Genomic DNA, 72,089 nt, shown 5'->3' on the forward strand with positions numbered 1-72,089 from the left:
TCTCTGACTCCATCTTTCAAGTATTTTCTCTTTTGCCTTTTTGAGTGTGAATGTGTATCCTGCAGTAAAGGGGGTAAAGGGGAAAGGGATAGTCACCTGTTTCCAAGAGCTGGGGAGGAGACCTGGAGCTCCTAGTGGTTCTTTTGCATGCTTTCAATCAGTTCTTTTCCCTTTCCAGGTCCATAGTGCTCCCAATTCTGGAATTTTCCTGGGATTCTTCAACACAAGCTGGGCCCTATTGTTAGTTTCCACCTCTGTAGAGGGACCTTGTCTCTTCAATTTCTCTTTGTTCTTTTGGGCTAATAATTTTTAAGCAGCTCCTTATACTCATTTTAATGGTGTTTTGGGAAAGTACAGAGATAAATGCTATAGATCTGTGTACCATGCTAAATTGTTAGTGCCTCTTATTTTCATTTAGATCTCCCTGCTGATATTTTTATCTATATGGTATCACACTTTTAACTAGATTTAACCACCTGGTAGCAGGGATGCTGTGATAAATATCTTTGTATCTGGTATGTATATATGTACATGTGTATGGTATTTGTAATACTTATAATAATTTTAATATTGGAAAACACTCATAGAGGACTTACATGGAATTAAGCTTTTCACATGAATTCAATCATTTTTGCATTGTAAGACTCTTATGCGATAGATACTATTAAGTTCCCCATTTTACAGATAAGGCAACTGAGATGCTGAAAGTTTAAATAACTTGCCCAAGGTTGTATAGCTAGAAAATAGGCTGTTTGGCTCAAGTCTGTGCCCTTAACCCCTGACATTGCCTGTCAGTAATATAGCTGTTATATGTGTATGAATTTATGCTTCTATCTATCTATAATCTGTCTATCTATCTATCTATCTATCTATCTATCTATCTATCTATCTATCTATCTATCTATCTCTATCATCTATCTGGTAATAAATATACTATCCTTTCATTTTTATAGTTATTACAGTAATGAGGAATAGGGTTTGCCTTTGTCATAGCAGATACTTTGTATCATTACATCTTTCTAACCCACCCTACCAGCATACCTTGTCCAAAAAATCTCAATGAACATTTGTTATTTCAATTAATTTTTATACCCACACAAAAGTAATTTCATTGGTAATTTGGATTGTATAAAAGTTCTTCGATTTGCAAATACTCTTTTATCTAAAATTAACCTTTTGTTTTTTTTGACGGCAAGATGGCTCTCACAAAATAGTTGTAGATGCAGAATTGTTTACTTCTGGATCATAATGAAGGGTCTATTATACAGTCCAATTTTTCTATTCCTGTAATCACTTTGCCTTTCAATGTACTCTATTTAGAGTCCACTGTACATGATTTAAGCCATTTAGGTTTACATGGACCCTAGGCTGTGTCTGATAGAGAAAGAAGGGAAAAAAAAAAACACTTTTTAAAAGAGGGTAAGTTAAAGTCCTGGATGTGTTGTGTTGAATGAAAATTGTTTTGGCTTTTTTTTCCCTGCGAAATGTAGAACCCTAAATGCTTGACTCAAAAATGTATATATGTATATATTCTCTGCACCAACACACACACACACACACAGATATAGATACACCCCTTGTTTTCAAGTTTGAGGTTATAATCATGGCTATTTTTTCAGCTAGTGCAGTGATAACAATGGAGAGTAAATTCTTTTTCGTTATTGGATCATGTCATATTTCCTCCTGCCTCCCCCTCCTTCATCTTGCTAGGAAACAGCCACTTCTTTTAAATAAGAAAGCAGTGAGATTTTTCAGCAGTGCATTTTGACAAGAGACTCAATTAGTATTAGATTCTTAATAACTGATGATTGGATGACTTGCATTCCCTTCAAAATAGCCTCAAGCCATGAACTTCTCTCACAAAGTACACCTGAGGGCTTGCAGTAGATAGCGACTTTGCAATCATTACTGTTCTTTCTATAATTCTAAATAGAAATTATACTCCATATCCTATTTCCCAGCTTCTCTGGTCAAAATGTTTTCTTCCCTATAAATGAGTTGGAGCTATCTATGTGCATTCTCATGGGAAAGGATTAGAAGAATTAACAACCTTCCAGGATCAAGTATTACAAATGCAAACTGAGTTTGCTTTACATCTGGACTTTGAATATGTGTTTGTGCATGTGTTTTGTATGCATTTTTCTTCACAGTGTGTTATAATCACAGGGCATGAGATAAGCGTCTTTTTAAATAAAACATTTATTAAAAGACATTTTTTAAATGATAGAACATTTTTTAACATTCTAATAAAATGAAACAAAAATGAACGGAGCAGATTTTCCTTAAATTCAGGAAGTGATTTCCTATGTTTCATAGCAGTATTTAAATACTTGGTAATATATCTAAATTTAGCTTCTGTTTTATTCCCTTTCTTCTCTCTCAGCTATCTGAAACTGTTCTCTTTTTCCTATTTTCTCATTACATTAGTATTATCTCTTTTTGCCCCTCTTGGTTCTTTTTCTTCTGGCATATAATTAAATTTCATGAAATAAATATGGATTCATCCTGCTGAATGTTAATATGTTGAACTCTGCTATTAGCTCTAGCCACTTGGGGAATGTTGTAAAAGTCTTTTGGAATTTTCCCAGAATAATAGGATTCTGAAAAGGAAAATCCATCGATTTACTTCCTAGGTTTGTTCATTGCTGGTTTCTTGATAAAAGAATGTGACCTTTTCTTGATGAACTTGATATTGATCTGAAGCAGAATTGCGGGGTCTGACCAGAAACAGGGACCACATGAAAATGGATGTGAAGCAAGATTTTAGTTTCATTCTTAGAATCCATGACACCTTGCTAAGTCTACGAGGTTGAACTTCATCTTCTTGTCCTCTCCTGTCACTTTGGAGAAACTACCTCAACACCTGTAAAATTTATGGCACTAGCAATTACTCCCCTTTTAATACAGTAATGTCATTTCCATAATTTCCTTTACCACTTAGGAAGTTTTCTCTTCTCTCTCAGTGAAATTTGCATCTCAAGCTTTCTTCGTTGTAAGAGCCTCCAAAAGCCCTTAAATCACAGTATTTCTGAAAACATGAAAGTTTATGATTTGCTTTCCCAATGCCTGTTTATCCATTGGGTTAGGTATTTTCATTAACCTCAGGAATTTAAGGAGGCAAAGCTCCTTACTGAGAATAGATCTTTATCGTGAAATCAAATTATCAGATGAAACCTTAATTAGGATTTGCACTGCTGATCAAAGGAACAGTCAAGGGATTATGTGGCAAAAAAAGGAAACACAGATTCTACCCAGTGCCAATGGGTGGATTTTCTCTGTGATGCTTTTATACTTACTAAAGCAGATTTTTTTTATGTGTGGCCCACTAATAAACTAGAAATATCTGTTCTTGATAAATGAATTTATTTTATAAATGAATCTTCTAATTCACTATTTAGGAATCAAACTAAAGAATTAGGAAAGGTATCCAAACAAAATAAACGCTGCAAGATCTGTAATCATACTGCATTTTATGTAACACCATCTCTCCCTTCTTCTTGGCCCATGAAATCATTATCAGTGGAGTCTGTGAAGTAAAAAGATAGCCAATGGAAGGTATTTCAAGCAAGCCCATAAGATTCAGCATAGATGAGAGCCCAATAAGGAGGAAAGTCTCTGTGTTAGTTTTCTTAGAGATAAGCCAGCTGCTGGTAATGAATATTTTCAAGCTACGGATTTTCAGTCTCTCTGTCTTGAGCCAATGAAAGCCGTAACTGTCAACATGCTTATTATTCCCCTACTGGCACTTGGTATGGAATTGACCTATGACCTTCAGGCTAGTGTGTTCTCCCCAGGATTCATTTCATTTACTCAACTAATACTAATTGGTCACCTTTTATGTACTAGCTGCCTCAAGAGGTGCTTGGGAACTAACAGTGAAGAACTTACCATTCCTCCTCTGAGTTTGCAATTCACCGCGTAGACAAAAATTTAAATAAACAATTACAATAAAATATGGGAAATGTTTGGTTAGAAGTACACATGACAAAGGATACAATAGAAACATGGAGCATGCTTATCAAACCCCATTTGGGCAGGATGGAGGAAGGGATCAAAGAAGACTTTTGAGGACTTTTAACTAGTTCACTGGAGCAACACACCGTACTGTATGCTCTATGGTTGGAAAGTAAGTCATAAGGATAAAAAGTTTGGCTGTGGCCAAGTGAGGAAGGTCCTTGAATTCCACACTAAAGAGGCCAGAGCAACATCTAAGGATGTTCATCCTTAGAGCAACAGGGAGTAAATAGAAGGATTTTAAGCATGGGAATGACATAACAAGATGGGAATATTAGGAATAAGTCTGAATTCAGTGTGGAACCTGGTGTGGAGATCAAGTCTAAAGGCAATCCCCTAGTCTAGAGGTTATGGGACAGTTTTGGAATAGAAAGAGGCAGAATAATAAGTTTCAGGAATTGACTAGATAAGGGAGAAGGGCTTAGCGAGACATAGAAATAAAGGATAACAGTCAAGTTTCTTGCCTTGGCAAATGGGTAAATGATACATTGCATTGAAATGGAGATTACATGATAAGTGGGTTTTCTGGAAAGTGCTATATAATGAGTTCTGCTTTGTATATATTAACAGTGTTAGGTGCCCACAGGACATCCGGGGAAGCTGTCCAACACGCAATAGTTACAGGAGTCTAGAACTCAGGAGACAGGTCTGGAATATGGATGTTTGAGCATCATCAACATAGAGATGGGGACCAGCAAAGTCATGAGCGTTGATAATTTCATCCATAGAGAATAAAGAGAGAAGAAACCTTAAAAGATCTACAGAGAAAGAGGAGTCCAACTCAGGAAAATCAGCAGTATCTTCCTCTACTACTCTTTTCCATGTGCCCACCTCGTATGATTTATCTTCTATCCTAGCTCATGACTCCCATTCCATTTCCCTGCTGGGAGGGAAGCCCTGCTCTGAACCCCAGGATCACTAGGTTGGGGCCCAGAATGTCTCCAAGTCCTTCCCCAACAAACCCCATTTTTATGAGAAGATTAGTCACTACTCCTTTACCACAAGTTAGTGTCTTGAATCTTGCTTTAATACAGTTATTTTTCTCCTGGATTGAAGCTACTCCCATGCTCTTCCCAAAATGTCTGAGTGTTGAGTCCCTCTCAGGCACCATATCAGTCTCACCAGTCCAGGCTAGACTCAAGATCTGTGGGGTACCTCCTTTTGATATTGGGCATATTTTGAACTTTGAAGTCAGATATATCTGGGTTCAAAATTGACTCTACCACTTAATAACTCTTATCTTTGACAAGTTATTTTCTCTAACCCCCATTTTCCATAGTTCTAAAATGGATAAATAATTCCTACCTAGTAGGGTTATTTTGCAAACTGAATAAAAATATGCACATAAAGTTGCTGGCACGTCTCTATAAATTAATACATTTACTTCTTTCTGTATTTTTCTCCAACTTGCTTGTAAGTAATGTGAGAGCAGTATGATATGGTGGAAATAACCACTGCATGTAGTAAATGCTTAAATGTTTTTATTTTTAGCATACTAAAATGCGTTTCAAATTACCTTACTTTTGTGAGTGATTTTATGTAAGCCAGTTCTCTTTTTGAGCTTCAGTTTTCTCATTTGTAAAATGAGGATGATAATACCTGTGCTATTTACTTCACAGGTGTCATGAACCTCAAAGATAATGCATGTGACAGCACTTTGAAAACTAGAAAGTTCTTTAAAAATATAAAATATTATCTCAGGCACTTATGCTTTACTCATAGGAAATATTCACAAACTTTTATGTGTGTGTGTGGACATGTTAGTCATTCCAAACTTGTGAGGAAACGTTTCCACTTACTGATATTTAATAGAGTTGCCTAGAAAAAGTCCACTTGCAGAAAGACTCAAGATGATTACATTATTTATTACTGTGGTTCACAATTAGTCTACAAATATTTATTGAGCAGTTACTTGGTGGAAGTCACTGAGCTTAACCCTATGAATACAAAAATGAAGAATCTAGTATCTGATTTTCAGAAGCTGGCAGCCTCAAGAGATACTAGTAAAATATACATCGTTACTATGCAGAGTGATAAGGACTGTGGACTTAGCAAATATGTGACCAGCCTAGTCTGAGGGTATCAGGGAAAATCTTCCTGGAAGAGATTATAGTATGTTGAGTTTTCAAAGATGAGTAGGAGGAGTGACACAGGTGAGCACATATGAGTGGAAGTGTAGATTCTGAGGAAGCTCCAGGCAGAAGGAGTTACAACAGCAAAAACAAAGACATTGACACATTGGAGAAATCACCAGGATTTTAATACCACTCGGTTGCATGTGTTTGGGGATGGGAAGTGATGGGGGAGAAAGAGGAGGAAGCAAGTATGGGTCCAGAAATTTAGTAGAAAAAATAAGTAAGGAAAGCCACATTGGAAGAATCCTGCCATTGAAATATTAGGGTTTCAACTATATAAAATTTACCTTGAATATATTTTGGAATAGTTAATAGAAAAACACTGCGGGTGGGGAGAATAATGGGGGTAATTGCAGTAACTCAAGTGAGACATAATGAGAGTCTAATCTGAAGTGATGACAGGCTGCACAGAGACAAGTTTTATTAGAGGAGGAAACGATCACTGATTGGATGTGGCAGGTGAGGGGAAGGAAAAATTGGGATAATATTTAATTTTCTGATCTGAACAGCAGAAGGAGGGTGTTGGGCTCGTCAAAGAGCTAGGGAATTACAAAAGATAGAGCTGAGGTAGTGAGCAGAAAATGAGGTAAAAAGAATAGCATGGCCCATGTTTAGTTTTATCCATGTAGAGGTTGGGGAGCTAGCAAAGTATTGTGGTAGTGAGAAAAGGGAAGTAGCCAAGTCCAGAAGACAATCCTTATCTTTACTAAGCAACTCCACAGATAGTGTATCCCTTAGATACACCATCTCCCCACCTCCTCCTCATTTCCCACTCATAACCACCTCTTTGGTTAGCTGCAGAGCCTCTGAAATTCTTTTTAAACATACTTGATGAAAATCTAGAAAAGTTCACTGAAAAGATAATGTGTTAAGCCTTTTGTTTGACATTTCAAGTTCTGGTAGAAGGAAGGAGAAACTCCAGACTCATAAAATGAATGACAATTTTTAACCAGGTAAGAATCATATAAATAAGATATTTATTTTAGCCTTATAAGGATTGTTTCCCTCATTCTTTCAGGTACTTGCCATGGGAACATAGTTTAAATCTTCCACTTTTTATGTTTTTTTTTTTGTTTTATTAATAAGGTCTAAGCATAGTCAGGTAAGGCTTCTTAAAATTATTCTAATCTGAAATTTTTGAATGATAATAGCAGGCACGTATTTCATTTAATAAGTGCCAGGTCCAAGTGCTTTAAGTACAAAATGATCACATCTAAGATGAAGGTTACTGGCACTATCTCCACTTTAGATAAAGAAACTAAGGCATGGGGAAGTGAAATAGTATGCCCAACATCATACAGAGAGTAAATGGAAGAGACAGGATTCAAACCCAGGTGTCTGTGCTTAGCCACCTTATATGAAATGTGTGGATTATAGGTTAAGGGACTCTGTGAAAGTTGAGTGAAGCTGGCACACAACTTCACCCACAAGGCTAGGATCAAAGACTCCAAATATCTTATACATCTGAAATATTAATTAATAAATTAATATATGAATATTGGATATACAAAAACTATAAAGGGAAAAATCCCCTTTAGCAGGGACTATAAAGAATCCAATATACACGATGCAATCCTGGGTTCATATCCCAGCTTGGCTTAGGACCAACTTGAGTGACTGTAGATAAGTTAATTAATCTCTCTGAGACTCATTTACTAATATGTAAAATAAAGATAAAATGATTTCCCTTGAAGGGGTATGTTTAAGGCTGCAGTGAGAGAATGTACCTGAAATCCTCAGCCCACAGTTTTATCATTCTTACTAGGTAACACTTCAGTTCTTAGCACATTACTTATATTAACTCATTTAATCCTCCCAACAAGATTATGAGGTGAGCATTATTTTTATCATCACCTTTTTATATTCAAGGGTACTGAGGCACAGGGAGGTTAAATAACTTTCCCAATGTCATAAACACAGTAAGTGGCAGCTTAAGCTGGTGCGTGTTCTCAATTCCCAAGCTATCCTGCACTCGAAGCACAGCATGCACCTTCCTGCCAAAGTAGGTATTGCACCTTTTGTGAGTAAAGTGATTCCATTCACTTCTGATATAATCAGGACAGCCCCTGAATCTCTATAGGCAACAGCTTAATATGATATAAAAAAAATCATTGAAATAGAAAAAATAAAAGATTTTATAGTACAGCTATGAAAGGAAGGGTAGAGGAAGTTCCCCTACTCAACAACTGATTTAAAGTCGCCCTTGGCTGTGTACATGTATGTTTCAACTTGGTGGAACTTGTGATTAAACTAGGTGTGGTGACCCAATCTACAACTGGTCTTAGGTAGTTATTATTGTAAATAACTATTAACCCAAAATAAATATTTTTCTTCAACTGTATGTTAGTATCTAGCTTAAGTATTAAACTTCTCTATAAGGTTTTTCTTTCAATGCCAGGTTAGAGAGTATATTGATATAAAACTGCCTGAGTATAAGGTCTAACCACATATATCACTTTCTGCCCATATGATGTATGATAAATCAGTCACTTTACCTTTCCCTCAGTTTATCTACTTTCCAGGTCTTCTATATGAAATAGAGGTCATTTTCTTAAATTCTTTAAAACTGGGCTTGTTCCAGAATTAGCACTCAACAAATGGTGGCTATTATCATTATTATGTCCAAAGGCCACTACACCTTAGAAAACTCCAATCCCAAAGACTTCTTTCCCTTCCATATTTATCATTCATCCTTCCATTTTAAACCCAATGATAATATTCCATTTTTAAGTCTAATACATTCTAATCTCAGAAGGTTCAAACAATATTATAATTCACTCTGAGTTTGAGGCAGTCCTTCTTTCTACTCTCTGGCATTTGGATTTGAATTTATTTCATTACAGCCGCATATCTTTTCTCTTGCAGCTGTTATCAACACAACTGAGAATTATGGACCACACAAATCATGTCAAGGATAAGTCCTAATTGTGCTCTGCTATCTTCCTTATACACACCTTCTTTTATATTTCAGAAATTCCAGATGTAATCCAAAGTCACCATCTTAGAACTACCTTGTGACTTAACCTATCTGTATCCCCAGCCTCCTTCTCACAATTCAAAAGGTTTAAAGGGTGAAACTTCCCAGAATGTTATTTCTCTAAAATTAAGCTGTTCAGGAGCTTTCCTAAATAAAAGTCTACAGTGCATCATGTAGAATGTATTTCAGGCCAATAAAATGTTTAAATCCACAGACTGAAATGATCTTCACACATAAAATGACATCTGATCAGTTTACAGCCCAACATGAGCAGAGCTCTCAAATTAGGCTCTTCCAAATTCAGCACTGCAAACACTTGCAAGCCGCCGAAGGAAATGGAGAAATCAAAGCCCCTCTAAATCTTCCTTCCATGACATAGAAAGGATTCAGCAGAGAGGAGGTCAAAGAATACGAGGGCGAAAAAGTATAAAAGAAAAGAAAGATAGCTGATTTTTTCTTAGTATGAAGGGAGAGAACCTAATTATTCTTTAATGCAGAAAATTCCTTTGGCTGTACACATGAATAAGAGCACTCAGGACAGCAACATTTTTCTTATAATTAGAAGAAATTATGATATCTTTCTTGAAAGGCAGAATTTTCCTTATCGTGGAAAAAAAATGGTCTTTATCATCCTTACTTTTTATTAGAGCCTTCAAAATGAGGTTTTCTTGAGTCTCTTGAAATAAATCCATTCCACTTTGAAATGCCAGAACTAACTACTAAAATGTGCCTGATTCATCCTGAGAAATGGCCACATGCCCACTTGCCAGGGATAATAATGACTACTAGGTAAATTATTAAGAACACAGAATTCCTTTAGCCCACAAGCTGAACAGTCCTGAGATGTAAGATGTATTGCGCCCTCCCCTTTTTATTAGGCTGACAGGTCTCATCTTCATATTCATTTTCTTATTTTTTTCAAAAAAATATTAAGTGACACATGCAAGGCATTTAGCAAGGAGCTAAATTTGCAGTGGCTGCTATAGAAATCAGGCTAAACAAAACACCACACATAAAAGATAATAGTCAAAGAAATAAGGAGAAAAAAATGTTTCAGATGATTTGGAAGCATTTGGAAGGTAGCAGTGCTGTTTTTATACCATGTCAACTCTTCACGAGGCTCCGATTGTACAACTTGAAATTGTTAATGGCAATTGCTGAAAATATTGACCCTAGGGATAAAAAATCACAGTGCAGTAGCTGTTTGGCTCACTGGTACTCACTGACTTCAGAGAAGAGTTTCCTTCTAGAGTGCTTTCCACAGATCTGACTTTGAGGTTCCTCTTTCAGAACCTAGGTTTTTGCCCCACGATGAATGCACTTAATGTGCACAAGTTTCTCCAGAGCAATCTTCTCTCATTTGTCCTCCTTTAGTGTTTACCTTATTATTTTCCTTTTGTTTTGTTTTGTTTTTTTTTTCTAATTTCCTTCTACTTCTGCTTCTTCCACCCCTTCTCCCAAGATTCATTCATTTATGTTTGGAAAGATGAAGAGGAGAATAAATTAAAAACCCTTCCAATATATGTGCCTTTATGTGTTCTCATAATAGATTGTGTTTAACCCAGTATCTTATTATTTACATTGAATTATAATTACATATAATTATCAGTCTGCCACCCTACATTAGAGGGAGAGAAGAAACTATACATTTTCCTTTACCTTTAACCATTTAACCACTACGGTGGGACCTTAGTTCATAGTTGATAAGTGAAAAACTGATGTCTTCTTTATCCCACCTTATATCTTCTATACAGATTGTATTCAACTTATTTAAACTCAAGAAATCTTTATTAAACCTCAACCATGTACAAGACTCTAGGCTACATTTTCCAGAAAAAAACACAGATGAGCAAAACAACGTATCTTACTTCAGGAAGGTCTAAAGGGAAAATAAATAAATAAAATGAATATAAATTTACTATAATAAGGAAAAAAATAGGTTTTGAGGGTAACAGTAAACACAGAGTTAGAACACATTCATAAAGTAGTCATAGAATGATATCCTGAGCCACTCCTCACCTCCACTTCTGTGCAATTAAAGACCAGACTATAAAAGAGAACATTGACAATCCATATCACGAACAAATAACTACCATGCCTGCTCACAGGACAATACATGTGAGCTCTAAGTGCATAATGAGATTTCAGAGATTTAAGTGAGGGGGCAGGAATGGTTTTCTTGGGGAGACATTAAGATGAGCCAGCAAGAATGGGTAGAACATCATTAAAAAAAAAAATAGGAACATGATTTTTCAATTGGGAAAAAAGAAAAAGCTATTACCAATTTTCAGAGAAGAAAGCAGGGGGAGGGTTTAGCCCTTGGAATTGTTTGTCCAAGCAGGAGACTGGAGTGGAGGACTGCGGATAGGATAGTATTAAACTAGAGTATCAGAGCCTTAGCCACCAGTGAACCTCAAGAATCAAATACCACTTCCTAGGCTTGCAATAGAAGCACCTGTGTGACACCAACCTGAATGGTTAAAGGCTCAGATGGTCCTTTGGTTCTCTTTGCAAAAACATAGTTTGAGTCAATTGTCTAACATCTTTGTCAGTCTTTATAACTTGGGAAATGTAGGTTATAAGCTAATAAGGGCTGAGTAATTATTCACTAATGGACTATTGAATCTTATAAAATATCCTAGACTTTAGCTACAAAATAAAAATAATAAGTATGTACTCTTCTCTGATATTAGCATATTAGTTCACAGAAACAGAGCTTTTAAACTAGCAACCATGTCAGGCAAGAGTCTGGTCAAAATACATGCAAATGGTTTTGGAAAAGTTCAATATTTTTCCCAAGTTACTCTTTGAGAAATGGTATCTAGAATGTATTATTTTATTATATAATTAAGATACATGGAATATTTTAGAAATTGGTAATACATTGTCCCAGCCATTAATTACCTGTATGCTACTCTTTATGTATGTATTTATGTAAATCATGCTCACTAAATGTGAGCCAGGCTCTAAACAAGATTGAAGTGATTGCAAAGATGACTGGAATAGGATACCTGCTCATAAGGGCTCACAATTTAGGATGCAAGAAAGAAATAAACAGTGCAGGAGGTATTGCCTTTAAGGAACCATCAACTCCTGCCTCTAACACTGCTACTAATAGCATCAAAATCAGGAAATCACTTATTTTTAACAATCATAGAATCTGAAATTTTCTTTTAGACAAATTACATATTTAGCCCTTCAGTCTTTATTGAATATTTATTGATTCTGTAATAAGAAAAACAGCAGCAATATTTTTTTAGGAGGTACCAGAGATTGAACCCAGACCTTATACATGGGAAGTAGGTGCCCAGCCACTAAGCTACATCCACTACCCTCGGAGCAATATTTTAAAAATATACTGTACTTATTGGGCCTGGGGGAGAAAAATGAACAATTTGATTAAAACAATCTAAATATATATTTCAATAAAACTATCAATAGTAATATGTGGAGAGATGAATGATTTTAAAATACCCAATTCCTTGTCTCTTAGTAAATATCACAATTGAAGATAAATTACTTATCGTTAGATCATAGGAATAATTGAGGAAGTAAGCTAATTTATGTTGTGTAGATTTTTACAGCAATTTGAAATAAATCTGTCGTATAAGTGATCTGATCATTTACTTTCAGATCTAGGTCAAAGGATTTAAAGGTCCTTGGGTTTGACTATATCCTCATGACTTACAAGATCGAGATATCATTAATGACCTATTTTATATATTCTCTCCCCACTTTCGAATGGTTTGGTTTCTTTATGTAGCCATACATATATATGCTTAATTTCTTTAAATTCATCTTCAAAATTCCTGTCAGTTCTAATGCAGAGTGCAATTTTTTCTTTGATAATTTCAGTGCAGGTGAGAATCATTTTTGAGAGCACCACTTTCTTGCGATTATTTCACATCCACAACATAGAGGTTTCACAAAGGGTCTTTATGGTTTGCCCTTTTGGATGAATGGCTGGATCATAAGGAGTTAACATAGTTTAAGACTTGAAAGAGAAAAATGTTCCTAGCAAAAAAAGGCTTACAGCTAAATAATGAGTGCCAAGGTTGAGGCTGCTCTTTCTTGCTTTAGTGCTAGAGCTGCATTATTCACAACTGCCAATCAGCTAATCTGAAAAGAATTTGTTCTTTACTGCATTTCTCCTTTATTGCTCCCACCCCACTGGTCTGGTATACATTGCCTCCAGCTAAGAGGGTTTAGAAACAGCTCCTAAATAGACAACAAATGCTGGTCGATGAATCGAAGGGCAGAGGACACTGTGGAGAGAATGGGGTTTTGCTCACCCCCATTTCCTTTTCACATTTAGCCCTTGCTCCTCGAGTCCTGAAAAGCTCAGACTATTGCAAAATGAGAAATTACCTGTCAGTTTCTGAAAATTCACTGAGCTTTAAGTGAAGATTCGGGGTACAGCACTGGTTGCAGCTCCCTGCAATATTGGTGGTAAAAAAAAACAAACTTTTTAACTCTACAGTAAATGAATTTTAACAAATTCTACCGTAAATGGATTTTAAAAACAAAGCCACTGCTGTCTAACCTGAGCACCATTAAGTGTGAGGTGACGGAATTGGACATCATGATTTACAGTTGAAAACAAAGAGCCCTACAGATGAAGGCGAGATCCATGCTCTGTAATTATCCCTACACAGACGTGTCGAGTGTCCTTACAAACGCTTTCCCTGTTATTATGCCAAATGCAAGTGTGTGTGAATGGGCAATGTTAATAGACATATAAAAGTAGATATATGTATAAATAATTGGAGTTGTATCTTTTAACCAAGCAAGGAGTAGTATCTTGGCAAATTTGATTAATACCCCAGGGTACAGTCTTTCCCTTGGTATATTTAAGAAGCACTAGTTAAGAATGTTAGAATTTATGTAGGTCTATTGGGGAATAATTATCACTCAACGCATTAGCAGTGAAAAATCAGAGGACGTTGCCAGATTTCCTCACTTCCAAAGCAAAGCTAAACATTCTCCTAGTCTGAGTCAAACGGCCTTTGTTAATCTCTTGCACTGTTTCACCCAGTGGCAACGCAAGAGTGACACTGGCTTCTGCTGCTGATATTTCCATTCTGGGGAATACATAGATGTGAAAGCCTCTTCATCCTAAAACAGAAATTGCTGCCTGCTCCAACAGCACCCACACCTGGGGAATGTCTGACTGACATCTACCAGAGGAGTGGATTGGGTTGGGTTTGTTTGATTTACCTGTTACTGTTAGTTCTGGAAGGAGAGCTGAGCGGGAGGGCATGGATCTGTTCAAATTGTCAGGGCTGAAGGGGTGAAAGGTGGGCATGGCTAGCAGAGCACTTGCTAGTTCCACCTCCAACCCCACATGAGCACAGTACCAGCACCCCATCTCTCAACAGTGCCCCCTAAGCTGCCAGCCCAACTCCTCTCTTCATCATGCTCACCACGCTCACCAGGTCTCACTCCTGATCCTGCCCCGACCCACTGATGTGCTTCCTGACTCTCTACTAATCCCATGCCACCCCACAAACTCTGATGGGGTAGAGTGGGAGCATGAAGCCATCAGACGGTCAGCGGCAATGCACACCATGGGCCACCTTTCAAAGACTCATATACGACTAAGCCTCAAGTCAACCAAGCCGCCGTGAGCCCCGAGGAGTGGGGCAAATGTCTGCACAAGCACAGCATCCAATTGTCCTAACAGGGAAAAATAAGCAAATAATGGAATCATTTAACAGACCCCAAGGGCCCCTAAAACAGTTATTTCATTTTATTTTTGATCAGAGACAGCTCATTTGTTAAGACACACCACTGAGAATCCAATGACTGCATCGTTTCTATCCTGCTGAAAGAACATGCCTCCCCTGCCACCATGCCGATGTATACATAGTGCCATGTAAATGTGGTGTGCTAAAAATGAATTGTATCCCTGTGACGCGAGTGCACAGGCATGTGTGTATGTCTATAAATACTAAGCACAGACAGGTAGAGAGTGAGCAGAAAAGGGAGCAGGGAGGGGGAAAGAGAAAGAGAGATTGAGCGATTGAGCAATTGAGAGAGAGGGCGAGAAAGGGACTGGGGGGGAGAAAGATTGAGAGAGAGAGAGGAGATTGAGGGGGGAAGAGAGACTGAGGGAGAGGGAGGAGGAAGGGGGAGAGAAGGGGTCTTGGGGTAGAGAGAAAGATTAAGAGAGAGAGGGAGAGAGAGAGAGAGCATGCGCTGTTCTATAGCGGGGAGAAATCCAAAGGCCTCACTGCAGTGCAGTTTTACATACAGGCCTGTAGGAGCAACCAGAATGTTATTAGACCATAAAAGCACATCAGGCTGATTTATGGTTTCTGATCAAGGTTTCTGTGAAAATTACTCTGCATCACCGGCTCAAGGTGACTGCTACCATTAATGTGTGGAAAATAAATGAGATGGGGAGGCTGATAGCAGAGGAAGGAAAGGAAGCACTGAGGCAGTTTATACAGCACAGGTTCCCCATTTTGTTATACAGTGCAGAGAAGCCTGTCATCAAAATGATTGCTGTGGGGCAGGAAAGGCAATTCTTGGTAATTAGATCTTATGGCATGTAGCTGGTGCTTTCTTATATCGAATGTATCAGGATATTAGCCGGAACGCTTGCTTTCTGCATACCTTCTTCTTTTCTGTTCTCTGCTAATATTCAAATTCGGTAATCTAAATTTAGGGAAAAACATTGCAATATTGTTCTCCTTACTCTATCTCTTTTTAATAGTATTCATTCTCCTTCTACTGTCTTCCTGAGTCTATTTATTTCTAATGGGATTCATTCCCCAAATTTGAGACTTTCCAAGAGAACTTATATCTAGGAATATTTGCTACTTTGATTGTCACAGAAATTTCACTGGTCTTCTCATCCCTGCCCTGATTATAATTCCACACCAAAGCATTTCAGAGATGGAATGTCATGCTGCTTGTTTAAATGTAAACAAATACCATATATCACAAAGATTTTCATACGAGATCGTTTCAAAAGGTAAGGCAGTTGTTTGCTTGAAAGATTGCATTCTCCTCCACCTGTTTTTCTTTACTCTTTTAGTACAGCCTGAACCTGGGACTAGCATATTGACTTAGAGTTGAAGATTAGAACCTGCGGCTAGGTTTTGAATCTATATGCAGGTAGAAAAGCTCATGTTCTTTGGAATGTTTGAGGTGAAACAGTAAATTAAAAGACTTTCAAATCCTTTTCCTGGTTCTGAACATTTGCCCTTTGGCACTGCTGATTGGCAGGGCACCCTGGAACCTGGGGGTATCTGCACTCCCATTTGGCTTCTGCTGCAGTGATAGACATTATTAGGAGCTATAGCTTCAAGCAGACCCACGGGCTGGAGAGCCCGCAGCCATCTAGCCAAGAAAGAACTGAGGTCTGTGTTTCCCTCACTCTATTTTTTAAGGTAACTTTTACCTTTCAGTGACTAACTTCCTATCTTTATATTATAGCAAGGCTAGACTGATGTATCACCCCTACACACACACACACACACACACACACACACACACACACACCTGAAATATTAATTGGACAAAAACATTCAATATTGATGTTTCTTACACACCTTGTCAAGGTTTCTGTTTCAAAAGCTCAAACTCTATCCCCCTAAATACAGACTATAAGAAGGTAATTGAGGCAGAGAATTCTAATATGCAGTGTTTTAAACTCTTCAAAAAAGCTTTCCCTCACATCATCTCATTTGATCTTCACAATAGTGCCAAGAGATCACTAGGATAGTTATTATGATTTTCCTCTTGCAGATGGAAATGCAAGCTCAGAGAAGCTAAGTGTTTTGCCTGAGATCATTTTATTCACAGTAGAGGAGCCAGCTCTTATTTTCCTTGCCTTTATCTAGGTAGGATACTACAGTTAAAAAAAATCATTGTCCTGAGAGGAAACAGACTGCTGTTCTCTTAGTGGCTCTGCTATGAACAAGAGGCAAACACTAGGCAAGGTTCCTAAACTGCTTGGTTTCCTCATTTTGCTCAGCTTTATACAGGCTATTTAGTTTTTCAAAATCTTCCTAATACACTGCACTATTCAGTGATGAATAACAAGTCACTATCAACACCATAGAAGCAGAGAAAGGAACTACCTTCCCCCAGTTACCTCCCCTCCCTTCTCTAACATACACATCCATGGGCTCATATGCATGTGAGCACAAACACCATTCCACTTCAAAGAGAAAATTTTAAGATAAGAGAAGCCAGAAATTATAGGAGTGTGTGAGTAACCAAAAATGTCTGTTTCATCTTAGGGTAAAAATTTAGCTCTGAGAACAACCACTCAACTTCATACACAGGAGAAGGACAGTGTAGAGGCTTCAAAGGGATGTGTGCCAAAATAGGTCATTGTCTGAGGCACTGCCAGAGAGCAATTGCTTGATGGCCATGTCACAAGCTGAATGGATCATCTAGATCTGCCCTCAGGAGGGGTCATCCTCCAACTTACACAGCTTCATTTCACTTGGTAAAAGCTGACTTTTACAGCAAAAGATTCTATAATTTACAAGTTTCTTGAAGCTCCAAAAGGATTATTTAGTTGACCTTCAGGAGGTCCTTTTGTAAACTCAAAGGGTAATGGTATAATTTTTGGAATTCAGCCACCCATGAGATAACATGAATGTTGGGGAGGAAGCCACCTTCTTGCTTTAAGAAAACAAATATTTTTCTTGAAAAATGAATAGTCAGTTGATCACTTCCTCTCCCCTCAAAAATATCTGTTTCACAAATCCATCCCCTTGATGACCTTAATATAGTCAAAACTTACCATTGGATTTCTTCGACCTGTTTCAGCTATGACACTTGATTGGTGTTTCAGCAAGCAACAGTATTACCCTAGGTGGAGAATTTTGAGTTCTGGGTGTGGTGATGTCCATTCCTCTCTTCTGCTTCCCTGACCAAAGCCTTGCCATCTCAAACTCTCTCTTTTCCTCCTTTCCTTCTAGAAGGTGAAATATTTAAGGATCTAGAGGAAACTAGAAATGATGTTAAGGGACTATAAATTTCAGTCAGAGAGAAAATATTTGGGAAGGACTCATTTTGTGGCCCTCTAACTGAATCAAGAGACAAGGTGGAGGGAAAAAGAGACCTATGGCAGTGTATGAGCAGTTCTAGATAGGTGCCCACATGGAACTACCACCTGCTCTGAAGTCAGCCTGTTAGCACACGATTGCTCTGGATGGGTCAGGATCAATTGTTTCTGTTAGGAATAATGAACACTGTGTATCTGACTTCCCACAAAATGCACTAAAACCTACCACCTAGCTGAGAGAAACACACAAGAGCCTGGTAGCATGTTTATGTGTGGTATAGAGGAAAAAGTGAGTCAGAGGGGGAATGGCAAGACATGGGGCCACCTGTCTTTCCAGCAAAACCAGCTATATACTCTCCTTAGCCCCGAGGCAACAAGCAGTGCTGCTGAACTGCTTAAATCTCCATTTTTCATAATTTGCAGATCAGACATTATCTCTCTCCATAGAAATCCTGCCATTTCTTTCAGATAACTCACTAGAAATAAAATGGCATTCTTTCTTTCCTCTCTATAAGGAAACATGATGATAGGTACATTTCAGTTTAGAGCTGTAGATGAAAATGATTTGCCTTTCAGCCCTGGTAGCCCAAATCCCCAGGACCTGAACATTTCCCAAGAGAATTAGTGCTTATACAATGGCTTCAGGTTTTGTCAGTTTTGCTGTAAAAATATCCAGCAATTTTTTAAGTACTGTAATTTTGAAAATTTACATTTATTTTAGAAGACATCATCTAGTGACCTATCAGACAAAAAGAAGTGAGAAGAATGACAATGCCCTTCAATAAGTGGATCCAAATCTTTCCAAACTTTACATGATAAACACCTATTACTGCAAGGAAGATTGCATTTTCCTTGTTTCTTCACCCAATCTAGTAAACCTTCACAGAAAATGTTTCTATCAGTGAAGCTCTTATGCAACAAAACCTATCTCAAAACACATCCCATGTTGAGGATTTTGGATTTCTAGCCTACAAAACCATAAGATGATAAGTTCTTGTTGCTTAAGCCAACAGTGTATTGTATTTGTCACAGCAGCCCTGGCAAACCAAGAGACTCTTTTTAATACACTATGAAGACAAGTTACCATCATTAACCATTTTTAGAACAACCTATTGTGCTAAGTTATGAGAGTTCAAGATTGCTTTATATGGGAATTTAATATGTCTTTCCTTCTTTCCTTTTTTTTTTTCTTTTTTTGTTTGTTTGCTTTTTGGCTGCAGAAGTTTAATCTTAAAGTTAAGTGTACCTTCTCTTCAAGGAGAAAAAAAGCTATTTCTTGGTTGATTAACTTTAGTTGTTTGTAAAGTCTCAACAAGATCTGTTGCAAAAGAACCAGGGAAATGGCGAGGTATTATGGAGAAGGCAAAAGAGAAAGGATTGGGATATTAACTAAATATCTTGGCCAAAACTGAGAGGAAAAGGAGCATCCCTGCCAAACTTCAAAGATATTTTACCTGGCTCAGGAAAGGAGGAGACAGACATACAGAGAGAGAAAGACAGTGAGAAAGGACTGCTGGGGTATGTCTAGGAAAATAGGCAGCCTTGTATTGATGCCTATTTTATAACAATGACCTGTAGGCAGTATTGCACCTTCCTGAAGGATGTTGTTTGAGCATCTAGAAGCTACCTAGGAACTACATCAACTTAGCTTATCATTTAGCCCCTGTGCTCACCCAGGTGTAAGGCTGGATGTACTTTCTATTATTTCTGAAAAGGATTTCCCTTTACTTCTAAACAATCACTTGCCAGAGATGGCATAGCTGGAGCCATGCTTGTTTATGTTCAGAGAATTTGGTGGGTCCCTATCTGACTTATCTAGTATGGGCCCCACTATTCTTTACCCACACCACGTGAAAGCTTAAGACAAAAAGAATGAAGTCTTGATATTTAGGAAGGTATGGAGTGGGCAGCAGTGAACAAAACTAGCTAAAGACCACAAGAGCCAAGGTAGTGCTTTCTCCTCATGTGAAAAAGCAATTCTTAGAATCCACAAGTGGTAGAGCTTAGTTTTTCTGGGCTGAAGACGTGGTTGAGGTTTGAGAACCAAGCATCTTTACTTGCCTGAAGTGTCCTCTGGGATTATCTCACACTGGAAATCCACTGCAATATTTGGTTGAACCATTAAAAAATTTCAAATATTCAATTATTTTTTTTTTTGTCTAAAATGGCAACTTCGTGTTGTTTAACATAATAATAAAAGATCTGGAAATTTGGGAAGCCAACTGGTTGATGGCTACAGAATTTCTGTATCAGAAAACTCTGGTTGCAAGGAGAGGAGACATCTAAGGAATTTGTCATGAAACTGAGTTTGCTTAGCAAATGCATTGCTTTTTTAATTCCCCTCTCCCCTGTTCTCAGTCAGCTGTCCTCACCACAGCCACTGATCCAACCAAGGGTCTTTCTATCACATACATATCTAGAAGTAGACACGCCCCAAGATTTTGCCTTCAAACCATTTCTTTTCTTTTTATATTCCTCCTCTTCTACTCCAGGGATTTTTAAGTATCCCACCAGAATTTGTGATTCCTTAATCAGCATGTGTACTTCCTCTCCTCCTTACACAATGATCCACATTCCTCCACATTGTTTTTCTAATAACTTTACCTTTATGTTCAACACATCCCAATCCAAATTCAATCCAAATTTTACTTAAGCAGAGAGTGGTTCAGTCCAAAATTCCACCTACCCCTTACATGGTTCTCCGTTTGTTTTTTCTGAAATAGGTATCCCTGATTCAGTGGAGTTGAATGACCACATCACTCTTCTTCTGGTCACCCAACTATGGAATGTAAAGTCACTTGTGACTTCTACCTCACCACTCCCTATGCTTTACTACCAAATTATGCCTCAACAAATCTTTCACTTATTTTTATTAATTCAGCAATCAGTGTGTTCTATTGCCTCTCTCTTTACTAAATGTTCCTTTCTATCTTATTCTTTCCTTGGATACTGCTTCAGTTCATGCCCTTATTACCTCTTGCCTGAATTTCTGTAGTGTCCTCCTGACTCTCTCTCTTTGTATAAATCCCCTTGCTGCTGCAAAATTAACATTTATTATTTTTTCATTTTATGACTCTAACTGAAAAAGATGAATGATAGAATGATTCCTTATCACCTAAGATGGAAAACAGTAAGAAAACTGTGAGCTGGCATACAGCTGGTCACAAAAAGTAGGACAAGACATCACAATCAATAGGAAAATTATAATGTTCCAAGGGAATGGCAGGCTCAGTCAGATTTCAGGCCATAGACAGCACTAGAGTTTCAAAGAGGAAAACTCAGCTTCTCAATCCAATGCATTAAATATAAAAATAAGAATGGCAGGTAACTTCATGGGTCATGGAGGATGTGGCTAAGGCTAAGTTCTATTAGATTTAGGGGTAGAAATGCTGTAGCTGCTTAAATACTATCAGCTGTTCATTTAGGCTGGTATGAAAAATTGGGCAGGGTTGAAATTTTGGGAAGGGAGTTAAGTAGGTCCAAACTTCTTGTGGAACTAGAGAAATAATGCAGAGCCTGATAATACTGTTATTTCTCTGCTCAAAAACACCCACTGACCCTTTATTGCCTTTAATTTTCAATAAAATCCTCACCATATCCCTTCATTCTACCTTTCCAGCCTGGCATTCTATACCTTTCCTACATAAACTTGATAATTCACCCAATCTGCAAAATGTCTTGCCCACTTTGTGCCTTCATGGGTTCCTCTCCCCAAAATACCTTTACTTCATCATCTGTGTCAAAAATACCATCTACCATTCAAGTGCTAGGTCAGATCTCACTGTATCCCAAAAGCATTCTTGATTCAGGAAGATAGATAGAATGTTTCCTCCTGAGGACTTTGCACCCTCACAAGCCACTTACCTCTAACTAGGACCTTCTTCAGTCAAAGAATCATGCCTTGTTGAAAACCAAACCCAATGGATCCAACTAAATGCCTGCACATAAAGAGTATTTAGTAAAGATACATTTACTTCAGTTACGTTTTTATACTCTACCTTATACTTTGGACAGTTTTTATTCCGTTCTAGAAATTATAATTGTTTCTTGAAGACAGATGTCATGCTTAAATCATTAATCCTTTATAGTGCCTTTCACAATGTCTTATCTGTTTCAGGCTTCAATCAAGATTTATGTACTTTATTAAATTATCAAGTTATGTGTTAAATTGTATCACTCAAGTGCCTTGCTTTCCCTAGACAGTGCATATAGATGTATTGACATTAATGTTTTCATTCAAATCTCAAAGCTCCAATCCCCCATCTGTGAAGGGGATTTGGTCTTTGGTCTTTAAGAGTTCCCTTACCCCAGTTCCTAACTAGCTTCATGGCTCCAATCTCCAAATGTTCAATCCAGACACCTCTCTCCACATTGTGTTAAATAATCTTTCTAGGGGAAAAATGTGCAAATGTATATGAAACCCTCCGTAATAAAATTTCTGATAGTCACTGGTGGCATGTCTCTGCCCTACCTTCTCTAAACTTGATGTGCTGCTCTGCCTTCCAGCTTTTGCTTCATTTATTTTTCAACCTAGAATGCACTCTTTACCTCATTCTTACACACCAAGAAAATTTCCAAATAATTTTTCATGTCTCAGATGTAGCTTTTTCTTTGCAGTGGAAAATTTCTGACAGCTCTCTCTACTCCAGTCCTGGTAGAACTCATTTTATGCCTTCTCTATCCTAACCAGTACTGTCTTTTGCTATAACATCTGTAAAATATGTTCACTTTGTTTGCAAACACATCTTGTGTTTTGTACAACTTTGTATATTCAGGGCCTAGCACAGGGTTTCTCAATCTCAGCACTAGTGACATTTTGCACTGGATAATTCTTTGTTGTTGGGGGGCTGTCCTACATATTGTAGAATGTTTAGTAGCATCCCTGTTCTGTATCCACTATATGCCAGTACTCCTCCTCTAAGCTCAGTTGTCACAATCAATAACAAAATAGCCCATGACAGAGAACCACTAACCTAACACTTATCTTGGCATGTGAGAGCATGTGAACAAATAAGAATGTGCATTGTTTTTTCAGGAACGGAAGCAATGTCAAGAAAGTGTAATGCTTAGCATTTTCATTTTGTAATTAGTCTTGAAAAGAAAGGGACTCAATGGGTAGGCAATAGGCCATGGCAGGCATGCTGCAAATATTGGGACTTGTAAAGAAAAAAGAAAGAGCCAGATGTTGAGTCAAAGCAGGCAGAACACGTAAGCTAGCAAGTTGTAGAGCCAAACTTTGAATCCTGGCCTTGATACTTAATTGGGGGACCATGTGGATTTTCCAACATAGATATGAGAGCAGCTGGACAATCTAAAGGCATAAACAAAATGGGTCAGGAATGTGCTCTAAAATATTCACCTGAAATGCACATAGATGTCACTAGATCATTAAGGTAAACAATTGTTTGGTATTTTCCCAAAATTGAAAGAACGATGAACATCCTTTTTAATGGAATAGAAATGAAATGGAACCTCCTCCCTTCCCCGATCTGGATTTGTCACCCACCAAAATTTGGTAAAACAAAAGCAGAAACAACTACAGAAGGACTTGGATTTAAATAAGCAAAGTTTTTTAGGATTGGTCAAATATATTTTTGCACTGAAATAAAAAACATGTTTTGGAAATGCAGAAGTCATAAATAGCAAAGCTAATGCCAACACAGCAGCAACACAAAAGATCAGCAGAGGCATGACTGAGTGTTGAAAATAAAGTGGGTTCTGAACAGACACACTGAATATGGGAATTGGGGTTTTGTTTTTAAAGCCAGTGTAACAAATGATGCTACTAGTAACTTTGGCAGGCTGCTTAAAAGCTAGTATCTCAAAAAAATGATTTTCTCTTCCCTAGCAAAAATATTATTAAAATGAAACTGGGATATTTATTTCCCTTTTTAACACAGCAGGGATTGCTTACAGCAAATAAGCCTAACAACATTTCAGTGCAAGAACCACTGATTCTGCTAAGAGCCGCCCATTGTCATTACCCACACAATACATTAAACGCTTAAACCACACTTAGCAACACAGTCTACCTCTGCCGCCTGCCTTCAAAGTGCTGTATATTTTCCCCCATAAGAATCTTAAAAGAGGTTATGAAACAGAAAAGAAGGTCCTCAACTGTTCTCTGTCTCACCTCACCCTATCCTGACCCTCAATGCCAGAAAAAGAGTGAATAGACCCAAAATGCAGCATAAAGATTAGGCTCCAGACGTGAAAGGAAACACCAATTAGACGACTTTTATTCAGCATCTCCATCGTGTCAAGAATTTGTATTAGGTTCTGTGAATTAAAAAAAAAAAAGGTAACTCAAATGAACATTTTTCTTTAACTTGAGAATTATTAGAGAGAAAAAACAACAGGCCCATGAAACAACTGATGTTTACAAAGCAGGCTGCTTAGAGCCTTGAGTGAGGAGGCAGAGGAAGCCTCTGATTCTTTCAGGGATTTCAATGAAGGCTCAAGAAGAATGTTTAATTGTTAAAGGGTGTGTGACAGGCACTTAAGAGCAGAATAGACCCTTATCAACTCCAGAGAAAATTAGATTTAACAGCACTTGAAGTCAAACGGGTGAATTAAAGGGCATTAATATGACAGCACCTGTGTCCTTGAGCCAGTGGCTCAATCTCTCCGAGACTCTGTTTTCTCTTTCATGAAAATTATGAAGTGGTATACAACACTCTTCAAAGGCTGGCTGCAAAGTTGAAGTGAATATAATGCACCTTGTATGTGCACAAGCAATGTGGTTGCTATTACTATTATGCATTGACTTCTAAAACAATGAACTTCTAAATGAATGGGCAGGATAAAATGTGCCATATTTATAAAAAGTGATTGTCTCTTGATAGTAGGATTAGAAGTGAATTATTTTCCTTCTTCCTATTTTCCATATTTTCTATAAAAATTCTGTAATGAGCATATATTATTTTATAATCAGAAAAAATCAGCATTAAAAATATTTTAAATGTAAATTTATTGGATGAATTATTTGGCAGGATAATAAACATTAACACAACTCACATAATAAAATCTTTGATTATATTGAATACCTAAATGGTACCAAACCCTGGCAGATGACACACACACACATGGAAAAGTATGCTGCATGTCCTCAGGGAGATTCATCTTGTGAATTAATATGTCACTCTTCTGTTATATCTATAAGAGAAGTAACAAGTACAAATAAACTACTCCTGTGTAGACAGACCTCTGTAAAAAAGGAAATAAAGTTGAAGAGCTCAAGATTAGAACAATTAGGTTCATGTTCTGGTTAACAGCAAAAAAAAAAAATAGTAATTGGCTGCCTACCATGTGCTGAGAATTTTCTAGGCAGAGGGAATAAAGTGGTGAACATACAACAAGCGTGTAGCCTTAAAGATGGCATTTAGTATCTCTGCCCCTGTTTTCCTCCCCTTCCAATGGGAAGGAGTAAATGAGATAATGTATAGAAAATGTCTGGTACAAAGCAAGTATACTGCCCCCTCCTGTAGTGAATCATTCCCATTAGGAATCAACATAGTACTAAATCTCTCATTTTCGAAGTAAAATAATAATAATAATAATAAAATGTCCATGATTTATGATTCAAGTCCCGCTCTGGTTACCAACTCATTTTCCTTCTACCCTTTATTAGCTACACTCCTGATAAAATATCAGTCTCCAGTTCTTCCCCTCCCATTATCTCTTGAACCTATTCCAGACTTTGACCCAGAAAGTGTTTTTGTCAACAGGACCCAAGCTAACAAACATTATGTCTTTGTGCAAATTAGAAAACAGTGACTCTCTGGATGGGTGAATACTGTGTAGCTGTGTCCACCATGAGGATGTATCAGATGCAGGGAGAATTTTCCCTCCACTCTCCCACTGGACTTGGGAACTTCACACAAGGCACAACCTTCACAACCACAGTGGTTCTGCCTCTCCTGGCCTCTGAGTGCTTAAAGCTAATGCTCAGTTCTCAGTCCTTATTTTACATGTGTTATCTGCAGCATGTGCCAGAGCTGACAACTGCTTTCTCTTTGAAGCACCTTCTTCACAGCACTCTTATTTCTCTTTCACCTCGGTGATTCCTCCTTGTTTCCAAGACGTCTTAATAATAGAGTTGCTTCAGGGTTGAGGCCTTAGATATATCCTATTTTCTATCTAAAATAATCCCTTTATAAAACCAATCTTATCTCACAGATTTTAAGGCAATCATTTACTGAAAATGCCCAAATACATACTTCCAGCCCGGATCCTTCACATGAATTGCAGCTCCTGTATCCAGCTACCTCCAGGGCATCTCCATTCAGGTATCTAATAAGAATGTCAATGTTAACATATCAAAGTTAAGCCGAAGACTGAGTTCTTAATACCACTACTCCCCCAATATGTTCTTCCATTCCTTCCAATTATTCAGGTCAAAAACCTTGGATTTACCCAGAATGTCTTCTTTCTCTCATACATCACATCCGTCTATCAACCTATCCATCAGCAATCCACTGTGGAAAGAATTAAGCAATTTCTCACTGCCTACACTACTCATACCTTGTCTATACCACCATCATCATTTATCCATTATTTCAAATGCTTCCTAACTGTTGAATCCACTCTGGGCCCCTTTCAATTTATTTTCCACATAAATCAGAGTGATTATGTTAAAATTTCAGTCATATTATGTCACTTGACTATGTAACCATTCAAAACCTTCCAATGGGTTCCTATCTAACCCAGAGAAAAAGCCAGGGATCATGATGTCACACAAACCCCACCCTTCACCTGGCCCTCATAGCCTCTCCAACCTCATCTCCAACCCTGTTTATTTATATGCTCACCTACTTTAGAGACTTTCTACTTGCTGTTCCTGCCTCCCTTGTTCACTCATTCACTTTCTTTGGTTGTCAAATCCTCTGTGAGGACTCCCATGACTACCCTATGTAAAACTCCAACCCTCCATTTTCCTTCCCAGGCTTGTCCCAATAATTGTTATATATTTTACTTATATTTTGTTTATTCTTTGTCTTCCTCCAAAAGAACTTAAGCTCCACAATGGCAGAGAACTTTCTTTGTGTTCATTTCTTTATCCCTAGCACCTAAACTGGAGCATGACAATTGAAAAGTGGCTAATAAATATTTTTTGAATAAATGAGTAATTGAGTGACCATTCAGTAAGAGTCAACAGTGGCACACTTGTTCCTAAATGGCATCACCATAGAAGACTCAGAGAGGAGTAAAGGTGAGATGATGCTGGCATGACTGACCATTCTCCACGGAAGGCAAAAGGCCTACAGTGATGTGGCAAAACGTAAGCACTGGGTAAGTAAAGGCAGTAGTCATTCCTATGTGTTAAATTTACCAAATTCATGCTTATTTTATTCTCAATTCTCAAGCAACCAGGTCAAGCTCATGTGACTCTAAAAGATTCCTGAAGAGATGAGTGAAGTAAGCTATAGGTCAGGGAGATTTCATGAGATTATGATAAAAAGTATAGAGCAGGAGTGAAGACAACGTTGAGGTACATTGTCATCAGTGTTCTGCTTTTTCTTTCCTTTTTTTCTCAATCCCCTTGTAGCTATTCATGATCACATGATAATTCTGGCAGATAAAATGAGATGAGACTAGGGAAAACCTCTGGGGATTCACCCTGCCAAAGAAGTCACAAAGAAAGTCTCAGTATGAGAAGACAGAGCCACAGAATCATAGCAGCAAGGACTGCTGAGTCACTCTGCAGAGGACAACAACCCTGGAAGGTAACTTAGACCTGCAATAGACTTCGTATAACCAGAAACAGAAGTGATTTTCTATGCCACCAACACCTGGAGGTTATTTGCAATGCAACTTAGACTGGCCTATCCTGTTTAATACATTCATACAGATAAATGTATATTAAACCAATGTGTAAAAGTAATGATAGAGATTGAGAAAGAAAGGAGAGATTCTACTTGTTGTAAAAACTAAAGGAGCATTATGAGCAAAACATGGGCAAATTTTAAATGAGATGCAATAATTGTCTACTATAATAAAATGTTTATGAGAGAGAAGGGAATGGAATATATAAATAGAATGATGTAATGAGTTGATCAAAAAGAGGGCTCCATTGAAGGGTATATACTAAAGGGAGATAATGGCATACAAGTTATGTGTGTATGTATGTGGTGTAATATGTTCATCATGGACCTGGTCCGCTCTAGGCATGTGTACTATTGATAAGATTTATATTGCAACACCTTCTACACCTTACTATACCTTAATATCAGACCTCCTCTAATCCTTGGTTTTCTCCATCGCCCTCACCTGGAGGCACACAGGAGCTTCTGGATATCCAGCATTCCACAACTAGGCTGTTGGAAATAAGGAGTGTTAGCTCTCTGGTGACACCACTCTTACATTTCTACTCCACTTTGACTGCCACATCATGCTTCCATGTTCTATATCTAACAGTAAACCTCTCCTAGATTTACAAATGGGAAGTGGAGCATAAACATGTTCTGCTTTTCTATGCCTTCTGCTATCTACCACTTTTTCTGGCAAAGGCATAGGGGCATTCCTGGACCCTGTACCATAACCCTGGTACCATCTTCATCTTATGATGGAAACATCTCTGTATCAAGTCCAGTGCTCTTTCCTGTTTCAAAGGTCAGTCTTCCAAAATGTGGTTTATCAGATGATATAAATCCTACCACCTTTTACTCCACCACCCATTTCAACAGAGTCTGGCTTTGCAAATCAAAATTCTTTATTTTCAGACTATTTTCTAACTGTAAATATTCAAAAGTTCTTGTAATGCAAAAGTTAAGGAAATGCTTATCTCTAGGGATTTTTCCTCTAAAATAACACATATCTTGTCTTCAATGGTTGGTATACATACATCCCCCAACTCCAACCAGGACAACCAGGAAAATTTTAAGGCATACTGGGAATGAAAACATACTTGTCTAATATTTTTAAAATATATATTATCTGACAAATACACCATGTTTCCATAATCTACTCCATTTCTGCAACAGCTACTTCTCCCAGGTAAGTCAGAAACAGGTCATAAGATCAAATTGCAAACTGCAGTAGAAAGATAACCCAGAGAAAATTGACCAGAGCTAACCTATGAAGCTCTGACAAAATGACTGATGAGGTATAACCATCATACATAAAACACTGACCCATACTATGTCTCTCCAAAGAGAGAGCAGGAAAGAGAACATCTGTGGTTTTTATTGGGACTGGATTTGAATCTGTCAATCAAGTGAAGAGAATTGACTCTTAAAAATATTGAGTCAGAAGCAGATGTGACTCAAGTGTTTGAGGACACACCTCCCACATGCAAGGTCCTGGGTTTGGTTCCCAGTGCCTCCTGAAAAAGCAAAACAAAACAAAAAAACAAACAAGCAAAACAAATGAAAAAAAAAAAAAAACAACGTAGGGAAGCCAAAGTAGTTCAGTGATTGAGTACTGGCTTTCCACATACAAGGTCCCTGGTTCAATCCCCGACACATGAAAAAAAAAAAAATTTGAGTCTTCCAACCCATAAACATGGAATAAATATTCATTTATTTACGTCTCAACTAATTTCTTCCACTTCTGTCTTGTTGTTCCCACTGTAGATGTCTTATACATGTATTAACTAATTTATTTCTATAAATTTGATGTTTTTCACACTGTTTCTTAATTTCATTTTCCAACTGTTTATTGCAAACATCTATTACTACAAACCATAGGACACTGCCATTTATATAATATTAAATACACTTGAATATCTGCAATTTTACATGATTTGCCTTAATACAAATACAAATCATTTTACATATTTATTTTGGATCTAGTGACCTTGCTACATTTACTTATTAATTATAATAGTTCATTTGTAGCCTTGCAGATTTTTATGTCCATCATTGAGTCATATGTAAATAAAATTGTCATCTTCCTTTCCAATAGTTATATATTTTATTACTTTTTGGAGTAAAATTATCAACAGAAGTGGTAATAACAGACATTCTTACCTTGTTCCTAACTTCAGAAGAAAGGGTTTGATATTTTCCACTAAGTATGATGTAAGCTGTAGGTATGTTTTTAGACACATCTGAGCTGATTAAGTTACTTTTCATTTGTATTTTGCTGACAAAATTTAACATGAATAGGTTTTAAATTTTATCACAAACTTTTCCTGCATTGGTTGCAAAAATCCCTTAGCTTTTCTTTTTAATTCTATTAATATAGTGAATTATATTGATTGATTTTTCAAGTGTAAAACCAACATTTCTTTGCTCAAATATATCCATTTGTTCTTGATATATTATTCTTTTTAATATTGCTAGATTCAATATGCTACTATTTTTTAAATAATTTTTGCATCTGGTTTTATGAGAGATATTGGCCTCAAATTTTCTTTTCTTGCAATGCACTGTCAGGATTTAATATTATACTTATGCTGGCCTGAAAAAAATAAATTGGAAAGTTTTCCCTCTGTATTCTTTACAAGTTTATATAAAATTTGTTGTGTTTCTTTCTTAACTATTTGAAAGTATATACAAGTAAAGCTATCTGCTCCTAGAGCTTTCCTTGTTGGAAGGTTTTAAATTATGGTTTTAGGTTTTTTGACAGTTGTGATATCATTTATATGTTCTTTTTCTCCTGCTGCTCATTTTGGAAACTTGTTTTTCAAGGAATTTACCCATTTAATCTGAGTTTTTAAATGTATTACCATTATGTTATTCATAATATCTTTCAATAATCATTTCAATGTATATACAATCTATAGAAATGACCCACTTTGCTGATATTAGTTATTTGTATTTTCTATCTTTTTTTTTATTTAGCTTTGCAAAGTTAATCAAATTTATAAATCTTCAAAGAACAAAATTTTGGCTTTAACTTTATCTATTGCATGATTTTTGTTTTTTTTTTTCTACTAACTCCTATTTTCTTTAGGTTTAATTTTGAATTCCTTTTCTAGTTTTTTAAGATTGAAGGCTAGATAACTGATTTTAAGTATTCTTCTTTTGTAATACATGCATTAGAAAGTATATTTTTCAGAGAGCAGATGTGGCTCAAGTAATTGAGTGCCTGCTTCCCACATGGGAGGTCCCAGGTTTGTTTCCCTATACCTACTAAAAATAAAAAATGAAAACAAGAAAGAAAATTTAAAAAGCAAAACAAATGAAAAAGCCAACTCAGGGAAGTTCAGTGGTTAAGTACTGGCTTCCCACATACGAGGTCCCAAATTTAATTCCTGGCCTCTGGTACCTCAAAAAAAAAAAAAGTATATTTTCCCTCTAACTAGTCCTTTAGTTACATCTCACACATTTTAGTATGTCCTGTTTTAATTTTTCTTCAGTGCAAATATCTTCTAATTTCAAATGTTTATCCCTCTGTTGTTTAAGAATTTGTTGCTTAATTTCCAAACATTTTTTTACTTTTTTTCTGTTGTTAATTTCTAGTTTTATAACCTATGGTCTGGAAAAAAATGGTTTCAACCCTTTGGAATAATTTGAGACTTGCTCTACATCCCAAAATATTGATTACTTTGGGACATGTTCCATATGCACTTGAAAATAATATGGTTTCTATGGTTGTTGGGGTACTTTTCCATAATGGTCACTTAGGTTAAGTATTAGGCTGTAATAATAATTATATTACTCTATAAAAAATCATAGTATTGTACAAATCCTCTGTAATCTTACTGATTTTCTCTTCCATTGTTCTAATGGTTATTAAGACAAATGTGTTAAAATCTCTAAATATTGGGAAGTGGATGTGGCCCAACTGATAGAGCTTCTGCCTCCCATATGGGAGGAACTGGGTTCAATCCCTAGGGCCTCCTGGTGAAAAAGAAAAAAAAAAATACACTAAATATTGTGTATTGGCCTATCTCCCCTTTTATTTCTGTCAACATTTGCCACATTTTTTTATGTTCTGTTATTAAGTGACACAAATTAGAGTCATTATTTCTACTGGTTAAATTGACCCTTTTATCATTGTGGAATACCCTGTATATCTTTAGTAATATTTTTGCCTTAAGTTCTTCTTTTGTCTGATATTAATAAAGTCATACCAGCTTTGTATTTGCACAATATAACTTTCTTTTAAGTTTTAAACTATCTGTTTATACTATAAAATGCATCTGTGGTGAACAGCTATTTTTAAAATTCAGACTGCTGATATAATATTAGAGTGTTTGCACCATTTCAATCTCATATATTCACTAACAAAGTTGGGTTTGGGGGCTACAGGATTTCTATTAATTTTCTAATTTTACTATCTTCTCTCTGTTCATTTGTGTCTTCTTTATAACTTCTTTTAATCAAATATATATTTTTAAAAATTATTTCATTTATCTTCTCTGAGTATTTTGTAGTTTTCTAAGTTATACTTTTCATATTATTCTTTAAGTCACTATAATAGAGAATGCAGTGTGCATCCTTGACTTGTTAAACTGTATGATCTTCAATATACTCAAGGAGATAAAGGAAAATACAGAGAAAGAGCTAAAGGATTTCATGGAAATGATGAATAAACAATATGAGAATCTCAGTAAAAAGATAGAAATTGTAAAAAGGAAAAAAACAGAACTACTTGAGTTGAAGACCCATAACTGAAATGAACAGCAGATTGGAGTGGGCAGAATAAAGAATAAGTGGGCTCAAAAACAAGAGAATTGGGAAGCAGATGTGGCTCAAGCATTTGGGTGCCCACCTACCACATGGGAGGTCCTGGGTTCGTTCCCAGTGCCTCCTAAAGAGAATGAGCAAGACAGCAAGCTGATGTAACAGGCTCGCATGGTGAGCTAATGGAACAGGATGACACAATAAGATGATGCAATGAAGAAACATGACAAGGAAACACAATGAAAGCACAGCAAGTGGGAGTGGAGGTGGCTCAAGCCATTGGGCACCGCTCTCCCACATGGGAGGTCCTGAATTCAATTGCTGGTGCTTCCTAAAAAAATGATGAGCACACAATGAACAGACACAGAGAGCAAGTAGTGAGTGCAAGCAAGGGGGTGGGGATGGGAAGAAATAAGTAAAGAAAGTAAATCTTAAAAAAAAAAAAAGGATAATTGAAATGAATCAGGCTGAGTAGCAAAAAGATGAAAGAATTATAAAGAAAAAAAATAGCCTAAGAACCCTCTGGGTTACTATCATGCATACCAATATATGCATCATGGAAGTCCCAGAAGGAAAAGAAAGAAAGGGGCAGATGTAATATTCAAATAAATAATGATAGAAAACTTCCCAAACTTAGGAAAAGATGTGATTATACACATCTAAGAAGCCAAGTGCACAATAAACAAGATAAACTTGAAGAAAAATATGCCCCATCACATACTCAACAAACTCACAAATTCAAAGGACATGGAGATAGTTCTGAAAGCTGCAAGAGAAAAGCAGCTTGTTATGCACAAGGAGTCACAATCAGATTAACTGCAGATTTTCCATCAGAAATCACTGAGGCAAGAAGTCAGTGGGTTAAAATACTTAAAGTGCTGAGAGGAAAGAATTGTCTACCAAGAATTTTATATCTGGTAAGAGTGCTTTCAAAAATGAGGGAGAGATTAAGACATCCCCAGATAAACAAAAGCAAAAAGAGTTCATGACCACTAGACCTGCTGTAGAAGCAATGTGAAATGGAAATCTTCAGACTGAAAGGAACAGTGGTTCAAAGTAGACTAAAACAATAAAGACCTCCAGTAATGTAACCATTTGGGTAATTATAAATGCCAGGTCTATTGTATTGTATTTTTTGGTATGCAACATAACTTCTTAGTTCCTACAGGTGCTAAAATGCAAAGGCATAAAAAGTAATGATAAATCTATGTTTTGGACATAGAATATACAAAGGTATAATCTGAAATAACTAAAAAAGGTAGGGGTAGGCAGAGACATATAGGAACAATATATGTATATGCTATTGAAGCCAAGTTGTTATCAAATAAAATATAAATGTTAGAGATTTAGGAAGCTAATTTTAACCTCACGGTAACAAGGAAAATATATTTCAAAAATATATATCCATATAGAAATGAGAAGCAACTCAATGTGGTAAAATATAAAACGTCAATTAAATATGAAAGTTGGCATGAACAAAAAAACTGAGGGACAAGTAGGTATAAGATTTATAGAGACCAAATAGAAAATAGTAGAAGAATTTCCTGCACTATCAGTAGTTACTTTACATGTAAATGAATCAAATTCTCCATTCAAAAGACAGAGATTGGCAGAATGGATAAAAAAGCATGACTCCACCATATGCTGTCTGCAGGAGATTCACCTTAAATTCCAAGACATAAAAGGGTGAAAGTGAAAGGATGGAAAAAAATATACCATACAAATAAAAACCAAAAGAGAGTTGGGATAGCTATACTAATATCAGGTAAAATAAACTTTAGATGGTCATTATATACAAATAAAAGAGTGAATTCCAAAAGACTTAACAATTATAAACTTTTATGTGCCTAACAATAGTCCCAAAACATGTGAAGAAATACTGACAGATTTGAAGGGAGAGATAGGCAATTCTATATTTAGAGTATGAGACTTAAATACAACATTTTTAATAATAGATAGAACATCTCAATGGAAGATCAGTAAGGAAATAAAAGACTTGATGAATGATACTCTAAGCCAACTAGACCTAACACTCATATATAGAACATTTCACCCAACAACACCATAATACATATTCTTCTTGAGTGCCTAAAGATCATTCTTCAGGAAGGACCAAATCTTAGGTCACAAAACACGTGTCAATAAATTCAAAAATATTCAAATCATGCAAAGTATCCTCTCTAATGACAATGAAATTAAACAAGAAATCAGTAACAGGAAAAATGGAAAATTCATGAATACATGGAAATTTTTAAATGTACTCAAACAAAAATAGGTTAAAGAGAAAATCACAGGGAAAATTAGTAAATATCTTAAGGTATATGAAAATGAAAATAAAACATAGTAAAATGTAGGGGACACAGCAAAATCAGTGCTGAGTGAAATTTATACCTCTCAATGCTTACATTAGTAAGGAGGAAAGACTTCAAATCAGAGACCTAACCTTAAAACTGGAAGACGTAGAAACAGAAAAACAAACTAAACCAAACAGAGAAGAAAAGAAATAAAGATTAGAGAGGACATAAATGAAATAGAGAATTTAAAAAAAAAACAAAAGAGAAAATCAACAGAAGCAAAATTGAGTCTTTGGAGAAAATCAGTAAAGTACACAAACATTTAGCTAGACTGACAAAGAAAATGGAGAGAAGATGCAAATAAATAAAATCATAAATGAGAGGGGTGACATTGCCACTGACCACACAAAAATAAAAAGGATCATAAAAAGATACTATCAACAATTGTATGCTGTGCTAATATGTGTGAGATTATTTTTGTGATTCCCCAAAAAAGAAAGGTTATGTTTGTAAACTTGTCTGTTCCTCTGGGTATGATACTCTTTGACTGTATTAAATTCAAAGGTGTTAAGTTTACTTTAAAAAAAATCAATTTGGGACTTTGAATCAACCATGTCAGTAGGAAGTGACTCAGGGTTAAGTCCCTGCCCCCTTGGTGGGGTGGTATAAATGGACACTCACTCAAGAAGAAGACACAGAAGAGGAAAGAGCTCTGTCATCATTGATCCTGGGGCCCTAGAAAGAGCTGAACTGTTTGCCTGGTAGTTAATAGCTGAAGAAAACAGAGCAGCTGAGCAGCCTCAACTCAAGTAGTTCTGTTTTTTTCTTTCATGCGGTCACCCCTCGGGCTGAAGTGTGGTTTGCTGGCCTGGCGGGGGAGCAGCCGCAGTAGGCCTAATTCCAAGCCGCTGCCCCCATAATAGGGTGGCTGGTCGGACTCACCGCCACCCCTGAAGAAAGCTCAGCATGGGCGCAGAGTGCCCTCGGGTCTCCCCTTCTCGGCAGCCATGCTTCCGTGGCCGCCCCTCCTCCCGGATGGCGCCACACGATGCCTGTGGGGCAGCACCCTTCTTCTTCTTTCTCCCTGAGCAGGCGCAGGGTGGAAATTCCAGTCTGCCCTTTTCCCCTCCCCCGACAGCAGCAACAGCCAGGCGTGGGTGGAAAAATCCAGTCTGCCCTTTTCCCTCCCCCCGACAGCAGCAACAGCCAGGCATGGGCGGGAAACTCAAGTCTGCCCTCTACCCCAGCAACAGCAGCCACCAATCACTAAACCCTGCCACTTCCCCCAGCAACAGCAACAGCCAATCCCTAATCACCACCCCTCCCCCATCCGGTACCGCCCACTGACCTTTCGCCGGCAACCAATCAGAACAGGGCGTGGCTTTGACCAATCAGCCTTCCCCAGCCCCTATAAAACTCTTGCCTCTCCCTCAATAAAGTGGACTTGTGTGTTTACCTTGTCTCCGCGGTAGTTCTTCTGCCATGCGCCCTCCAGTCCTGAGAGCCCCCGACAAGGGCCTGGCCTCCCTTGTCCCCAGTTCGTCGCCTGCTTCTCCGGGCGACCCCTTCGTCGCCTGCTTCTCCGGGCGACCCCTTCGTCGCCGGCTTTGCCGGGCGACCCCGTCAGCTGAACCGCGCAACCCCTGTGAGACCGACCCCTCGTCTGCTGCCGGACCAACCCCTCGTCCCAAGTGGGACCGACCCCTCATCCCAAGTGGGACCGACCCCTCGTCCCAAGTGGGACCGACCCCTCGTCCAAAGCTGGACCGACCCCTCGTCCACAGCCAGACCCCACCTCTACCGACCGAGCAAGCCGCCGCACTTTCATAGAAAAGAAATGAGCCTTATACTAGATTGATACAGGAAGCTCTGAGAGATGAGCACTTTGCGAGCCTACAGCTAAGATCAGAAGAAGCTGGGCCCATGTAGCCTTAGGTGAAAGAAGGAAAGAGAGACCAGGCAGAGACTGCCTTTTATCTTGCTTCAACATGTGGCAGCTGACTTTGGTGAGAAAGCCTTGACTTGGACTCTAAAGGGCCTTGTAACTGTAAGCTTTTACCCCAAATAAATAACTTTTATAAAAGCCAACAGATTTCTAGTACTTTGCATCAGCACCCCTTTGGCTTACTAATACAGAATTTGGTAATAGGAGTGGGGTCATGCTTTTGCAACTACCAAAAATATTGGAACAGTTTTATAAATGGGTAAAGGGTATTTTTTGGAGGAACTGTGAGATGCTTGACAGAAAAGGCCTAGATTTCTTCAAAGAGACTGTTAGGAGGAATATGGATGCTAAAGAGACTTTTGATAAGGCCTTAGAAGGAAATGATGAAATTATCATTGGAAACTGGAGAAAAGGCAATCCATGTTTTAAAGTTGCAGAGAACTTAGAAAGATTGACTCCTGATGTTATATGGAAGGAAGATTTGAAAATTATGAGTTTGGATGTTACCCAAGGAGATTTCCAATCTAAAGGTAGAAAATGCAGCCTGGCTTCTCCTTGCAGCTTATAACAAAATGTTAGAGGAAAAAGGTCATTTGATAATTTAATTGCTGGGCACAAAGAAATCAGAACCTGATTCTGGAAACTCTAACCCTCTGGAAATCAAGTCCCAAAATGATATTACCCCATTTGAGGAATTAACTAAACTTGAACCTTGTAAGTCAGGATTGAAAATGCAGTTATCCAGCAAAGACCTATGGAAGTCTTACTGTCTGATGGCTTGGACTGCTGATTCCTGCATGCTAAACCAACAAACATTTTACAAGATCTATATAAACAAAACCACTGTCAGCCTGGACTAAAAGGGACATGGAGGGGAGAAATGAAAGGTGTATTCATCAGCCAAAAGGGGTGCTAAGGCAAAATACCAGAAATCTGTTGACTTTTATAAAGGATATTTTTTGGGGGTAGAAGCTTACAGTTACCAGGTCATAAAGCATAGATTACTTCCCTCACCAAAGTCTGTTGCCACATGTTGGGGCAAGATGGCTGCCAACATCGGCAAGGGTTCAGGCTTCCTCTTCCTCTTAAGACTCTGTAGTCCCAGCTTCTTCCAATATCAGCTGTAGGTTAGGATAACTCTCATCTCTATCCCGAACTTGCTTCTCTCTGGGCTCAGCTGCTCTGCTCTCTCCACAAGTTCAGCTATAAACTGTCAGGTGAATGTCTCATCTTTCTTCCCAAGACCCTAGCTGTGTCTAATGGAGTCTTATCTCCTTCCTCATATATCTCCTTCTCTATGCATTTACTTCCCAGGGCTCCAGGATTAAAACTCCAACAGTCTACACAGCCTTGTCATTTTCTCTGTGAGTCCCCACCCACCAAGGGGGAAGGGACTCATTGTCCTACCATCATGGCCCAATCAAAGCCCTAGTCATAATTTAATCAAGTAAAATTGAAACCTCTGAATCCAATACAATTCAAAGGTATCACTAGCCCAGAGGAACATACCAGTTTACAAACATAATCAGTATTTCTTTTTGGAATTCATAAATAATGCCAAATCACTACACTCCACCCTCTGAATTCCAAAAAGATATTACAATATTCAAAAAACCCTAAATCAGTAACAATGAAAATACAAAATCAAATCACAATCAATTTAAAGAAATAGTATTTGTCTTGGGGCAAAGTCCCATCTTGTTGTAGAACTCAGAAACTTACAAAACCGTTTATCTTCTTCTAATGCACAAATGGATAGACAAAGGATAAACATTTCCATTATCATAAGGAGAAATTAGGAGGGAAACATGAGTCATGGGTCCTCTATTTATTAAGCTGCAGGGCATAATTCATTTGATGTCAAAGTCTGAGAGTCATTCTTAAGATGATGGTTTCTTTTTCCTACAGTCAAATGGGGACCCTACCTTTCAACAGGCTTGTCCAATGGCCTTTTTCTTGGTTCCACCCTCATCAAGCATCTGGGAGGTGACCAAGCTCCAGACCTCACCCTCCAAGAGCACAGGGGAGATGACCGCACTATATCCAATCTTTGGGTTAGAGTCTTAACATCCTTAGTATATTGAAATTAAGACGACATACTCCCTAACCTTTGGCATATAGGTCCAACCCTCTCAGAGCAACAAGTTGGTGACCTGGCCTTCCCCTAATCCATGTGGGACAGGCCTGCCCCTCTCAGACCTATGAGGCATCAACTTCAACCTCCCTAATCTCCAGGGAATATGCTTTATCCTCTCTGTACTCTGGGGCAACAAAACTTTCCCTGAACATCTGGTGGGAACATCCACCTCCTTCAACTGCTGGGGCAAACTCATCCTCTCTGTACACATGGGTGGGGTTCCTCTCTTGGCCCAAAGAGATATCTTAATTCCAGTTCCCAGTTTCCATGGTATTCCTCTTTTTTTTTTTTTTTTAAATTGTAAAATTCATTCTTTTTAATACAGTCACAGAGGTGTGCAACCATTATCACTGTCAATTTTAGAACATTCTTTTTATTAAAAGAAACTATAAATTAGCAGTCCTTCCCATTTCTCTCCAAGTCCCCTAGTCCTATGTAAACTTCAGTGCTTTCTATCCCCATAACTACACCTCTTTTTTTTATTGACTTTGTAATAATATTACATTAAAAATATATATATATGAGGTCCCATTCAACCCCACCACTCCCACCCCACCTCTCCCCCCCCCCCCCCAGCAACACTCATTCCCATCATCATGACACATCCATTGCATTTGGTAAGTACATCTTTGGGCACCTCTGCACCTCATGGTCAATGGTCCACATCATGGCTCATACTCTCCCCCATTCCATCCAGTGGGCCCTGTGAGGATTTACAATGTCTGGTGATTGCCCCTGAAGCACCATCCAGGGCAGCTCCATGTCCCAAAGACGCCTCCACCTCTCATCTCTTCCTGCCTTTCCCCATACCCATCAGCCACCATGTCCACTTTTCCCAATCCAATGCCACCTTTTCTATGTGGACATTGGATTGGTTGTGTCCATTGCACCTCTATGTCAAGAGGAGGCTCAGATTCCACATGGATGCTGGATGCAATCCTCCCACTTTCAGTTGTAATCACTCTAGGCTCCATGGTGTGGTGGTTGTCCTTCTTCAACTCCATCTTAGCTGAGTGTGGTGAGTCCAATAAATCAGATTGTAGGTGCTGAAGTCTGTTGAGGCTCAGGGCCTGGCTATCACATTGTCAGTCCAGAGATTCAAATCCCCTAGATATATCTTAAACCCCAACACTAACTGCAACTCCAGCACATTAGCATGAAAGTCTTATGAAGAGAGATCCCATCTGAGTCCAGATTCATCACACATAAACACCAGTTCCAAAGAGGGGCCATCTGACCTGGTAGTTAACCCCATCTGCCATGACCATAACTCCCATGGGTCTCTTTATCCCTCAAAGGCTGTTTGATCCATGGTATTCCTCTTAAAGTCACTTTCCCTTCAATCTCTTCCTTCCATGTCCCTTCTAGTTCAAGCTGACAGTGGTTTTGTTCATACAGCCCTCTCAAAAGCTTATTGGTTTAGCATGCAAGAATCAGGGTCCAAGCCATTAGATGGTAAGATTTTCCACAAATCTTTCCTAGATAACTACATCTTCAATCCCAATTTACAAGTTCCAGGTTTAGTTAAGTCCTCAAATGAGGTACTATCATCTGGAGATTTGATTTCCAGGCTTGGAATTTCTGAAATCAATTTCTCATATTTTTGTGTCCAACAATTCAGTCCTCAGAGTATCTCTCTCATGTAGAATTTTGGTATAGGCTGCAAGGAAAAGCCAAGCTGCATTCTCTAAGTTTACTTTAGAAAACTCTTCTGCTAAGTGCCCAAGTTGAAAGGAAAAAAACAGGAGACAGAAGGTTGGAGGAGATGTAGAAAGGAAGATTAATAGACTAACTAAAAGGATAAAAGAGAAATAAAAACAAAATATGACATATATATATGCCTAATGAAAAAATGGGTAGTGTAACTACTGCCCTGAGAGTAATAACATTGAATGTTAATGGATTAAACTTTCCAATCAAAAGACACAGATTGGCAGAATGGATAAGGAAATATGACCAATCTATATGCAAGACACTCACCTTATACCCAGGGAAGCAAAGCGGTCACAAGTGAAAAGTTGTAAAACAAATTTACACTTAACAATAACCAAAAAGGAGAGGAGAAAGGGGAGGAGTACCCATATTAATATCAGAAAAATAGATTTTAAATGCAAAACTATTGTAAGAGACAAAGAAGAACAATATATATAAATAAAAGGGGTATTCTATCAAAAAGAAAGAACAATCATAAATAAGTATGTACCTAACCAGGGTACCCCAAAATACATGAGACAATCAATGGCAGAACTAAGGGGAAAAATAGATGCCTCTTACAATCATAGCACGGCAATTTAATACACCATTATCACCATTAGACAGAATGTCTCAACAGAGAGTTAATAAAGCAACAGAGACCTTAAATAGTATGTTAGAGGAACTAGACATAATAGACATATACAGAACATTATACCCAAATACTGCAAGATATATCCTTCTCAAGTGCGCAGGGATCATTCTCCAGTATAGACCACATGCTAGGAACAAGTCTTAGCAAATTTAGAAATTTTGCAATTATACAAAGTCTCAACAAATTTAGAATGCTTGCAATTATACGAAGTAATTTCCCTGACAACAGTGGAATGAAGTAGGCAATTAATAAGAATAGGCACAAATATATGGAAGTTAAACAACACACCCTTAAACAACCATCAGGTTGAGGAGGAATTGCAAAAAGAAATTCGTAACTACCTTGAAACAAATGAAAATGAGAACGCAATGTACCAAAACTTACGGGATGCAGTGAAAGCAGTGCTGAGAGGGAAATTTACAGTCATAAATGCATATATTATAAAAGAACAACACTAAAATCAAAGATCTAACTGCACACATGGAGGAACTAGAAAAATAACAAACTAATCCCAAAGCAAGCAGAAAGAAGGAAATAACAAAGATTAGAGCAGAACTACATGAAATTGAGAAGTAAAAAACACTGGAAAAATTAACAAAAACAAAAGCTGGTTCTTTGGAATGATTAATAAATTTGACAAACCCTTAGATAGTCTAACAAATATAAAAGAGAGAGAAGATGTAAGTAAAATAAAAAACAAGATTTGGGATATCACCACTGATCCCACAGAAATAGAATATTATAAGAAGATACTTTGAAAAATTGCATGCCAACTAAATGGGTAACTTAGATGAAATAGACAAATTTCTAGAAACAAGCAACCTACATTGACAAAAGAAGAAATAGAAGAACTCAACAGAACAATCACAAGTAGTGAGATTGCATTAGTCACCATAAACCTCCCATTCAAGACAAACGCAGGATCAGATGGCTTCACAGTTGAATTCTGCCAATCATTCCAGTAAGAAATAGCAATCCTGCTTAAATTCTTCCAAAAAATAGAAGCAGAGGAAACATTACCTAAATCATTCTATGATGCCAACATCACCCTAATACCAAAGTACCATTAAGACACCACAATAAAACAAATCTATAGACCAATCTTTCTAATGAACTTAGATACTAAAATTCTCAATAAAACATTTGCCAATTGTATTCAACAACACATTAGACAAATTATACACGATCAAGTGGATTTTATCTCAGGTATGCAAGGTTGGTTCAACATAAGAAAATCAATCAATGTAATACATCACATTAACAGATCAAAAGGAAAAAGTAATCATCTCTATTGGTGCAGAAAAATATTTGATAAGGTACAAAATGGTTTCTTGATTTAAAAAAAGACTTCAAAAGATAGAAATAGAAGGAAACTTCCTAAACATTATAAAGGGTATATATGAAAAAACCCACAGTAAGATCATATTCAATGGTGAAATGCTGAAGTCTTTTGCTCTATGATCTGGAACAAGACAGGTATGTGCACTGTCACCACTCTTATTTAAAACTGTATTAGTACTTGCTCAAGCACTTACACAAGAACAAGAAATAAAAGGAATACAAATTGGAAAGGAAGAAGTAAAACTTCTACTATTTGCAGTTTGCATGATCCTATATGTAGAAAGCCCTGAAAAATCTACAATAAAGCTCCTAGAGCTGATAAATGAGTTCAGTAAAATAACAGGATATAAAATCAATATACAAAAATCACTGGCATTTCTGTATGCTAATAAGCAATCTGAGGCTGAAATGGAAAATCCATTTACAATAGCAACTAAGAGAATAAAATATCTAGAAATAAACTTAAAGATGTACAGGACTTGTACACAGAAAACTCAAAATGTTCTTATAGAATATCAAAGAAGTCCTAAATAAATGGAAGAATATTCCATGTTCATGGATTGGAAAACTAAATATCACTAAGATGTCTATCCCACCCAAATTGATTAGTAGATTTAACAAAATTTCTATAAAAATTGCCACAGCATTTTTTTACTGAACTTGAAATGCCAATTATGAAATTTATTTGGAAGGGCAAGTGGCCCTGAATAGTCAAAAACGTTGAAAAAGAAAAACAAAATTGGAGGAATCATGCTACCTGATAAAGCATTCTACAAAGCTACAGTTGTCAAAGCTGCATGGTATTGGCATAAGGATAGACATACTGACCATTGGAACCAAATTGAGAGTTCTGATATAGACCTGCACATATATGACCAACTGATATTTGTCAGGGCCAACAAGTCCACTCAATTGAGACAAAATAGCTTCTTCAGCAAATGGTGCTGGGAGAACTGAATATCCATATCCAGAAAAATGAGAGAGAATGACCATCTCATGTCCTATACAAAAATTAACTCACAATGGATCAAAGACCTAAATATAAGAGCCAAGACCATAAAGCTTCTACAGGAAGATAATGTAGGGAAGCATGTTTAAGATCTTGTAGTAGGAAATGGTTTCAAAAACTTTATACCCAAAGGGTGAGCAACAAAAGAAAAAATAGATAGATGGCACCTCCTCAAAATTAAAAACTTTTGTGCATCAATGGAGTTTGTCAAGTAAGTTGAAAGGCAGCCTACTCAATGGGAGAGAATATTTGAGAACCACTTTTATAATAAGGGTTTAATATCCAACATATAAAAACAAATCCTACATCTCTAAAATAAAAAGATGAACAACCCATTTTTAAAAATGGGCAAGAGATTTGAATAGACAATTTTCCAAAGAGGAAATCCAAAGGGTTAAAAAGCACATGAAAAGGTTCTCATCATTACTAGCTATTAGGGAAATGCAAATCAAAACTGTAATGAGATATCATCTTACCCCTATAAGATGGGCTTCTATTTTTTAAAAATGAAAACTACAAGTGTTGGAAAGGCTGTAAAGGAATGGGAACACTCATCCATTGCTGTTGGGAATGTAGAATGGTGCAGCTATTTTGGAGGATGGTTTGGTGGTTTCTCAGGGAGCTAACTATAGAATTGCCATATGATCCAGTAATCACAGTACTATACACCCAGAAGAATTGAAAGCAGGGATATGAACAGATACATGCACACCAATGTTTGTAATGACATTGTTAATGTCAAGGGTTGGAAGCAACCCAAGTGTTCATCAACAGATAAGTGGATAAGCAAAATGTGGTATATACATCCAATGGAATATTACTCAGCTGTAAGAAGGAATGAAGTTTTGACACACACAACAACATGGATGAATCTCAAAGACTTTATGTTGAGTGAAGTAAGCCAGTCACTAAGGGACAAATATTGCATGACCTCATGACCTCATTGATATGACCTAAGCATACTGAGCAGACTCACAGAGATACAGTCTGGAAGATAGGTTACCAGGACACAGAAAGGAAGTACAGAGTGGTGAGCTGATTCTCAATCTGGACAAAAGCTATGGTAAGGTAGAAGGGGGTGGTTTGAGAGTGGATGAAGGTGATGGTGGTGCAAGGATATGAGTGGGGATGTGAGTTGCTGGAGTGTCAGGGTAAGCAGAGTGGGTTGTTTGGGCTGGACTATCCATGGCACTGGGGGGAGGGATGGAGGTGGGAAGCAGGTAAACTATGGGGAGGTGGAAGTCTGTGGTTGTAAATACAATTATGGGAATGTTCTTTTGGCAAATATGGCTGGGGAGGGTGACTGGTACAGGGAGAATGTGTGGGAAAAGGTGCACCTGGGGCATGTCTCTATGGAATATGAATGTGTTCAGTTTGTCACAGGGTGTTATCTTAGTAGGTGGAGACCCACACAATAAATAACAAAATATTAAGCTCCCGTCCTGGGTAGTCCTGTTACAGTCTCAAATAGAGGATCAAGAATTTCTAGAGTACATAGTCAGTGGCTAATAAAAGAAAAAAGACCTATATGTCAAGTCTTCAATTCTAATGCCGATAGCTATGAGTTTTATTCTTATATAATTGAAATTTAGCCTAATAATCACCATTGTCTAGCATTTGCCACATGAAAACCTCCTTGTTGCTCAAATGTGGCCTTTCTGTAAGCCAAACTCAGTACTACTTTCCTCCTGGCATGGGACATGACTCCCAAAGATGAGCCTCCCTGGCACTGAAGAATTAATACCAAGTACCAACCAGCAATACATTTGGAAAAAGATCTTGACTAAAAGGGGGAACATCAAATAAAAAAGACTTTTTATGACTAAGAGAGTTCAAAATAAGTCAGGAGATCATCCCAAAGGTTACACTTATGCATGTCTCAGGCAGATCTCACTAACTACTACTATGAACAGAGCCTCAAATGGGGATGCTCTTGGGGATTCTAGAGTTAACTGAAAACTATAGGCAAGAGATCCCTATATATGATTCCCTCAAAATCTGCCTCTGTCAGTGGACCTTACCTTGAAATAAATATATGGCAACATATTTCCCCAGTGTAACAGAGTGAGATTCATTTGTAATTTCCCTATGAATGATTCTTCTACCCCTTTTATTTGAGCCTATAATTAGCATTATACTCATTAAGTATATGTCTCCGAGATTTATATCTTCAGTCTGTTCATTTTCCGGTTGCGTCCTGAATCTCAGAAGAGTTGCAGCCAACACCTACTCTCCAGATCATCAGACTTGTCCAGGACAACTAACAAAATGATGATGATGAACAACCCCCATTCCAAAAAAGAAAAAAAAGAAAAAACAACAGTATTTACAACTGCAAGCAATACAGTTCCTTCCATCTGTCCCATATGATCTAGGCCTCCTTTCAATCTGTGGCAGAGTAGGCATCACAGTCCCCAAATCCTCAATGTTGAGGAATAAACAAACATAAGGACCTAATGCAACCACAGACAAAATAAACTTATTAATATTGTACTAATGGAAGAACATGTAACATATTTATGAAGATAGTAGACACGAACAGTTCTGAGGCGAATGGGGGGAATAATAGGTGGAACATAGGACATGTTTAGGGCATTGGACTTAGGTGTAAAACACAATATCAACTATAGACCTTGGTTAGTAGCAGTACTACAATATTTATGCATCAATTTTAGCAAATACATCACACAATTGTAAGATGTTATTAATAGGGGAATATGTGGGAAGGGGAGGAGTAGGGTATATGGGAATCCCTTATACTTTTGATGCAACTTTTCTTTTCTCTATTCTAAAATCTCTTTTTAAAAAAAGTTTATTATATAAAAAAAAACAAACCTTTCAACAAAGAAAACACCAGCATGAGATGGCTTCACAGGTAAATTCTACCAAACATTCTAAGAAGTAATACCAATACTGCTCAAACTCTTCCAAAAAATTGAAGAGGAGGGAACACTACCTAACTCATTGTTTGAGCCCAGCATCACCCTAATATTAAAGCCAGACAAAAATACTACAAGAAAATAAAATTACTGGCAATTTCTCTCATGAATACAGATGTAAATGTCCTCAAAAATTCTGACTTGACTCTAACAGTACATTAAATACAGAAAATCATTTAAAATCCACAACAAACCTCCTGGAGATGATAAATGAATTCAGAAAAGGGACAGGGCACAATATCAAGGCCCCAAAATCAGTAGTCTTTCTGTAAACTAGTAATAATCAATTGGAAGAAGACATCAATTAAAAAATCCATTTACAATAACAACGAAAATAACCAAATACTCCTGAAAAATTCTAACCAAGTATATAAAGACTTGTACATAGAAAACTTATTAAACATTGCTAAAAGAAATCAAAGACCTATGGGAGTATATCCAGCATTCATGAACTGGAAGACTAAATATTGTGAAGATGTCAATTCTACACAAATGATTACAGATCCAATGCATCCTGTTCAAAATTCCAACATTGTTCTTTTCAGAAATGGAAAAACCAATCATCAAATTTATATGCAAGGGTCAGAACCTCCAAATAGCCAAAGTCATCTTGAAAAGGAATGATATTGAAAGACTCACACTTTCCAATCTTAAACTTATTACAAAGACACAGTAATCTAAACAGCAAGGCATTGGAAAAAGGGCAGACATATAGGTCAATGGAATCAAACTGATAGTTCAGAAATCAACCCTCAAATTTATGACTTAACTGATTTTTAAAAAATTTATTGAAGTATATCACTCATACATAAACATATACAAACAATAAGTGTATAGTAATAATTGTCAGCTTATGAAACAAACATACATAACATAATACAGAGCTTTCATACCTCATCCTATTGCCAATACTTTGTGTAGCAGTTTGATATAATTGATGAATTCCAACAAGTAATATTGGATTATGCTTGTAATTTGATCTGTACGTGGGCATAATTGAGTTATGATTAGGACTTTGATTGGGCCATGTCATTAGGGCTTTGTCATTATCTGTGAGTCTCCAGATAAAAAGTATTGCAAAGGACAGAGTTGGAGCTTTTTGATGCTGGGATTTTTGATGTTGGAGTTTGATGCTGAAGCCTTAAGCTGGAGCCCTGGGAAGTCAGCATGCAGAGGAAAGAGAAGCCAGCCCCAGGAAGAAAGGAACCTTGAGAGAAGCAAGCCCTGGGAACATAGGAACCCAGGAAGCATGAACTCTCACAGACATTGGCAGCCATCTTGCTCCAAATAGATTTTGGTGAGGAAAGTAACTTATGTTTTATGGCCTGGTATCTGTAAGCTCCTACCCGAAATAAATACCCTTTATAAAAACCAACCAATTTCTGGTAGTTTGCATTAGCAACCCTTTGGCAGACTAATACACTTTGTATTGTTGTGAAACATTTTTAAATGATGATTAAAAAGTATTCTCAAAATATTACTACTAGCCAAGTATTTAACCCAACTCACCCTATAATTATTATTATTATTATAATATACACATGAACATACATAAATAATAAGTATATAGCAAAGGTTGTGAACTTACAAAGCATCCAGGGGCCCCATACATCAACCCACCACTACATTGCTTTTGCTTTTTAAGATGTTTCAGGCTCTTCAGGACCCCTTACCCTTCCAAATAAATTTGATAATTATGTTTTCCATTTATTTAAAAAATACTGATGGAACAACCAGCAAGATGGTGGAGGAATAAGTAGCTCCTAGGGTCAGCCTCTGCTATAGGGCAGTTAGTAAACACCCAGAGCTATCTGGAGCTAGCTAAAGCACCTATCTGGGGGTTCCAGGAGACCAGAAGAACATCCTACGATATTCTTGAAGGAATGGAAGGAGGAGACTGCCCATCTGCAGAAAAGACTCGTAAGTAGAGTACTCCACATCCCAGAGGTGATGTTCATCCTCCCCTGGAGACACAAGCCATCTCCGGAGCTGTCCACGGCTGGAATTGAAAACTCCACTTCCCAAAAATGGTGGAAGAAGAGATGGTTGGGCACCACCTTCAGCTACTGATGAGTAAATTCAGCAGACTACATTATAATCCTGAGAATAGCTAAGATTGAACCTGTCCAATCTAGAAAGAAGTTGGGAGCTGCCATCTGAACTCCACACCTGGCACGAGGAGAAGCAGGGCAGACTGAAAATCCAAGTGTTGGTGGGGACTGGCTTCCTTCCATCCATCTCAGATTGTAGCTCTAGCCTATGCCCTAGCCCCACCTCCAACAGGGAGGAAGCTGTGGGGACTGGTGCCAGCCTCTCTGGGAAATTGCCAGCCAAACCACAGAGACTGGTGATTGTCCTACTCTGGTGGCACAAGCCACCCTAGGAGCTATTCAGGTTTTTTTATTATTGTTTTTTATTTATTTTTATTCTTATTTATTTTATTTTTAATTTTTTTTCTTATTTCTCCCTCCTCCCCACTCTGTTGTCTTCTCTCTGTTGTCCATTTGCTATGTGTTCTTCTGTGTCTGTTTTTTTTCTCATTAGGCAGCTCCCGGGAACCCATCTTGGGACCTTCCAGAGTGGAGGAGAGATGATAATTCTCTTGCTCCACCTCAGCTTCCTAGTCCACTGTGTCTCATATGGTGGCTTCTCTATGTCTCTTTATGTCATTGTTGTATCATCTTGCTGTGTCAGCTCTCTATTTGGGTGGCACCACTCCTGGATGGACTACACTCTTGCATGGAAGGCACTCCTTGTGCAGGGGACACTCCTTGTGTGGGGGGTACCCCTGTGCAGGGTGACACTCCTTGCATGCAGCAGTACTCCATGGGGGACAGCTCACCACATGGGCCAGGAGGTCCTGGATATTGAACCCTGGACCTCTTATATAGTAAGTAGAAATTCTATCAGTTGAGGCACATCTGCTTCCCTCCCAGGAACTATTCTGAGGCTGGAATTGAAAGCTCCATTTCCCAAAAACAGGGGAGGAGGAGACAGTTGGCCACTGCTTTTGGCTGCTGATTAGTAGATGAGGCTGGCTAGGGTATGACTTAGGAATGGCTAGGGTGTGAATCTGTCCATGTCAGAAAGAGGCCAGTAGCCACTACTTTGACTCCACCCCTAACATGAGGGGAAACCAGGACCAAAAATCACAGTAATGGTAGGGAACAGTTTCTTTCACCAAGATTGGCCTGCAGCCCTAGCCTAGGCTTCAACCTCACCTCTGGCAGGAAGGAGGCTGGCGGGCCCAGCCCCAGCCTATCCAGGTAACTGTAGGTACCTTTGGCTGGCACAGACTGAATAATCAGAAGTCTATGAGAACAACTGTGGTCATCTTGGACCTGCTTTGCACAGATTGCTGCCCACACCTGCAACTCTATCCCTGCCTCAGCAGGAGAGAAAGGGATGTGAAGCTTCATCATTTATTCTGGGCAACTACAGTCTAGGCCTGCACAGTGTGGATTATTCTGTATGGTTCTGGCTGTGTCCTACCTCTGACAAAGGAGAAAATTGGGAGAATGAGGGCAGCTTGAGCCTTCACAGCTTATAGCATCACCTACATCAACTTTGGCTCCTACTGCACAACTAGCAAAGGAGAAAGGGCAGGAAGCCCTAAACTAAAGAAAAACTGCACCCAGAATAAATACTCTAGTAAACCAGATGCCAAGACACCAACAAAAATTACAATCCACGCCAAAAAACAGGAAAATAGAGCCCACCTAAAGGAATAAGATAAGCCTCCAGATGACATAAAGGAGTTGAGACAACTAATCATACATGTTCAAACAAGTCTCCTTAATAAATTGAATGGGATGGCTAAAAAGATTAAGGACATTAGGAAGACACTGGGGGAAGCAGACTTGGCCCAGTGGATAGGTCATCCATCTACCACATGGAAGGTCCATGGATCAAACCCCAGGCCTCCTTGACCCATGTGGAGTGGGCCACATGCAGTGCTGATGCGCATAAGGAGTGCCGTGCTGTGCAAGGGTGCCCCCACATAGGGGAGACCCACACTTAAGGAGTATACCCCGTAAGGAGAGCTACCCAGTGCAAAAGAAAGTTCAGCCTGCCCAGGAATGGTGCCGCACACACAAAGAGATGACACAGCAAGATGACGCAACAAAAAAAAGAGACACAAGATTCCCATGCTGCTGACAACAACAGAAGCAGACAAAAGAAGAACACTCAGTAAATGGACACAGAGAACAGACAACTGGGACAGGGGGGGAGGCGGGGGGAAGGGGAGAGAAATAAAAATTAAAAAAAAAAAAGACACTGAGAGAACAAAGAATAATTTGAAAGCATACCTAGGAAAATAGCAGATCTTATGGGAATGAAAGGCACAATCAATGAAATGTTAAAAACATTGGAATCATATAATAGTAGATTTCAGGAGGCAAAACAAGGGATTGGGGAGCTTGTAGAAATGGCCTCTGAAGGTGGACATACAAAAGAAACCATGAAGAAAAGAATGGAAAGAATTGAACAAGGTCTCAAGGAAATAAATGACAGCAAAAGGTACAGAAAACTATGAGTCATGGGTGTCCCAGAAGAAGAGAAGGGAAAAGGAGCAGAAGGAATATTTTTAAAAAATAATGGTAGAAAATTATCCAACCCTGTTGAAGGACTTAAATATTCATGTCCAAGAAGCACACCATACTTCCATCTGAAAAAATCTGACTAGACCAACTCCAAGGCGTGTACTCATAAGAATGTCAAATGCCAAAGATGAAGAGAGAATTCTGAGAACAGCAAGAGAAAAGCAATGCATACCATATAAGGGATACCCAATAAGATGGAGTGCCGATTTCTCATCAGAAACCATGAAGCAAGAAGACAGTGGTATGATATACTTAATAGACTACAAGAGAAAATCTTCCAGCCAAGAATCTTATATCCAGCAGGACTATCTTTCAAAAATAAGGGCAAAATTAGAATATTCACAGGTAAACAGAAACAGAGAATTTCTAAGCAAGAGACCAGATTTTCGGGAAATACTAAAGGGTATGCTAGAGCCTGAGAAGTAAAGACAGGAGAAAAGGCCTGGAAGAGAGTCTAGAAATGATGATCATATCAATAACAAGTAACTAAAAATGTCAAAAGAGTGGGGAAAATAAAATATGAAGATAAAACTCAAATAGGAATAAACTTTACCAATGATGTAAAGCACTTCTTTCAGAAAACTGCAACTCAATGTTAAAAGAAATAAAAAAAGTTCTAAATAACTGGAAGAACATTCCACACTCATGGATTGGAAGACTAAATATCATTAAGATGTCAATTCTACTCAAATTGATACACAGACTCAATGCAATACTGATTTTAAAAATTCCACCAGCATTTAAAAAAAAAATGAAAACATGATTATCAAATTTATTTGGAAGGGTAGAGGGTCCTGAATAGCCAGAAACATCATAAAAAGGAAAAGCAAACCCTTATCTCCAGACTTTAACTCACATTACCTAGCTATCGTGGTAAAAACAGCATGGTACTGGCATGAAGACAGACACATAAACCAATGGAACCAAACTGGTGGTTCAGAAACACTCTCACATGTATGTATGGTCAAGTGATTTTTGACTAGCCTATCAAACCTACACAGCTTGGGCAGAGCAGTTCATTTAACAAATGGTGTTGAAAGAATTGGATATCCATCACTGAAAGAAGGAGAGAGAACCCCTATCTCACACCTTATCAAAAAATTAACTCAAAATGGATTAAAAATCTAAAAATAAAAACAAGAACCATAAAACTTCTAGAAGAAATTGTAGGAAACTGTCTTCAAGCCCTCGCGCGAGGTGATGGATTCTTAAAGGAGATTAAGAGAAGGACTGAGAGGGACTACTGATGTTTAATGTATATAGAAGATTTAATTAGATTTAATGTGAAAGTGTGGAAATGTATAGAGTGGATGGTAACAAATAGTGAGTAACAGCTAGTTTATAAATGGGGATGTGGCTGAAAGCAGTCATCTAGGTATGTAAATGCCAATTGACAGAATGCTAGAGAATAATCTAGGACCTGAATAGCACAGTAAACCAAGAGGTGGATGAGAATTGTTGTTAATGGTACAGATGCAAGAGTGTCCTTTGTGAGCTAGAGCAAATGCACATCACTACTGCAGGGTGGCAGGAATGTGAAGAGGCTTGGGAAAAATACAACTGGAGTGTCCTATGGAGTGTGGTTAGCTGTAATAATAAAATATTCTTCCATCTATGCCAAAGATGTACTGTGTTGATAACGGGGCAATATGGAGAATGTGAGCTAAATGTACGCTATGGACATGTTAACATTCAGATGATATTATCTTATCTGTAAAAAGTGTTTCACCACAGTGTGGTGTGTTGATAAAGGGGTATTGTTTGGGAATTCTGCACATGTGCATGATTGTTTTACACATTTACAACTTCTATCATAAAAAATAAATTAAAAAAATAATAATAGTGTGGGTTGGAAGAAAAACACACCAAATGTAAGATAAGGACTATAATTAATAGTAAGTAAGATTTTGACAATATTTTTTCATAATCTATAACAAATGTCCCACAACAATGCAAGGTATTAATGGAGGGTTGATGTATGGGACCTCTGTATGATGTTATGCATATTTCCTTTGTAAGTCCACAACTTTTACTATGCACTTATTGCTTTTGTATGTTCATATATAAATAATATAAAGATAATAATAATAGGGTGGGTTGGGGAGAAATACTTTGGTTAGTAGTAGTATTTTGACAGTGCTCTTTAATCATTAGTTAAAAATGTTCAACAACAATGCCAAGTATTGGTGGTAGGGTGAGTTATGAGAGTCCTGTATGATGTTATATATGTTTGTTTTATAAGTTCACAACTATTACTATACATTTATTGTTTATGCATGTTTATGTATGAGTAATATATTTCAATAAATTAAAAATAAAATAAATTTTTAAAAATAGATGTAATGCTACCCAAAATGATGGGTTCAATGCAATCCCAATCAAAATTCCAACAGCCTTCTTTGCAGAAATAGAAAAGCCAATCATCAAATATATTTGGAAGTGAAAGGGGTCCTGAACCCAAAACCATCTTGAAAAAAGAAGAGCAAATTTGGAGAACTCACACTTCCAAACTTTAAAACTTACTGCAAACTCCAGTGGTCACACCAGCATGGTATTGGCACAAGAATAGATATATAGATCAATGGAATAGAATTGAGAGTTAAGAAATAGACCCTCAAATCTATGGTAAATTGATTTTTGACAAGGTTCCCAAGTCCATTCAATTGGGAAAGAATAATCTTTTCAAAAAATGGTGGTGGGAGAATTGGATATCCATATGAAAAGAATGAAGGAAGACCCCTATCCCATACTGTAGGAGTTTGATATAATTGATGAATTCCAAAAAGAAATATTGGATTATGCTTGTAATCTGATCTGTACCTGGACATGATTGAGTTATGATTAGGGCATTGAGTCCCCATCCTTTGGTTAGTGCGGACTCACAGATAAAAAGCATGGTGAAGAACAGAGTTGAGGGATTTTAATGTTGAAGTTTTGATTTTGGAGTTTGATGCTGAAGACTTAAACTGGGGCCCTGGAAAGTCAGCATGCTGAGGAAAGAGAAGCCAGCCTCAGGAAGGAAGGAAACTTGAAGCCAGAGTAAAGCAAGCCCCAGGAACGTAGGAACCCAGAATGCCTGAACCCTTGCAGACGTTGGCAGCTATCTTGCTCCAAATAGACTTTGCTGAGGGAAGTAACTTATGCTTTATGGCCTGGTGTCTGTAAGCTCCAACCCCAAATAAATACCCTTTATAAAAACCAACCAATTTCTGGTATATAGGACCAGCACTCCTCTGACTGACTAACACACATACCATATACAAAAATTAACTCAAAATGGATACAAGACATAAATATAAGAACCAGAACTGTTAAACTTCTAAAACAAAATGTAGGGAAGCATCTTCATGATTCTGTGTTAGGCAATGTCTTCTTAGACTTTACATCTGAAGCACAAGCAACAAAATAAAAAATAGATGAATGGAACTTCCTCAAAATTAAAAATATTTGTTCATGAAAGAACTTTGTCAGAAAAGCAAAAAGACAACCAATTTGTTAAAATATTTGGAAACCACATATCCAATAAGGGTTTAATATCACAATATATAAAGAAATCCTAAAACTCAACAATAAAAAGACAATCAACCCAATTAAAAAATAGGCAAAGACTTGAATAGGCATTTCTATGAAGATGTACAAATGGCTAAAAAGCACATAAAAAGATGTTCAACATCATTAGCTATTAGGGAAATGCAAACAAAAACCACAGGGAGGTACAATTTCACACCCTAGAATGGCTACTATTTAAAAAAATGAAAATTACAGTTGATGAAGAGGGTGTGGAGAAATAGGAACACTCATTCATTGCTGGTGCAAATATAAAATGGTGCAGCCACTGTGGATGATATGTTGGCAGTTCCCCAAGAAGCTAAATATATAGTTATTATATTATCCAGCAATCCCACTACTAGATATATACCAAAAAAGAATTGAAAACTGATATTTGCACACTAATGTTCATAGTTGCCGAAATTGCCGAAAGATGGAAGCAACCCATGTATCCTGCAACCTATAAACGAATAAACAAAATGTGGTATATACATACAAAGGAATATTATTCAGCATTAAAAAAGAATGAAATTCTCTTTCAGGTGACAATGTGGATGAACCTTGAAGACATCATGTTGAGTGAAATAAGCCAGGCACAAAATAACAAATATTGTATAATATCACTTATATGATATTGTTAGAATAAGCAAACTCATAAAGTCAGAATCTCATTACAGGTTACCAGGGAATGGTTTGGGTGTAGGGAATGGGAGTTAATGCTTACATTGTACCGAATTTCTGTTTGGGTTGATAGTCAAGTTTTGGTACTGGTTTGTGGTTATTGTAGCACAATATTAAATGATTGTGAATGTGACTAACAGCATGGAATTATATGTGGGGATGTGGTTAAATGTGGAGATTTTAGGTCATATATATGTTACTAGAATAAAAATTTTTAAATGGGAAGAACTGTTTTAATTATTTGAAACAGTGGTATATAAACAGTGCTTTTGCACACAGAGGTTGTGTCTACGATATGGACCTGAGTCATAAGCATTGATTGAATTAACCCTTTCCCTTATGTAAAAATTCATCTTTATCATTAAATGTTTGTTCTTATACAATACTTCTAATATCAGATTGAAGATTTAATGAGTGATAGTTACCATTTGATGAGTGCTCATCTTATTGTTCACATTATTCTAAATATTGATGTATCTCTTTTAATTTATTTTTGCATTTATATTGTATTCTAATTAGTGATTCTTTGCTACAGCACTCTTAAAAAGTCACTCATGGAACTCAGAAAAGCCTAATTCCTGCTTTCTCTGGCAATACTAGGGAAGTTTGAATAAAGTGAAAAGATTTCCCACTCTACATCTGGGGAAATACCATACAGATTCTAATCATTATAACAGTACAGTGAATGGTTTACAGAAGGGACATGGTCACAGTGGCTACAGGGCAACTCCCTGCCCAGGAGTCTGGTCCCTTGACTGTCACCCGGAGCTGCCCTCCTGAGGCCTGTGGCACTGCAGCTAGGGTCATGGCTGAGATCCTAGGAGTCAGTAGGGGCAGAGAGGTGAGCACAGCTCCATCTCCTTTTCCCCTGTGACCCTAAGAATTTGACCTCACACCTATGAAATTCAGTGTGAGAAGACGCATATTAGGTATCAGAGCATAAACTTTATTTGTGAATTTTAGAGTAGGAACCCAGAGCCATTCACTGCTATCAACACTGTTACTAGTGTTGGCATCACCCTAGGAACTAGAATGTGGGAACCTATGTGAGCCTCACCTCTGTCATCCACAATTTCACAAGGGACACCTGCCCATGTCCTGCCCTGGGCATGTCACACCTGTGTCCCTGGGGCAGGTCAGCTCCCTCAGTCTCAGTGACCATTTAATTCTCTAACTATAATTATGGTGTTATCAAGATTGCCTCTAAGCAGCTAATACTACCCTCCTCTCCTCCTTTCAGAAAACTGTTGTTCTATTTCACTGATACTAATCTGGTCAGATTCTTCACGGTGTCCTTCTTTCTAGCCCAAATATTCATTTATACCTTGTCTGCTTGGGAGTGGAATATCAAACCTCACATGCTCTGAGGCTTCAGGGAGAGGTAATCACTTCCTCTTCCAGACTACAACTAAACCTGTGTACAATTTGAGTTTTGGATCTAATAATTTACCATAAAATTTGTTTATATTTGTCCTTTTGACTTTTGGCTCCATGAATGGTGATGCCTTTCTTTATATTTTCTTTGGCTTTTCTTTATATTTCTGGAATTTAGAATCTACTGAGTCCTTGACACAGAATAAAGAACAATGGTTTATCATGAAATAAATGACTAAATGAATGGGTGGTGTATGTTTCCCATAGCATTCTTGTGGGGCCTGGCCATGTGACTCATTCTGGTCAAAAGAATGTGAGCAGAAGAGCCTATGTGCCCATTTCAAGCCAAGGCCTTTGTATTCCTGGGAACCACCATGACAAGAACATGCTCCAGTTGCTGCTGGTTCAAGAAAATGTGTAGACTCATAGAGCAGACCTGGAACCAACCTGAAATCTTGACCCAAGCCCAGTCAATACAAAGCACTGGGCAAAGCCATCCCAGCCAACCCACAGACACATGAGAGAAAAACCAATGCTTATCACTACAAGCCATAGAGTTTAAGAGAGTTTATTATGCATCATATGGCAACAAAACATGATTAATACAGTATGACTATAATATGATTTAATGTCTAGCAAGCGTACCCATCACTTTTCCATATATTTTTTAGCTACACACACATGTATATTCTTCCATATGAAGTTTCAATATCACATTCAATACGCAGGCTTAAAAAAAGAGAAACACTAAAAAATTAAGTTACTATTTGTAATTATATAACATCTTTCCATTTTATTCAGATCTTGTTTTATGTTCTATAATGAAATGTTAAAGTTTTCTTTACACAGATTTTTTATTAAATAATTTGTCTCTATAGGAAATGGAATGTTTTCCCATTGCGATTTCTAGCTTGTTATCACCAGTAAATACAAAAGCTAATAATTATTTGCATATTAACCTTATACCCGGTTACCTTATCAAATTCCCATATTAAATTTAATAGCTTTTTTTTTTTAAGATTTATTTTATGTATTTCTCTCCCCTCTCCCCCATTGTCTGCATTCTATGTGTTCTTCTGGGTCCACTTGTATTCTCGGTGGCCCCAGGAATCTGTGCCTTTTTTTGTTGCATCATCTTACTGAGTCAACTCTCCGTGTGTGCAGTGCCACTCCTGGGTGGACTGTGCTTTTTTCATGCAGGGCGGCTCTCCTTAGGGGGCACACTTCTTGCACATGGGGCTCCCCTACATAGGGACAACCCCATGTGGCATGGCACTCCTTGAGCTCATCAGCACTGTGCGTGGGGCAGCTCACCACACAGGTCAGGAGGCCCTGGGTTTGAACCCTGGACCTCCCATATGGTAGGCTCTATCAGTTGAGCCACATCTGCTTCCCTTACTAGCTTTCTTGATTAGAGTATTGGGTTTTTAAGTACCCAATCATATCAACAGGATAAAAGATAATTTAAATCTTTTAATCTTTTTGTAGTAGTTATTGACGTTTATTTCTACTTTATTATCCTAACATGGTCAGTATAATGAAAAGTCTTGATGCACAACATAGTTAGCAGTATAATCACAACTTGGATGAAGAACTAAATTATAAATAGAAATATTATGAAGAAAATAAATACATTAGTATATTAGAATTAAACCTAAGAGTATTTAATAAGGCTAGATATAAACTGGGTATATCATCATAGAAAAAAGACAATTTTTTAAAAGAAAGGTATTTTGTACTCTGTAATTTAGTGGTCTGGACTAGCAGGGGAGCCGTATTACCTGTCAAAATATCCTTGTGAAACAAGCTGTTTTGTTTCTCTAGCACCTAGATTTTGATCTTTGATAATACTTTCCATTAAAAGCAACCCTGCTGTTTAGGGCAGGGGAAAATCAAGATGGGTCTGGAATATGTTTTTGCTAGAAACAAGGATGCTTTAAAAATGCCTGGGATAATGCTGAAGCCACAGAGGAATATCTAAATGGGTTTGTCCCTGCCAATTATAATAACATGAACATCAAAAGGAAAGGAATATTTTGGGTTGACTAAAATAGACTACATTTGGAAAAAGTCATTAATCTATAATGATACTTAAAAAGAAAAGTGGAAAGTTAATGTAATAAGTATTAATCAATTTGTATAGTTTTAATGAGAGAGAAGTGCTAATTCATGTATTTTGTTTATTCTATTAAGTATATATTTCTTTATTTATAGAGTATGGATATGCATTTTCTCTACCAGTATAGGTAGAGTAGACAGAGGAAACTGGAAATAATAATCTTAGAGAACTTAGCAAAAAATGTACATGATCTATATGAAAAAAACTTTATATTGTTCCTAAGGAATATAAAAAAATAAACAGATGAAAGGCATGCCATATTCTTTTATAAGAAGATTCAACATCACAGAAATATCAACTCTTCCCAATTTAGTATGCAAATTTATTGTATACTAAAATTAAAAATAAGGGGTTTTTTGGGGACTGGGATATATATTTCTAAAGTTCATATAGATACTTATTTTTTTAGAGTATTTTAGAAGTCTGTGCCTAACAATATTAAGATCAATTGTTCAATAACTAATTTTAAAAGTTTAAAAAGTGACAAAAATGTGCAAATAATAAAGGGACTTCATAAATGATAAAGATAGAGTTTTAAATTGTTGCAAAAATTATTCATTAATGGTATTGGGCAACAGGGTAATGATTTGGAAAAGTATAAAGCTTGATCCCAAATGTATCACTTGCATTTAAATGTGTGATAAAATTTTTAAACTAAAAACTGAAATTATAAAATTGTTAGAAGAAGTCTTGTAAATATTCTTACTCAAATTAAGGCAATCCTTTCTATGCCAGATTTTGGGGGTTTTGTTTCTTTGTTTTATTTTTTAGTGAATGCCAAATAATTTTGTTTGTTTGTTTTTTAATAGTTGTTTGGTTTTACTTGAGATCAAGTAAATTGACTGTTCCCTCTTAATATATTAATCTGATGAATGACATTTACAAGTTTTCTAATGGTAAACCATTCTTTCATTTGTGGCATAAGTAAAATTTGGCCATGGTTTCCCAATGTTTTAATATACATCTTTAATTGGTTTGGAAATATTTCCTTTAGAATTATGATGTCTATGATCATGAGTGACATTGGCGTATGATTTTCACTATTTCGTACTATTTGGTTTAGTATCAAGGTGACACTGGCCTAACAAAATAAGTGGCAAAATAGCCCCTCTTTTATTATTCTCGGGAAGAGTTTGTAAAGAACTGAAATAATCTCTGCCTACTTGCTCCTTGGTAAAAGGTATCTCAGTAGCTATCTGAATTTCAATCATTCTTTATGAGAAATTCTAATTTAATTTCTTTAATAGTACTGGGACTATTCTGGCTTTCCATCTGAGTAAATTTTGGAAAATTATATTTTTATGTGGATGTATCAATTTCATCTAGTTTGTTACCATTCCATAACTGCTGTATAATAAACCACCACAAAACCTAGTGGCTTAAAATAACACAAAATTTTATCATGCTCACTAATCTGCAATTTGGGCAAGGTTTAGTGGGATAGCTTGTTTCTGGTCTACATGTTATTAGCTGGGGAGGCTTACCAAAGCTGAATGATCCACATCCAAGATGGCCTAACTCACATGGCTGGTAAGCTCCCCCATTGGGACCTGAGCCAGGGCTGTTGACCTGAGGTCTCAATTCTTCTCCATGTGGGCATCTCCAGGGATCTGCTTGGATTTTGGTATGGTGTGGTGGATTGGTTCCAAGCATGAATGTTCCAAAAGACAGGAAATGGAGGCATGCCATCATTTCTGCATATTCTATTACTCAAGGCATCACAGAGCCCTTCCAAAATCAAAGGCAGCAGATACGAACCTCTTAATAAGTGTCAAGGTATCTTTATCCAATCAACTTGCACAAAATTATTTAGATTTTAAATCATCTTGCTTGTAGTAACATTTCTATTTTCATTCCTATTATTGTTTATTTGTATCTTGCCTTTTATCCCCCTTTTTCAGTCTTGCTACAGAATTGTTATTTCCTAACTCTTTTCTGGGAATCAAATTTTAGCTTGGTTGGTCCTCTATATATTTTTGCTGCCTATTTTAATCATCTCTATCTTGGTTTTCACTGTTTCATTCCACGTACTTTCAAAAACTGTCATTATTCTAACTTCTTCTCTTGGATGACTTTTCCTTCAACATAATATTTAAAGGTGATATATTTTTCCTCTTAGTGGCTGTTATCTTTTGATAGGTCTGCTTACAAGGTTAACCCTTGCCTGGCATTTAGGGACTTGGATTTTTTGGAGTGACTCACTGAGGTTATACTGTTTATGCAAAAATGTGGTTTATGCTAAACACCTGCTTGCTTTCCTGGAGTCTGAAATTTGGGTACTTACGAGGTAGAGGGTGCCTATGTAGACATCCCCCAATAAAAATCCTGGACATTGAGTTCCTAATGCACTTCCCAGCTAGCAACACTTTATGCATGTTGTAAAAATTTGTTGCTGGGGGCATTGAGTGTATTCTGTGTGACTCCGTTGAAAGAGGATGTAAGAAATGAAGATTAGTTTAGTTTTCACATAAAGGAAGAAAATATAGATTAATGTAACCTGGCAGCCTACTGCCTCAGACTCCCACTCCCGGGTTAAACAGCAACAAAGGAAATCAGCTTAAGCCAGTCCTATAGGCAGTAAAAAAGATGCCCAAGAAAGAGCTAAGTCAATACCAATTCAGCACTAAATTCCATTCCATATTTGGCAAGGGGGAGCAGGTAAAAACTAAAATGGTTGGAATGTGATGGGGGAAGCGGTTAATCACAAACTTTTGCGTGGGAAAGTTAGATCTTCTCGGATGGGCTGTAACTTCTAAAGTATCCAATCTATGGAGAAACAGAGGAAAGGCTTGTGTGCCAGGGTTAGGGGTATAAATTGTGTCATTTTTCATTGATCAGGGTGCCAGCTATGTTTTCTGATTGTGCGCCCCTTCTTGCAAGATTCAGAATAAATTCTTTTCTTCTCCACAATCGGGTGAGCCTTATTTTCTTCCAGAAGAAGATTTCTTTCTAACAGAGGACTATTTGGAAGCTTGCACCTAGTTTCTCCTGAACTTCACCCCATGTATCTTTTCCTTCTGTATTGATTGTGCCTCATTTTTTTCCCTGTAATAAGTCATAAATTCTAAATCCTTTGGGTCCTCCTAGCAAATTTTCAAACCTGAAGGTGGTTTAGGGACTCTCAACACACTTATACTTTAGCTACATCCTACATATGTCGATATGTGGGTCTCTTCATAATCACTCGGTATTTTCTAATTTTCATTAAGATTTTTTCTTAGATCCACTATTTATTTAGAAAGATGTTTTAAATATCAAATTATGCTGTTTTTCAAATATTTTTATAATTTTGCTATCAATGTGTAGCATATAAACCAACTAAGGGTTATTTAGCTCCTCAAGAGTATATATGGCTTAGAGATTTAGACTTCAGTTATTGTGGCATCTTTGTATAGACATAATATCAGCAGCTTTGAATGCCCTTAGGTAAGCTTATTAATTTTGTTGTTCAAATATTCTCCATCTTACTGACTTGGGGATGTTCTATCCATCAATCAATGAGACAGAAAGGTTATAATATTTCACCATGATAGTGGATTTGTTGTTTTCTTCTTATAATTATAATATAGTTAGATTGTACAGTTATAACACTTTAAGTTCAATGGTTGCCCTCTTTTTTTCTGATAATAATTTTTAAATATTATTTTTAATCCAGGAAGAAAAAAGTATCTTACCAGGAGGTTGGTACAGGAGCTAGTAACAACGTAAGATTTTAAATATGTGACAAGCAATTAACAGTGAGAAGGCTTTTCATTGAGTTCTAAGCGTTAAATATCAGTCACAGTCCTTGAGGGATTGGAGTACTAGGCAAATTATTAAGAAATGAACTTATATAAAGGGCAAATGGTAAGAAGCCAATAAACAGAGCCTGAGTTAAAAGTAAGGACAGCATATTGGAAATATGGCAGAAGCCCTACCATTAATATAGAGGCCAAAGTTCAAAATTAGGCAATCAGGAATGCTTGATTTGTTGTTCTATCTGAAAGATGAGCTAATATGCCATAAAGATTGCCCTCTTTGTATAATGAGATAGTACAGAGCACCTGAATTTCCAGGAATGACCAGAGCCTGGAAATTAAACTGGCCCTGTCAACCTCTAGAATAAAATTATTCTCTAACAATTAAAAAAAAAAAATAGTGAATTGATAGTTTGGAGAGCAAGTGAGCTAGGGTAGCTCCTAATTTATAAGGGCCCGTCATATTGGTTGTTTACAAGTGAGGAGATAGGATATCATCCATACTGATATTGGGAATAACTCTTGCCCTACAATTTCCACAACCTTTTCTGTGTATTGTAGCAGCAGGGTATATAGAAGCTGAAATAGTAAAAGTGTGCCATCTCTATGTATTTGCTTAAACCAAAAGCCAAACCATTTTTTTCAGCTGCATCAGGCATCTAGAATAAGTTGAGGGTCAAGATTGACAAAGAAAGCAAAATGATCATGAAGAAAAGAGAGTTCGTGGAACTTTTAATGCCACAGCTTCCAATGTAATGGGGTGAAATAAGCCATACCATGGCAGAAAGAGCCTGGCCAGAGGAAGAGAGAATTAGCCTGTGTTGGTTGGTTGGAGAAGCATTGGATAAGGACTATCAGCATTAGCAGAAAGGTCAAGGAGAAGGAGAGTGGAGTGGAAAACTTAAGAAACAATTTGAAAAATAATCAATACTCTCAAAATTTATAGGGATTCTAAAGTCATGAATATCAAGCTGGCAGGCATGTTTTTGCTGAGAGAATCAGCAAGAAAAAACAGAAGGTCAATTCACTGACGGAGTAAAGATGGATTTTCTCATCCATCTGACAACACTCATATGCTTCATGTGTTGTGATCTGCAGCTGTCTCTGGGGTTTTTATCAGTTATGAGTGTTATTTCATCATATGCATGACCTGTAGAAAAAAATCCTATATAAATGATCGGGATTACAGCAATGTGCACCTCACAGCTGCATCCAGTTTGTAAATAATTGAACAAGATTTACTTTCCATAGCCGACCTCCCAGGTGAATTCAATATAGGACACAAAACAAAAGTTATGTCACTGAGATTCCATCTGAGGTTGTTATAATGTGAAGGCCATCTTGGAATGAAGTATATACTTAAGAATGACACTGAAACAATAGCTCCTTGGGTTGATGAGCTCAGTAATGAATCGCTTTGTTATTTCCTTCCGGGCTGATTAAAATAACACTTGAGTTCCTGAATACACTGAAGTGTTTGAAAACGAAGCAAACAGATGTCTGGTGAAAAACAAGGCAGACCACTCTCACAACAGGGCAAAATGTCTTCATGGTGAAACCAAATCCACTCAACAAATTCATGAACGAAAGTGTTTCTTTTGTATTGAATAATTCTGATTTTGTGAAGGAGACTTTTCGCAAAGCAGGTTGATTATAACTTCTATCTAATGTAAATAAATCAGTTTTAGGAATCTATTATATTGCATCTCGTGAATATGGTCTGTCAGGGTATATATCTTACACACTCAAGAATTATTTACTAAGCAATTACTGTGTGCAAGTTTTAGTCTTAGTAGGTAAAATAAAGCTGAATCAGAGCCAGCCCCTGACCAAAAAGTGTACACAGACAATTAAGAAGATAATTGCTAAACATCACTCACCATAATATGGCATAAATTGTAATGTATTTCATTTTTAAAAAGTGCAAAATATTGGAAAAGTCCACTGTTGTCTTTTTTTTTTCTTATTTTGTTTTTAAGCTGGAAAGAGATCAGTGGAGGTTACACTGAAAATAGGATATTTAAACAGGACATTTTTTTTTTAAAGGTGAAATCTACTTACATAGGAATAAGTAATATATTGTAAAAACCCAGAGATCAAAGGAATGGAAAAAATGAATAATAGTAAAATTATAAAACTTGAAGTTACCTCAAGGGAACATTTGGTTCAAGTGATATGTAAAATACCTCAGGCTAAAATAATCACGCTCTTCTCTGAATTTTAATAATATTTTATAAATGTTTATGCTATATCATCTTATTTTGTATATATCTGCATCATTTTGCGAGCCCCTGAGGACAGGAATCATGTATATATTTATATTCCTCTATTCCCACAGAAAGTGTTTAGGATGTGGTAAGATAGCAAAAATATTTGTTCAGGTCAGAATGAATGTGTGGAAGAGAATGACCTTAGAACTGATGTGTGTAAAATATACCTCCCCTCATTACTTTTTATTCTTTTATCACATTATAATATTTTATTTCTGCATCTCTTCATTCTTCTTAGTTTCTTTTATCTATTTTATTACAAGTCCTTAAAAAGTACATCTCATTACTTTCTTCAATTTTCATGTGACATGACATCATTTCCTTCATGCCCCTCATTAGATTATTTAAAGTACTCATCTCATTACACCTTCCTCATCTTGCATCTCATTACATCTCTTACACATGCATATCTCATTACACAGCCTTTACATATCTCATTACACTATTCCATTTTTGAACCTCATTGTCATCTCATTTCTGCATCTTATTACATTAAAACCTAGTTTCCATTATATCTTACATAGTTTGAAAATTTATATACTCTCCCTTCCTTCCTTTATGCATCTAATTATACTGCTTCTCCTTTATGTGACCAGCTCATTACACTTTTCCTTTCACTCATCTCATTTCAGGCCTGAAGGATGCCCATCTTATAGGACACTTGCTGAGACACAGTTCATTAAAACATCTCACGTATTCACCTCATTATAGTTTTTAAACATATACGTATTATAACATAGAACTCTTCATGAATCTCATTAATATCCTGGAAGGTACATATTTTACAATCATCTTCTACCTATGTATCTCCTCACAGCATCATAACTATGCATCTCATTAAAATATTTTTTATTATTTTAACATATTCCTTCATTATATATTTCTTTCACTCCTCATATTTTCTAATATCTCAATACTCCATTGCATTTACACATTTTTATGTCTGACTAGAATGACTACATATCTTTCAAAAATAGGTTTTCCTTAAATGTATTTCATATATCTTTAAATTATTAGGTTATTACACTGATGCTTCTCAAACTGTTACAGATATTAATAGACATGCAGTAAAATAGAGTTCCAATTGTCTTAGATTAATAAGTTTATATCAGTTAGTAAAATTTAATAAATTAACAAATTAATTTAAAACAATGCTCTTATTTCAGGATTTCTTGGAGATTTTTATAAGCTATTGAGGTCTATGAATATTCATAAATGAGGTCTGGCCTGTAGCATTTCTCAGATGGATAGGCCACATGTTTTATTCACAGCCTATACATTTACTGTGCCAGAACTTGTGTCCCATAGACCATACTTTAAGAAAGTCTGCATTATAATATTGTGTATACATACATACATATATTCACATCTATATACAGTTCTATATCTACTACTGATTTTACTTGCATCCTTGAATAACTTTTTAGTACTAAGGACACTTGAGTAAGCAATTCATTGATTAATGACTCATCGCAATGCTCCCCATACTCTGATAGGTATCAGGGTCACCTGAAGAACTTCATTAAAATACAAAGACTCAGGATCTGTTGTATTTCGGCTAACCTGGGCTTTTGTGTTCTTTATTAGTTCTACAAGTGATTCTGATGGACACCAAAGTTTGTTAATAAAGAAATAGGTATGTAATGCCATTGAGATTTTGGAAAGTTTTGTTATCACAGCCTTACCTAGTCCAGTCAGACTACAGCAAGTCCATTTCAGGGTTTTTGTAAAACTGCAAGTGGACATTGGCCACTAATTCATTCACCAGTCCAAACATGTGGTATGCTTGTTACGCAGTTGCTATCGAGGTGGTGATTAGTCTGATTTTAAGCAGCATGGAATATCTAACTTTTTTTTGTTTAAAAAAAAGAATTTTTAATGCTTTGGATTACATAAAGGTCACATAAAAAATATATATGGGATTCCCATATACCCTACTCCCTACCCCTCCCACACTTTCCCACATTAACAACATCCTTTGACCATTGAATTACCACGTTGTCATCCAAGTCAAATGGGATGTGAAATGTTAAGATTAAAATATTAATCAGTGATCTGAGAATAATAATTGATCTTTTTTCCTTATTCATGTGCAGAGATATTGCCCCTATATTTCCTTGGACCGAAAGCCAGTTTGCTTTTGAAAAGGTGTATTTGGTCACTGTATCCTCATTGGATCACTGTATCATCTAGGAAAGTTGTTTGTCTAACACAGTGAGGCAGAAAGAGAGGAGAACTTGGGAGGGCTAGGAGAAAGGGAAGAGATAGAAGTACAAGAGAAATGTGTGCAAACTATAACCTCTTGAATTTTTCCTAGGAGAAAAAAATGATATAAATTCAATAAATAAAAGATGAAAAGAGAAAAAAATAAGAGGTGAAAGAAGGAATAAATCATTAGGGAAGTAGGTACAGGCGTAAAAGAAGCACTGGGAGGGAACAAAAGTTCTAAATAAGAGTAAAAGAGGTTGTTGCATGCCTTCATGATTTTCTAAGTACCTCAAAGAGTTTTTCTAATTAGAGGAACTCAACTAATATAATGCTATTCATAAATAACCAGATCACCTTCTGCAGTACAAATTGCATTTTCAGCTGACTAGTTTATAATAAATAAATACTCACCAAAGTACATGCTTCTTGAGACTGGGTCATTTAGAAACTTCCATTTCATTAAAAGTAAGTTTTACTTCCTTGACAAAGGCCACTAGCTGAAACATCAATTGTTTGTCCTAATGGATGACACTTGTAAGTAAAATAAACATATTTTTAATGGAATAGATGGTCAAAGTGACCTTTCCTCAAAATAGCCTGCACTTTGGTGAATATTTATTGCTGAATTAAAGAGACCCTAATATGAAAAGACAGTAGTTCCTCATTATTACCTTTCCTTGCTATATAATGGCAGAAAATTTTTAAATGCTTATATTACTTTCAGAATTTACCAATCATTGAGTAAAAGCATAACACACATAATAAACACTATGAATAATTTGAAATAAACCTTCCAGTTCACATTATAAATATTCATATGAGGCTGCTGCTAGAATTAACCACACATCTTTTCAACTAAAATTTCTCATTTCATTTTATCACTGATACCCTTACCTGTTAGTCTAAAACATTTAGTTGATTTGCAGTATATTTTCAAACAATAACAACTAAAACCTGGATCAATTGCCTTTGTGAAATTGAAATGTCAATCAGTATTTTTAAAGTTAAAAGAAATCGCTTATATTAGATATTTGCAGAAGGTTTCAATCAATGAAGAAGTGAAAAAATCATATAAGATAAAGAAATGACATGCAATATTCAAGTTACTAAAAATTAGAGCAAATATCCCAAAGAAATAATTCCATACATTTTCAAAAATGCTTTTAATGACTGAAGCAGATTTACAAAATCTAGTATTTTCAAATTGTGAAGGATCCTTAGAAATCATCTAATTGATGTCTTTTATTTTAAAAATTAATAAGGTAAGTCCCAGAATATTCAAAAGCCTTGGCAACTTTGATGGCTTGCAGCTATATATCCCAGAAAAACATGTTCTTAAACTTAATCCATTCCTGTGGGTGTAAACCCATTGCACATAGTACCTTCGAATGAGGTTACTTCAATTAAGGTATCGCCCCACCGCAATCAGGATGGTTGTTAATTCTATTACTAGAGTTCTTTATAAACAGAATGAAATTCAGACATAAAGAAAGAAAGCCACAGAGGGAGCAGCCAGAAACTCAACATCAATGCATCCTGGAAGAGAACACATGGTAGCACCACCATGTGCCTTGCCATGTGATAAGCTAAGGACCAAGGATCGGAGGCAGCTGACCCCAGAATTCCACAGTCTCCTGGGAGAAAGCATCATCATGATAATGCCTTGATTTGGATTTCTATCTTAGCCTCAAAATTCCAATTGTCTAATCCAACCCATGTTATGGTATTTTCTTGAGCAGCCTAGGGAACTAAAACTTCAAGATTAATACTCTCTTGATATTTATAGAACTAGAACCAGAACCCTGATTCTTTGGGGAGAAAAACACAAAGTTCTCTTCAAATGCTACTCTGCCTGAATCACAACCATGATCCTCAATATTCCTATTTCATGTTGCTACTTTACAAAGACTTCCTATATGACCTATGCATGAATTACCTATGAAGGCATAACAAATCATACAAAAATGCATTAGCTTAAAATAAGAGTAATTTATTAAATAATCTTTCAGAAGTTTAGGAGCAGGCCAGCTGATTTTGGCTCAGGGTATCTCATGAGTGTTCAGTCAGATATTGGCTCAGAATGTAGTCAACTGAAGGCTTAAGGTGGGTGATCTACTTCCCAGATCTATTTCACTCACAGAACTGGCTAGTTGCTGCTGGCATGCTGGCAGTTGGCCAGAACCTTAGTTATTCTCTTTTGCATTTATCCTGAGTGGCTGTCTTCACCCAGAGAAAGAGAGAGACAGATCCAAGAGGTCAAAGCTGAAGGTGCAGTGCCTTTTCTGTCCTGCCTTATTAACACTTCGCCATATTCTACACCATATTCATGAAGGACCCAGCCCTGATTAAATGTGGGAGGGGGCTGCACAAGGGCATGATGACCAAGAGGCAAGGATTATTGATTGGGAGCAATCTTGGAGGCTGCCTGCCCGAGTCTGCCCGGTGGCCTCCAATGACTCATATCACTCACATATGCAAAATATAGTTACACAATCCAAGATCTACAAAAGTCTTATTCCATCATAACATAAGCTGTGAGTCCAGGTTCTAATTATCTAAATAAGGTCCAGATGCAGATGAGTCTTCTTGGCACTGATTCCACAAGTACAGTTCCATAAATGGAGTTCCTCTTAGTCTCAAGGTCCGTGAAATAAAGAGCAAAATATTTGTGTACGCATGCGCCGTGTGTGCGCGCACACACACACACACACAGCATACAATGATGGGGCATAGAATAACTGCTTCAGGACTTCCCATTCAAAAGAGGAGATAACAGGAGGTACATAGGAATCACTGGTTCACAGAAATGCTGAAACCCAGATGTTAGTAGTTCCTTGATTAGGGCTGAGTCTTGCTCCCTGGGAATGATTCTCCATAGCTCTTGGCTCTGTCCTCTGGATCCTTTGTTATGCCCTCTGAATTATCCTTCCTTTTTCCATGCTAAATAGCCAATGTTTGCAGCTGAACAGTATTCTCAGACTGCTTCCTATCTGTAGCAATTCAGAGGTCCAACAACCTCTTTTCATTTTGTACTGTCTTGGACCCTTTTAATTCAAAGCAATAATGTTTTACATAGTTTAATTATTTTTAAAACCTATGGGATTTCTATGAAACTTATTGACTTCATTCCATTAGACAATAACAATACCCTCAAATAACCTCTTTTCTACCAGAGACTCTTATAAAACTGCTGTGGTAAAAACAATTATATTAGAAGCTTTGCTGATTAATGAGAGGATCTATGGCACATACTCTCAAGATTGTTAGAGAAACATTTTTCTATTTGAGGAACTTTAAATCTTTCTGAGGTTTAAGTAAAGAGATTTTCAGGCACATCTAGGTTCACCTTCAGACCAGTGGTTTTCAAAACATGGTCCAAGGAATTTTAGGAATCCCTAAGACACTTTTAGGGAGTCTACAAGTTTGAAAGTCTTCTCATAATGATACTAAGACATGATTTGCCTTTTTTTTTTTTTTAGGTACGAGAGTCAGGGATTGAACTACCCAGGACCTTGTATGTAGGAAGCTGGAACTCAACCACTGAGCTACACCAGCTACACCTAGCTGTTTGTTGTCGTTTTTTTCCATTCAAATGGTTGGTTGGTTTTTAGGAGATACTAGGGATCAAACCCAGAATCTCATACATGGGGAGCAGGCACTCAACCACTTAAGCTACATCTGTTCCCCCTGATTTGCTTTTTTAACTCTTATTCTCCCATGTAGTAGAGTTTTCCAGAGGATACATTAGATGTGATATCACAAAAGACTAAATATAGAAAAAGGTATGATTCCAGCTAGCTCCCATTAAGTTAGATATTGAGGAGTTTTTCAAAAATGTAAAATGACAATACTCTTCTCACTATTTTAGGTTTTGAAAATATAGTTATTATTTATTTTAAAAGTAATATTTTGTCAAAATGTGTTTTAATTTGCCAAAGGGCAGTCAACGCAAAGTACCAGAAACGTGTTGGCTTTTATAAAGGTGATTTATTTGGGGTAAAGCTTATAGTTACAAGACCATGAAAAGTCCAAACTGAGGCACCATAAGAGGTAATTTTTCACAAAAGTCAGCTGCTGTTGATCCTAGTATGGCAAGATGGCTACCAATCTCTGCTGAGGTTTCAACCTTCTCCTCCAAACTCACTGTTCCCTCTTGAGCTGCTCTGTTGTCGGTAGATCAAGCCTCTTGGGGCTTCATGCTTAAGTGATCCTACAGTCTTCTTTATTACATGGCAGGATCAAACATGGTGGCTTCCTTTTCCTGTTTCCATTTATATCAGACCCAGCAAGGGGTCAGAGACGCAACCTGAGCCATACCTCACTGGTGTAGCCCAATCAAAGGCACTAAATCTAACTTTTCAAGTAATCTAATCAAAGGCCCCTCAACTGAATTTAATGCAGTTAATAGGTGTCATACCCAGAGGGACAGATTAGTTTACAAGCATAATATTTCTCTTTTGGTATTCATAAAATAATTTCAAACTGCCACAGCATGAAATATATATTATTTTTAATGAATTATTAAGCATTTTTAAATTTGTCAATTATAACTTATAATATCAGTAGATAAAACATACAAACAAAACTTCTTGAGGTCCTCAGTCATTGGTAAGACAGCAAAGGAGTCCTGAGATCAAAAAATTTGAGAACTGCCACTTTAGATCCTGTTTTGTCTACAGAAGAATGTTTGTTCAACAGATTGATTACATTAGCTGTTATTAGAAAGACTGGCTTCAAATAGTGCAAATAACAGCAATAAAACATAACATAGAAAAAAATTGTACTCAAAGAATCACATTCACCCAGAA

The 72,089-nt window shown here is 37.1% G+C and overlaps 1 long non-coding RNA gene across 1 annotated transcript; it reads right to left on the minus strand.

Moving 5' to 3' along the window:
* Nucleotides 1–19,332: 19,332 nt before the first annotated feature.
* LOC139437957 (uncharacterized) lies at nucleotides 19,333–28,470 on the minus strand. Its single transcript, XR_011647815.1, has 3 exons — nucleotides 28,376–28,470; nucleotides 26,374–26,446; nucleotides 19,333–25,309 (listed from the first exon to the last, which is right to left on the minus strand). It is a non-coding gene; the product is annotated as an uncharacterized lncRNA (long non-coding RNA).
* Nucleotides 28,471–72,089: the final 43,619 nt, after the last annotated feature.

Source organism: Dasypus novemcinctus, chromosome 3 (assembly GCF_030445035.2).
Source record: "Dasypus novemcinctus isolate mDasNov1 chromosome 3, mDasNov1.1.hap2, whole genome shotgun sequence".
NCBI lineage: Eukaryota > Metazoa > Chordata > Mammalia > Cingulata > Dasypodidae > Dasypus > Dasypus novemcinctus.